Source organism: Phyllostomus hastatus, unplaced genomic scaffold (genome assembly GCF_019186645.2).
Source record: "Phyllostomus hastatus isolate PE091 unplaced genomic scaffold, TTU_PhHast_1.1 phas_contig_468, whole genome shotgun sequence".
Classification (NCBI taxonomy): domain Eukaryota; kingdom Metazoa; phylum Chordata; class Mammalia; order Chiroptera; family Phyllostomidae; genus Phyllostomus; species Phyllostomus hastatus.
Window position 1 is genome coordinate 1,073,814 of NW_025333884.1, and position 60,948 is coordinate 1,134,761.

Below are 60,948 nucleotides of genomic sequence, written 5' to 3' on the forward strand. Positions count from 1 at the left end.
ATGACTTTACTCACTCCTTTCTTGTAGACCCTGGATGCCCACCTCCCGTCCTCCGTCGGCCTCTTCTCCAATTGTTAGGAGCCAAAGGAGTCACAGGAGGGAATCCTGCCTTAAGACCGCCTCCCCGCAGGTTAGTTACACAAACTGAAGGCCATCTAAGTACTCTTGCCCCCGGAAGGGAGGGACAGATGGACCCAGTGGTCTGGGACACCGGAGTCCCTGGTCAGGCTGGAAGTGCTCCGCCAGTCTTCAGCGGCCTCAAAGATCCCTCACAGATTCCCTACCTGAAGCAGCACCCCCTAAGACCCAAGGCAAGGGTGGGGCCTCAGCCTATAACTTCTAAATTTCTTTCTCATGGGCTACTTAAACCCACAAGCTCCCTTGTAACACTCCTTTATTAGTGGTCAGGAAAAAGGACAACTCCTATAGATCAGTCCAAGATTTGAGAATCAACAATGAGGCACTGGTTCCACTGAACCCTGTGGTTCCCACCCATACCCTCGCCTGGGAACCATTCCTGTGGATACTGCACAGTTTACTGTATTAGACCTAAAGCATGTGTTCTTTTGCATCCCCCTGGACATAAAGTCCCAATTTATTTTTGCTTTTGAATGGACAGTCCCTGAGAGGTGGTCCAGTTAGAGCTCAGTTTCAGGCAAAAACCTAGTCAGGATGTGTCGGCCCCACTGTAGCCCCCAAGAGCCCAGGTTTTAATAAAAATTGGGAAAGACAGTTCCCTATTCTTATGTCTTCTCCAACAGCCATCAGGGTTCCTGGCGTCTCCAGCTGGGTGCATCACTCCCAAGTCCAACCCTGCAAAGAGTCAACTAAACCCCCAGGACTTCCGGAACAGCAGGACGATGCTGCATCCTGCCGTGAGCTGGCGGAGGGCCTCAAACTCCTCTTCCACAAGACTACTCTTGAGTCTGATAAGTAGCTTCCTGTTTTACCCCTCACCCCCTTTCGCTCATGCTAAATCTCTACCTAACACTGCCTATGAGTCAGCCAATCACACAGCCCAATCTTTAAAATTAAATTCTTCCAGTTGGCTTTATCTTTCCACCCGGAGCTGGGGCTATGTTCAGCCACTGGCACCGGAACAGTGGGGAAATGTCTCTGCAACCCTGGATGAAAAGACTGTACATTCCAGCCCCTGGGGCATCATAGCCACTCAAAACCTTGCTAAGCAATTGCCCAGGACTTTCTCCACTAGCAGTCAACGCTCCCCTAGAGGGCCTCTGTTTGCTCACTTAATAAACCATCTGCAGGTCAGCTACCCCTTCTGCATTGTCAGTAATGCTCCAGGAGGCACGCCTGTGGGAAGGCTTGCTGACAGCCAATGCCGACAAAATTTTCTAATCCCAAATCCCCCGCTCACAAACACTACTCGTGGAATTCTCCTCACCGCAATACCCTATATCTCTGGGGGAATTCCTAACCCGGGGGACGAAACAAATTTCATACACACCCGCTTTCCAAAGCCGGTGGTCCCTAGCCCGCCTTTAGACAAGAACTCACCCAAAACAGCTTACTGCCAAGGCAGGCCATCCTATTCAGTGAATAATTTCCTCCCACGAGAAAGAAAGGACTGCATCACTCTGTACCGCAGCTCTCAGGTCGCCGTACATTTTGGACTGAAGAGGGGCTCTATCTTCACTGAATTTATAAATAGCACAAGTTTCCACAATCCCATAATAGACCCCCTGGTCGCGGCCTCGCTGGCGGCACAAGGACTGCAATGGTGGGGCACCAAGTACCCAAGGGCCAAGCAACTAGTCAAGGGCAGATACGTCTCTGTGGAAACCCAGCCAGTTAAGCTGGCAGAAATTGCTCTGATGGCAGAAATACCTGCTTTGACAGGCGTCTATTGGGTCTGTGGGTCCCAGGCATACCGGACCCTCCCTCCACAGTGGAGGGGAATCTGCTCCCTGGGGTATGTTCTTCCCAACATTTTCTTCGCGTGGGGAAACGCCTCCCTCCCATTCCCGTTATGAGGACAAGTACAACTTTTCAAAAGGGCCTGTCCCCTTATTCCTCTAATGTCACTTATTGGGATTCTCTCCGCCTCGGGAACTGCGGTAGGGGGATCTTCATTCGGAACCCACCACCACCACCATCACAGGAAAGAGCTGAGTCATTAACTAAAACAGGGGAAATGCTGGCAGCACCCCAAGGGCAACTGGGACTCATTGGCTGGAGTTGCCCTCCGCAATCAACGGGCATTTGACACTCCTCAGCCTCAGTGGGAGGAATGTGTTTGTACCTCAAGGGAGAGTGTTGCTTCCACATTAACGAGTCAGGGCAGGTCCAGCAAAACATCCAAAGCATCCTTGAGTCTGCATCTAGGATCCAAAGTTTGACCTCTTTTGGGGACTCAAATGCATGGCTTCTATCCCTCTTTGCAGCACCATTACTAATTATACTAGTAATATTACTATTTGGACCCACAATAATCAACTTATTAACTGAATTTATCTCTCATAGAATAGAGACTATAAAGCTATAAATGACTATCATGGACAACTGTCAGCCTCTGGGACTGGAGGCTCCAGGCATCATCACGGCCGATGGCAGGCACCTCCCTCCGCCTCCTCTGACTGATGGGTAGCGAGCAGATGGACCCAAAGAAGGCTCAACGCCCTTTCACAGCAGGAAGCAGCCAGAGCGGTCGTCGCCCCCAAGCCCCCAAAGATCTGGGTTCTGAATGCTCGAGGGGGGGCGGTTAGGTAGGAGAGACATCAAACCCAGGCAGGGAGGAGGAGGGACACCTGTCCCACCCACTGACTCAGCAGGCCTTGCAATTCTGTGTCTATGTTTCACTTTCTGGGAAAGAAAGCCTTTGAAACTGCTTTCATACCAAGGCCTGAAAGAGCCCAAAGTGCCTAAAGGAAGAAGGCCATTAACACCTTAGGTATTCATGCCCCTGTCCCGGAAAGTAGCACCACCTTTACTTGCCAATCACTGTAACCTCTTCACCCTCCCCCATCCCACCAACTGTGTAAGTCCTCGGAACAAAGGATCTCTCTCTTACTCTCACTTTTCTTCCCCACCTGGGCAAGGCCTGTTTTCTTCCACGAGAGCATGTCACCAATAAACCCCATTTGCACAATAATAGACTCACTGATCTAATTTTCCACTGCATTGGCAAGAAGAACCAAAGTTTGCCTTGGCTGGTGTGGCTCAGTGGGTTGAGTGCAGAGCTTCAAACCATAGGGTCTCTGGTTGATTCCCAGTCAGGGCACATGCCTGTAACGGAGTGCAGCCAGGTTCCCCCCAGAGGGATTTGTAATGAGTTCCAGAACTCAGGATGTCCAAAAAATATAGGATGTCCTCACCCCTACAAGTCTGGACTGGGGGGACGGGGCACATGGAACAGGGCCACTGAGATGTATTTCATGTCAGCATTTGGCCAGCTTCATACCTTATATGCAAATGGTTAGTTTACATATCTATAACTTGGCTAGCTTCCTAGATATGTTAAGTAGCTGTGGCCACACTTTGAGCCAGGGGGATGGAAGTGACTTCAACCCATGAGTAACTGGGCAGCAGCTCCCCCTGATTACACTGCCTGTGTGAGAGCTTGGAGATGGTTCACTCCACACCGTGGGTCCACACCGGCCCAGATTTACTACGGCAGCCCAGAAAGGCAGGAAAAACATGGGAGTGCCAGCAGATGCAGCCAGTTGTGGGAGGAGTTGGAAGTAGGGTTGCAGAGGAAGATTTACAGCAGGATTTAAACCCAGGTGTGACAGCCATGCGGGGTCTGACCATGCAGTTTGGGGGGTTAACCACGTGGTTTTGGGACTCCCTTTGCCATGTGACTTAGGAAGCAGGAAAGCAAGATATAGCAGCCATGCAGAGCTCTCTCAGCAGTTTGGAAGAATGCAGAGGAGACAGTGCAGGACTAGGGACGGGGACAATGGGAGACCTCACAGGAAAGGAGAAGGATGAAAGGACTCTCGCTGGTGGACCATGAGAAGGTGCCGTGTGACTTTGGATTAAGAACTGGAGATTGAGGTGACACAGCTGCAGGTACTGGGAACCACGGGAAGCCTGCCAGGCAAGCATGAATGGCTGGGAAGAACCGGGAGCTAACAGAGCCACAGACTTCTATTTCCCCTGAGATACGGTACACCTGCCTGGCCTGGCTGGGCAAAGCGGGGAAGGAGGGACTGCGTGCATTTGTGGGTGTTTCAAGGAACTTTGGGATTTTAATGCAGACAATAAGTCATTACTCTAAGTCTGTGTAACTTTTGAATAAATAGTTCCTTTCCTTTTCACCAAACTCTGGTATTAAGAGCCAAAATTCTGATTCCTTGGTGGCAGGCAAAGAATCCACAGTGACAGAGGGACCCCGTATCTGGACCCCCCCCATTGGTCCCTTCTGTAACATGCCTGGGTCCCCAGTGGGGCGCACAAGAGGCAACCACACATTGATGTTTTTCTTCTCCCTCCCTTCTCCTCTCTCTAAAAATAAACAAATAAAACCTTTAAAAAAAGGAAAGAAAAAGAAGAGGAACCGAGTTTCTCCCATAACATACCCTCAATCTGATTCCCCAAAGATAACATTTTGCCACAGTTATTCTTTTCTCTGTCTCTATCTGCACGTTTTTTCCTGAGCAGTTTGGGAGTAAGTAGCAGACGAGTCCCCCTTCTCTATACATCTGTGTGTACTTCCTAAACCAAGGGTATCTCTTACATAACCGTAGCACATTCATCTAAATCGGGAAATCGACATCAAACATAAAAGATCTAATTTGGGGCCTTTCTCCAGATTCTGTCAATGGCTTAAGCTGCATCTCTGGTGGCAAAAGCAGCCCCGGATCACACACTGTGTTGGGTTGTGTTCTCTTGATCCCCCTTCGTCTGGAGCAGGGCCGCTGTCGTTCTCGGCGTTTCCTGGCGTGGACGTGTTTGACAAGCAGGGATCAGTCACTTTGTGGGACGCCCCTCGGGTTGGGCTCAGCGGCTGTTTCCTCCGGCCTCCCTCTGACTTCCCTCAGAGGGCCAGGTGGTTCTCGATCGCCCAGCACCACGGGAGCGCTGCCACCCACTTCTCAGCGCGTCATCCCGGGAGGCCACGGCGTCTCGGCCCCATTACTGGTGTCGCCTCGGTCGATCACTTGGCTCCAGGGGTGGCCGCCAGGTTTTTCCTCTTTGTGTCCCTATTTCCCATGTGTAAATGGTAAGTGTCTCGTGGGGATATCATTTGTGGGCATGTAGATATAGCGCCTGTGGGTTGCGTGCTTTTCCCCACGCCGCCAAGTAATGCACACCCTTCTGACACTACCTGAGGCCGTCTACCCAAGACACGTCTGTCGGGAGCTGACCAACAGCTGACCTTTGACACAGTCGGCTCGAGTGAGACGCATCTGCACAGCAGAGGCAACTATGGTCGGATCTCCTGTCTATCACCTCCTGTGTGCCTGTCCCTGCAAGCAACAGGTGGTGGGATTTTTAAATACCTGTGTGTTATAATAAAAACTCTGCACGATGCCTCTGATTCTGCACAAAATGACTTGTTGACCACAGAATAGAGACTCCTAGCAACCCTAATGTTACCTGTTTCCCTCACCTGGGAAGTTAAGGACAAAATTAAACTATGGGCAGACCAACTGCTAGAACGCTGGAGGAGGCCGTTGATAGGAATGTTTCTTAGGGAGTCACCACCTGAAAGCTTAAGACTTATTAGAGCCACTACCCCTTCCATACCCTGGACAGGAGTGTATAGAAATAAGGAGTTCCAGTTGAGAATAATAATCTCAATACATGGAAACGAGCACAAAACATGGCCCCTCCCCAAGATATATAAATCAAAAAATATAGGCCAAAAATTAGTTATTTGATTGAGATAAATTTAATTTTAATGGATAATAGTTGATTTCTATATACCTATAAATCATCCCTTGCACCCTTTTAATTTAGACCAATTCCTAGAATTCTAATAGATACCTAGTTACTAATTAGCACCTGAAAGTTTGTGCCTGTATAGCTTTGTTGGCTAACTGATTAATGACCCTTTTGGTCAAAATAACCTTTGTTTAATATGGTCGATCTGTGGAACTTCCTGTACTTTTCAGTTATTTCTTTGTTTAACATGATTGATCTGTAAAATCTTCTGTGTTTTTAGAAATTATTTCTGTGGTAACCGTTTCTGTTTTAATAATCACACTATGCATTGAATGTTGTATAACCTCCCCTATAAAAATAAAGATTGAAGCCCTGGCTGGCGTAGCTCAGTGGATTGAGCACGGGCTGGGAACCAAAGTGTCCCAGGTTTGATTCCCAGCCAGGGTACATGCCTGGGTTGCAGGCCATAACCCCCAGCAACCGCACATTGATTTCTCTCTCTCTCTCTCTCTCTCCCTCCCTTCCCTCTCTAAAAATAAATAAATAAAATCTTTAAAAAAAATTAAAAAAAATAAAGATTGATTTTTCTCGGTGAGTCAGTTGGGCCCAATAAGCCTGGCTGTCTTCCAGCACCCCACCCGGTGTCTCAATTCATTCGTTTCACCTTAGCTGTGCATCCCTCGGGGACCCTGAGACCCCACTGAGGCTGGACCCTGGCACACGTCAAATTCCACAGGTAGGCGCTCAGTCTCACAAGACCTCCCCCCACCCCAGCCCTTCAGATGTCAGGTCGAAGCTCAGCCAGTCAAGGCTGTCACCTGGCTTCTGACCCCCTCCGTGGTTCTCACAGCCCCCTCCGTGGGGTCGATCAATTTGCTACAACGGCTCACAGAGCTTTTTATTTTTTATGTTTTTAGTTATATTTTATTTTATTGATTATGTTGTTACAGTTGTCCTGATTTTTCCCCCTTTGGCCCCTACACCCAGAAACCCCTGGTCCCTCAGGCAATCCCCCCACCTTTATTCACATCCATGGGTCATGGTATAAATTCTTTGGCTGCTCTCTTTCCTATACTGTACCTTATTATATCCCCATGGCTAGTCTGTAACTGCCTACTTGTATGTCTTAATCCCCTCACCTCTCACCCATTCTCCCACACCCCTTCCCATCTCTTCGTCTTTAACCTTTAGTGTTTTAACTATGATGTGTCTTGGGGTGGGCCTCTGTGCATCCATCTTGTTTGGGACTCTCTGTGCTTCCTGGACTTGCATCAGAGAAATATTTTACTTACTGGATTACTGGTTTGTTATTATTTTTTTTAAAAAAAAAGACATAACTCAGGAACAGCCAGATGGAAGACATGCAAAGGGCAAGTTCTGGCGAAAGCGTGCGAGCTTCCGTGCCCTGTCCAGGAGCACCAGCTTCCCAGCACCTACGCAAGTTCACTAACCCGGAATTCTCTGTACTCGCCTTTCTGGGTTTCGTTTCTGTGGAGCCTTCATTCCATAGACGTCAATGCTAAAATCATTGGCCATTGGTGGCAGATTCAACCTCCAGCCTCTCTCCCCTCCCCGGAGGCCAGGGAAGTGGGACTGAAAGTTCCGACCCTCAAATTGTAACCGTGGGGAATTGTAACCCACCCCACCATTCTTTTACATTGTTTCTGTAAGTGCTGGCTTGGACTAAAATGCAGCTTATAGATAAACAGCATGTTCGTATAGGAATCCTAGGAACTAACTTCAGAAGATACAGATCTGACCATCAGGCATCCCACCCAGCTCCAGGAGAAATTGCTGACCTTCAATCGTGGGGCCAGGATGAGTCAAACCGGACTATTGCTTGACCAGTCTCAAGGTCCTTATTGCAATGGACTATGCTGACCTGTACATATATTGTAGAACTTTGCAAATGATGTCTCAAAATAAGAAGATAGATAAGTTGCAAATGATTTTTGTCTAAGAAAGATGCAAATGACTTCTGATGGAAATGATTTCTGTCCAGCAGACAACATAGCCCCAGAGATTAAGGGTTCATTGCCCTGTTGGACACAAACTGGTTTTGAATCTCATTTTGCAATCTTACTTCAGCAGTCTGTCTTTCATCGATGAAATATCCTTGCATCAGCTCAAATCAACTTCACCATCTGGCTGGTTCCCTATGTTCTGAGTACTTACTATATGCCAGGTTATGCCCTTGAGTAATATTATGAACTCTAAATCTCACGAGAAGAGTCCTAAAGATAGGAACTATTATCACACCCAGTTCATAGATGTAGACACTGAGGCTTCGAGAATTTACTAGCCCTGGTTTCACTAGCAGTGAAGTTGTAGTAGTAGCACAGGGTACAGCTGACCCCATACACGATGGTGGTGTGCCAACCGTACAGCCCAGGTGTGTAGCCAAGTTTGTGTAAGTGCAGCCTATGATGTTTGCATGACAAAAGGACACGTTTTGTCACACCTAATGACATGTTTCTCAAAACATGTCCCTACCTTTAAGCAGCGGACGACTGTATTTAGGAACAGGGTCTTTGCAGATTTAATAAATTTAAATGTGGTCATTAGCTTTTCACAAAGACAGAGCCCAAAGCATAGGAGGAAGCCCCTGTGCCTCTCAAAGCCAAAGCCAAGAGAAAGGGTTTGAAGGTAAAGAAAACAGTGCTAAAATGCATCCATGGCCACACAATCAAAAACAAAAAAGATCCACACATCACCCACCTTCTGGAGGCTGAGGCACTGTGGCCTCGAAGGCGGCCTAAATATCCTCGGAAGAGCGTCCCAGGAGGAACAAGCTTGACTACGATGCCATCATCACATTCCCCCGACTCCCCAGTCAGCCAGGAAGAAATGAGATGACAATACGCTTGTGCTCCCTGTGATGTCAAGGCCAACAAGCACCAGATCAAACAGGCTATGAAGAAGTTCTGTGACACTGATGTGTCCAAGGTCAATGCCCTGATCAGGCCTGACGGGGAGAAGAAGGCGTCTGTTCGACTGGCTCCGGACGAGGATGCTGTGGGTGCTGCCAACAGAACTGGGATCATCTAAACCGAGTCCAGCTGGCTAATCCTAAATATAAAAACTTTAGCCCTGGCTGGTGTGGCTCAGTGGATTGAGCACTGGTCTGTGAACCAAAGGGTCACTGGTTTTATTCCCAGTCAGGGCATATGCCTAGGTTGCACACCAGGTTCCCAGTAGGGGGCGCACAAGAGGCAACCACACATTGATGTTTCCCTCCCTCTCTTTCTCCCTCCTTTCCCCTCTGTCTAAAAATAAATAAAAATAATAAATAAATAAGTAAATAAATAAATATAAAAACTTTATACTATAAAAAATAAAATAAAATGAGGTCATTAGGGTGGGCCTTTATTTAGTATGACTGGTGTCCATGTGAAGGAGAGAAAGTGGAATGATGTGTCTATAAGCCAAGGAACCTCTGGGGACACCAGAAGCTGGAAGAGACCAGGAAGGATCCTCCCCTAGAAGCTTCGGAGGGAGCATGGCCCCGCCCACACCTTGATTTCGTACTTCCAGCCTCCAGAACAGTGAGACGATACATTTCTGTTGTTTAAAACCACCCAGTTTGGGACTTTGTTATGGCAACCCTGAAGTGCACAACGCTGGGTGGCTGCACAGCCACAGAGGTGAGGGAGGCGCCACCGTCCGGAGGGAACCACACCCAGAGGGCACCTTCCTTCTGTCCTCGCCTGTGCTTGCCGCGTGCCCTACCCCAACTCCGTGGCGCCACGTCAGGACGGCTGTGTCGGGGCCCCCCACTGCACGGTACCTCCAGAGGTGCACGCCTCTGTGACAGGCAGCAAGGATCACCTGGTGTCTCGTCTGGCACTCCCTTCTGGGCCACCGCCACCTCGCCTTGCCTTAAACCATCATAGTGACGCTAAACCTAGAGCAAACTAACAGCGTCGTGAAGGGGTCCTGCCTGGCCGAACACGGTTGATTTTCTCCCTCTGGATGTTGACCGGTTTGAGGTCCACTTACAAATTTATTTCAGCATCTCTGATCACCTATATGCATGTGTTCTCTGAAGTCTCCTTTGAACTGGTGGTGACATTTTTTTAGAAGAGAAACGACACAACTTTGCTGGTGGGGAGAGGCACTGAGCACCACCCCAGAGCCCAGCAGAGACTCCTGCAGCACCGTGTCCGGACCCACGTGCCGCTCTGAGGCCTCCCTGAGGGAGGGTCTCCCGACCCAGAGAAACACCAGAGGCCCAAGAGGAGACGGGTGACCTGAGCGGTGCTGGGAGGCTGGCCAGGCCTCCGTGGGGCCATCGGGGCTCCAGGGGAGGAAGGAAGCACAGTCCAAGAGCACCCACCCGAGACGGAGGCAGCACGTCTCATTTCAAATGAAGCCCCGGTCAGGTTAGGGAAGAAGCCCACACATGCTCCCCTCGGCTGCTCCGCGGGCTCTGGGCCAATGTGGGCGTCGGCTTGACTTTCCAGCTGAGCTGGGGACCAGCAGCACTGCCCCACCCCTGGGTCCACCGTTACCACCGACACTCTTCTTTCGTCTCCCAAATAAGCGTGATGGTAACAAGCGTCAGCGGCTCCCCTTGGACGGGTGTGACTGGTAGCACACACGTTCTGGAGGTCGGCGGGCAATGAGCATCATGGGACTTGGGACAGAAGAAGTCGGGGACCCCTGCCCTGTGAGAGCCTCAGTCAGATGCACCAGGTCCCCCTGCAGCAATAACCTTCCCTGGGACACCTTTCCTCCAGGGGACAGGGACGTGGGTGAGGCAGGGCCTGGCTGGTGGCCCAGCAAGTCAGCTGATGTTCAGGCCTCTGCCACCGACCAAGGCTTATAACATTTTACCCATTTCCTCACTGATGAGTGAGTGCAATAAAACCCTTGACACAGGATCATATTTCATCTGCGAGAAAACTGTGATTTCCCATTTTTAGAAAATAGCATCCTTCAATGCCTGCATCAGCTCTGAGACAGTGCCATCAGTACCCACCACAGGCCACAGCGGGACACGGGGTCAGGACACACTGTGGGGAGGGGGGAGGCGAGATGGGCCCTCAGGAGCCCAGGGCCGAGCTACACAACAGGGTGAATCCTAGAGTCTTTCCTCCAAAGAATGGGAAAAGCCTCCACAGAGTAGAGGTGATAGAGGAGTTCTAGCCTACGCCACGGAGATGTCAAAAAGAGACTCACAGTTAGTTACCAAGCTGCTGGCCTGAAACTGTGTGGTATGCCAGTGTAGGAGAAGGAAAAATAATTTTCCTTCTACCCTTCTCAGTTCTTCCGGCTGGTCTAACAGTCAAATGGGCATGAGAGAAACTAACAGGAGAAATTATTCCAGTTGATTACATAGGTACTAACAGGGATTCCCTAAGAATAGGGGACCTGAGTACAAACTGGGCAGTTGAGGTTTATATGGCATCTTCCGTTTAGGAAAAAGAAGGGTAGTGGTTTGGACTTTAAGGGAAGGTAGGCAGGGAGCAAGCATTTGATTTTTTTTTTTTAAATGGGCCCTGGCTGGTGTGGCTCAGTGGATTGAATGCCAGCCTATGAACCAAAGGGTCGCAGGTTCAATTCCCAGTAAGGGCACCTGCCTGGGTTGCGGGCCAGGTACCCAGTAGGGGATGCACAAGAGGCAACCATACATTGATGTTTCTCTCCCTTTCTCCCTCCCTTCCCCTCTGTCTAAAAAGAAATAAATAAAATCTTTTTTTTTCAATCCTTGCCATCCACCAGAAACAATGGAACCCAGAGAAAAGTCGAACAGATTTTGCTGGGTTCCTCCCAACCGTCTACACGTGGTTCATGTTATGCTGAGATGATAGCTTCCTTAATTTAAGCAGGTTTTTCTATCTGAGTTCCTTGATGCAGATAAGGGGGAGGTAAAAGGTTCTTCCTGAGTCTTTTGTCTCTTAAAAATAACCAGCTTAGAATAGTCAATAACCTGAAAAGGCATATTTGGAGGAGAGAAAATGCTGCCCCCTCTCCCTGGTAAGCAGCTTGTGCTTACCAAAGTGAAAACTGCCCCAGACAACATCGAGCAGGCAAGGAGGACTTTGTAAAAATTTGTTTTCACTTCTCAACTACAGTTGGCACTCAATATTCTATTAATTGCAGGTGAAGGGAGATTTTGCTCAAGCACGTTGCAATAGAGAGAGAGGCCAGAACTCAGTGTGAACTCAACTCAGCTGAAACGAAGGGCGGTGGGGTTTTCAAGAGCTGGGGGGATGGAGAGCTCCGTAGGTCATCTGTGTTTGCTAATCGGCTTCCCCCAAAGGAAAAGGAAACTACCTTGTATCTTCATGATAGCAGGTAGTTTTGTTTTGTGTTTAAGATTTTATTTACTTATTTTTAGGGAGAAAGGAAGGGCAGGAGAAAGAGGGGGAGAGAAACAGCAATGTGTGGTTGCCTCTCACGCGCCTCTTACTGGGGACCTGGCCTGCAACCCAGGCATGTGCCCTGACTGGGATTCGAACCGGCGACCCTTTGTTTCGCAGCCCAGGAGGTAGTTTTTTTTACTGCTGGGAAAAAGGCAACCACTGAAGATAAGCTCTGGCTCTGCTGGGGAAACTGGAAGATAGAGGTGCTCCCTGTTTTGGTGTTTACTTTTCAAAGAAATGGTTCCAGACCTTGAGAAAGCCATTTCCTGGGCAGTAAAACTGCCAAGAGGCTCTTCAAAGAAATTTACACACATCTTGGAGGAGCAGTCAAAGAATTGAGGGTGACAAGTTTTCTAAAGCAAGAAACTGGTGGGACTGGAAGGGACATCTGGAGCTTCCATGGTTAGGTCTTCTGAATTGTGGAAGGGCCGGGTGACAGGGAGGGGTGAGAAGGAGGTCAGGGAGAGGCAGGAAGAAGCCTGTCTCAAGTTCAGACAAGCTGAGGGAAAAGTTACAGTCGTTCTGGTCATGCTCCATAAGCCCAGTTTGCCCGGGTTCAAATCCGGTCTGCATTGCTTACTGGGGCAAGTTTCTCAACCTCTTTGGGCCTGGTTTCCTCCCCTTGTAAAATGCAGATGATTAACGCTTACCTCATAGGACAGTTGTGTAGCTTAAATGTGTTCATGCAAGCACAGCACTTAAAACTGTACCTGGGAGCCCTGGCTGGTGTAGCTCAGTGGATTGAGCATAGGCTGCGAACCAAAGGGTCCCCAGTTCAATTCCCAGTCAGGGCACTTCCCTGGGTTGCAGGTCAGGTCCCCAGTGGGGACCACGTGAGAGGCAACCACACACTGATGTTTCTCTTCCTCTCTTTCTCCCTCACTTCTTCTATCTATAAAAATAAATAAATAAATAAAAAGATTTAAAAAAACAACAGTACCTGGTACTGCTTGCTGTGGGTTAAGTCATATTACACTTCTGCACCTCCTATCATCCCATCTGAGAATTTATATGGAAAATAAAATGAAAAAATGTTTTAACTTCTAAAGAAATAGAAAATTAAATGAGCTGATGCAAACCCCCTGAGCAGAGGCCTGGTATCTGGTAAGACTTTTTAAAAATGACCAACATTCACCCTGACCAGTGTGGTTCAGCTGGTTGGGCATCTGCAAACCAAAAGGTCACTGGTTTGATTCCCAGTCAGGACACAGGCCTGGTTTGAGTGTCTGGTTCCCCAGTTAGGGGGCAGCAGAGATGCAACCAAATGATGTTTCTCTCATACATTCATGTTCCTCTCCTCTTTTTTCCTACCTTCCCCTCTCTCTGAAAAAAAAAAATCCTTTAAAAAAATTAAATAAAAATGACCACCATTCCTGTAACTATAGTTACTATTTTACCACTGCAATTTGCTCATGCTCTTAATTGATTTTCTGTTTTGTCATTCTAATCGTTATTTACTATGGCTTTGTTATCACCTCATACTACTCCCTGTTAATAGTGACATCAGTTCAATCCCCAGTCAGGGCACATACAAGAAGCAACCAATGGATGCATAAGTAAGTGGAACAATACATCAATGTTTCTCTCTCTCTCCCCAAAAAATCAATAAATAAAATTTAATTAAAAAATAGTACCCTGATAGGCGTGGCTTGGTGGGTTGGTCATCATTCCACAAAGCAAAAAGTCACTGGTTTGATTCCCTGTCAGAGCACATGCCTGAGTTGCAGGCCAGCTCCCTGACTGGAGGCATGAGAGAGGCACCTGATCAATATTTCTCTCCCTCTCTTTCTCCCTCCCTTCCCCTCTCTCTAAAAATAAATAAGTAAAATGTAAAAAAAAATTGACCTAACCAGTGCGGCTCAGCTGCTTGGATGTCATCCAAGTGAAAGGTCACCGGTTGGACTCCCAGACAGGGCACGACCTCCCAGAAAGGTCACAGGTTGGACTGCCAAACAGAACCTCCCAGTTGCAGGTTCAGTCCCTCATTGGGGCACATACAAGTAAGAACCAGTAGATGTTTCTAAGAATGAGTAGATGTTTCTCTCCTTCTCTTTGTCCCTCCTTTCCTCGCTCTAAAAATAAAGTTTAGAAATATTGACATCGGCAATATTACTATTATTACCTCACTATTGTCTTACAGCAAGCAGCCGCAAAGCCTGCCAGCCCCTCTCATTCCCAAGATAGGCTTTTCCTCCTTTGGGCCTCTATGCCTTCATCTGTCTTGAGGAGGTGGAATGGAGCTCAGGCTCCCAAGTCTTCAACAGGAAGCAAAGACTGACGCCCTTTGGACAAGTGGGACACAGTGGCTGAACCCACTGAATAATTAAGACACCAGACAGATGGCAAGGAGGGTGGGGCCTGGAGGCAGTGTACAACCCCATTAAACAAAGTTGCCCTCTGTTCCCCAGCATTGCTGAAGACCCCATTCACCCCACAACACTGGCTAATGGATTCACACAGTGTTCCCCTCCCCACTGGGATCACCCACAAGCTGGCTAAACCCCAGGAGATGAAAATAAGTCAAACCCAGACTTCCCCCAGGGCTGTCTCAGCTCTTCTAAAAGGTCTTGGCATTTGCCCTGGCTGGTGTGGCTCAGTGGATCAAGTGCAGACCTATGAACCAAAGGGTTCCTGTTTCAATTTCTGGTCAGGGCACATGCCTGGGTTGCAGTCCCGGTCCCCAGTTAGAGATGCCTGAGAGAAAACTACGCACTGATGTTTCTCTCCCTCTTTCTCCACCCCTTCTTCCCCTCTCTCTAAAAATAAATAAATAAAATCTTTTAAAAAAAGTGAGATAGACATGATGTCTTCAAAACACTGTACAAAGTAATTCAAATTTTATTGAGTCCGTTTCCAGAAACTGACCACACAGAGACATAAGGCACATTCCTTGACTTTGAGGAGCTCACAGTCTAGTAAGGAAGACAGACACTGAAAGGATTCCCGCAAAAATGGACGGGCAGGGCCAGCTGCCAACGGAGGAGGGAACCACTATCCCACTCGGCCCCCCCGGAGTCCAGGTTGGCTAGGAGAAAGGAATAGAAAGCTTATCATGGTCTCTCCCATCCTTCCTGTGACTATTCTGACTAGGCACCATGATGAGGGGGACGCGTTTGCTGCCTCAAAAAAGCTAGAACACTCGGCAGGATATATACAATGGTAACTTTATTTCCCGAAGCCGCAAACCAGTGCAGCAGCAGCCAGCAGTACTGGGGTAAATGGAAAAACTGGGACTGGGCCAGCCCAGTCCAGTGGTGGGAAAGGGAAGAGAAGGTGGGTACCCAGGGCCAGGGAAGGAGGGCAAGAGGGAGTTTTCCAGGTGGAGAAGCTCACAGCAGGGTGCCAGCAGCCACGGCCAACACAAGACCCATCAAGCCTGCCAAGGGAGCTTCAGAGCCTTTGTTATGGGCCCAATTTTTTGTGGGGTACTGCTCCTTATTACTGCGGTCCTGGTGACTAACAGCACCTCCAGCCAAGCTAAATCCCTCTTCCCGGAAGGTCTCAGGTTCTGCTTCTTTTGGAGGAGTCTGGCTGGTGGAGGCTAGAGTGGGCTTGGTGGCAGAGACGGTCGTGGTTGGGGTCGGGGTGGAAGTTGTGACAGCGGTGGTTGGAGCCCGCGTGGTGGGCGGAGCAGCCGGCAGCAGGACAAGCGGCGGGATCCGCGGGGAGAAGTAGGTCTTGTTGCGGAGGTCTGCGTTACAGCGAGGCCCCTTGCAGCAGGAGCCGCTGAGCGTGAATCCCGGGCCTGTCACCGCATCCCGGGTGCAGAACTCGTCCTGGACGCAGCCCCGGACAGGCAGGGATACAGTCACGTTGGCTGAAGGAGGGAGACACAGGCAGGTCGGTGACTGAAATGCGGGAAGGGGAGGCCCAGCCAGAGTGAAACTTAGCAGGGCTTGTTAATCTGAAAGTCTCAACTCGGGCCCCACTTTGAGAAACACTGTCCCAGTCTTTGGCTTATGATGAATCACATTTCCCACAGTACATTGAGGGGGAAAGTGAACAGGTTGAACTACAAGCCCAACAGTGTTCTGGAGGAAAGGTTTGGGCAGGGTACAACACCTCTCACATGACCAAAGAGAAAAAAACAAATGTCCCGTACCTCCCTCCCGTCATTTTTCACATACCTCTACCCCTAACACCGCCAGTATTTAGTCTCAGAGTCAGAACTCTATCTCCCCCAATACCCTGGCAGGGGACGGAGTTCGAACGTCTCCCATGATTCCCTGAGGCAGAGGCCAGGAGGCTGAATGGCACCTCTCCAAAGTAGTTAGGTGGGCACCCTAACCCCTTGAGTTTTAAGGAGTGGGAACTAGATTCCCGCAATGCCCAGGCAGAAACTGGAAGATTTAAATACGTTTCCCATTGCACATCCCTGCATTCTGTACTTAGCAGGCTTCTATGGAAATGTATTTTTCCCAAAAACTAGGACAAAAAGCATCCCTATCCCCATGCTACACTGGGGATAGGACTGCATTTCTCATGATATTTTAGAAAACAAGACAAGTCCTTGGGCCTACAGCTCCCAGGATGCGTTGGGGGTCGGGGGGACTTTCAGTAAAGGACAACCAGCGCCCAGGAGGCCTCAGAAAGGCTACAACTCCCCGGGGCTCGCTCACCTGCAGTCAGGGTGACGTTGCCGTCGAAACAGCCCTTGTAGGCGCGGTCGCTGGCGTTGTAGCAGCTCACGACCGGCGGTTTGGTACCCTGGCACGCCTTGCGGCTCAGCCCCACGCAGCTGTAGCACTCGGCGCCGTTGGGCTCGTTCGCACTCTCATTGCCTGCGAGGGTTGCAGGATGGAAGGAAGGGGTTGAGCTCTGCCGGGGGTCTCCACGGTCCACCCCTCCGCCCCTCGACGGTGCTGGCTCAGCCTGTAGCCCCGCCCCACCCTGTGAGCCCACCTCTAGAGTCCAATCTCACACGTGCCCTGTGGCAATGAAGTCCCGCCCGTGGACTCTCGGCCCCGCCCCCGATCGTGGCTCCGCCCCCAACCCCGTCAGCGTCCTCCTGCACGCATCCAGGGACCACCCTCCGCGGCTCAGGCCCGTTGTGGCTCCGCCCCTGGGCCGGGGGCTCAGCTCCAACCCACCTGCCGGGGTGAGCGCTTGCGAGCTGAGGTTGAGCTTGGCGTTGCAGCGGTCCTCCGAGCATTGCTGCAGCTGGATGAAGGCCAGAAGCCCGGCAAGGTCCAGCCCGCGGTCATTCTTGCCCGGGAGTCCCGAACCGCAGCCGCGGACTGCCAACGAGAATTGTCCGTGGACTGTGGAGAGGAAAAGACGGGTCAGAGGAGGCGAGACCCTCAGAAAGAGCTGATTGGAAAGAATGACAAACGGAGGGGCGGAATTTCCAAGAAGCTGAGTCCGAGTCTAGACAGGTGTGGCTCAGTGGGTTGGGCGTCCTTCCGCAAACGGAAAGGTCGTTGGTGGATTCCTGGTCAGCGCACCTGCCTGGGTTGCGGGCCAGGTCACCTGTTGGGGCCGCGGGAGAGGCAACTAATCGATGTTTCTCTCTCACACGGATGTTTCTCTGCCTCTCTTTTTCCCTCCCCCCACCCCTATAAAAATAAATAAAATCTTTAAAAAAAAGCAGAGTCCACGGATCTGCCAGGCTGACAGACACTGAATAGAGGGCTGGCTGTAATAAAAGGCGGAACTTCCCGCAGAAAGCAACCTCAGAAGGAACTGAAGACACTGAAAAGGGCACAGGATGGGAGAGGGGTGGGGCCTCCTGGGAGCAGTGGCCTCAGATAGGGGTGGGATGTGGGTTAGAGCGTCGGAGCCTCATTCTCCATCACCACTGGATAGAGGAGGAGAACATTCTGGTAGGGACAGAAATGGCTAGAGGGGGCCTCAGTGGTGGAGCAGAAATGAACAGGGTGTGGCCCTCCATCGAAGGGGGGAGGTCCGAGATCCCGGATCTCCTAGTTCACCCTACCCACTTCTCAACTCTCAGCCCCTTACCCCTCTGAGCCCTCTGAAGGGCGTGGTGGTGTTGAAGGGCCTGGGCCAGGCTGAAGGGCCAGGCTGACATGGAGGGATGGGGCTGCTGGGGAGGGTGTGGCCAAGTTCAGAGAGGGGCGGGACTACAAGGAGGTGGCGCCCGGCTGGAGGAACTTGAAGGAGTGGGTACATGGACTAGGGGGCCCCACTCACTGGTCTCCACCGCCCCCACGGCCTCTGTGCAGACTTCCAGTCCTGGCGCGCACTTCACGGTCTTGATCTTCTGTGGCGAGCACCCGTCATCTGCTTTCTGCACGCAGCTGTAGCACTCCAGAGCCTGCGCTCCTGGGGACGAGGGGCGGAGCAGAATGAGCGACCCCTAGTTAAGCTTCTTCCACCCCCGGCTGGGCAAGGAGAAATAGTCCTCCCCACGCCCTGTGTCCGCAGGATGAGACAATCCAATGGCACAACCTTTTCTAGGGCAGGAGTAAGGAAAATCTTCCCACAGATCTGGGGTCGTGGGATACATTGTGTCCCTCTCCTTCAAGCCCCCTAATGCCTACAGTTGGGACTACCTTTCCCACAGCACCTTATGCCCAACGTGGGGGGTCCTTAACCTGGGGCCCTGGGAGAACCCTGCTACGGACCAGGAGTGCCTTCCCACACTTCTCCACTCAGGATGGGATCCCTTTCCACAAGCCTCCTCTGACCAGGGCAGTGGACCTTCCCACAGCCCCTTCTCAGGATGAAAGAGCTTTCCCCACAGCCCCCACCCCCATCCCCCAGGGCAGGAATCCTCCGCACAAGCCCCCTCTGACCAGGGCGGATGGTCTTTCCCACAGCCCTTCTGCTCAGGATGCGGAGATCCTTCCTTCAGCCTCTATGTAGGGGCGGCGAGGGGACCCTCCTCCCCAGAGCCTCCACTCAACCCCCTCCGACCCTCCCTGCAGCAGACCCACCTTCTCGAAGCAGTATGGGCAGCAGCAGCCAACCTGTAGTCCAGATCACTGCCCGGGCACCTGCGTTCCTGGCAGGGGCCATGCTTCGATCCTGCTCCCTTGGCGTCCCCCCTCGGTGTGCCACTTCCCAACCCAGCTCCTCTTACCTGGGCCCAGGATGAGTAACCTCCCCCCAGGCAACCCTGGCCTTGCTCAACCGGGCCAAATCAGCGTCCGCTGTGGGCGCGGAACACCCGCCCCTGGGTGGGTCCCCCGCAGCTGCCAAGGAGTGAAATGGCAGGGCTCCAGGTCCCTGGCAGTTCTCAGGAGAAAGTCTGTGTGTTTGAGGGGTAGAGAGGGGAGTGCTGAGGTTCACAGAGGGGTCTACTCAACACTGGGCACTCACCAAATATTTCATGACTACCTGCAGCGTGCGGCTTTGGTCTGGGGGGCCTGCAGATTAAGACAGGACCAGGACCTGTCCTCACAGAGATCACAGTCTGATGGGGGAGACAGATGTTCGTCAACTAATCACACAAATTGTTATTTACAACGAGCACAATGAAGGAAAAAGTGGAGGGAGCTACAAGGAGTGTGGAGCCTAGAAGTGGGGACCAGTCTGTGAAGCTTCCCTGAGGAAGTAATGCCAGTGTTGGCCTCAAAGACAGGGAGGGTTTAGCCTATGAAGTAGATCAGGGTGGGAGCCAAGAGCATTACAGAGCAGAGGGAGCAGCAGATGCAAAGACCTACAGATGGGAAGTAGCATGAACCATTCAAACTCGAAGAAGAGCTGTGTGCCTGGAGCTCAGAGAGTGAGGAGAAAGGGTGGAAAGTGAGGCAAACGACCAGGCAGGGGCTAGGGCACCAGAGGCCCTGAGAAGGGATTTGAATTAATTCTGAGAAAGGTGGACAACTTTTGAGAGTGTCTCAGTCAGCTGGGGACACAATCAGATCTTTCATTATTATGTGCTCAAAAGCAGGAGGCCCTGCAAGCCCCAGCCGCATGGGAGAGTTTCATGATCAATCTGGGAAATAATGCAAATATCCATCAAGAAGGGAATGGAGCCCTGGCTGGTGTGGCTCAGTGGATTGAATGCCGCCCTGAGAATCAAAGGGTCACTGGTTCAATTCCCAGTCAGGGCACATGCCTAGGTTGTGGGCCAGGTCCCCAGTAGGGGGAGCTCGACAGGCAACCGCACATTGATGTTTTTCTTCCTCTCTGTCTCCCTCCCTTCCCCTCTCTTTTTTTTTTTTAAGAAGTGAATGGAAAAACAGTGGGTCACCTGTGGAATACTACACAGCAATGAAAAGGCCAACTAACAGCTTCAGCCACATGGATGAAGCTCGAAAACTTCATGATGAGCTCAAGAAGCCTTAAACAAAGAAAGCATACTTTATAGCTCCATTTATATGAAGTTCTAGATCAGGCAAAACTAGTCAGTGGTGCAGGAAATCACAGTAGGGGTTATGTTTGGCTGGGCATTGCCCCAAAGGAGCAATGGTGAGAAGCCCTTACAATCTCTCTCTGGGTGGTAGTTACACATGTATGCAAATATGTAAAGAATCACCAAGCTGTATACTTATGCAAGTCACTGAACGTACATTATCATTAAAGGAAGAAAGGAGAGCCCTGGCCAGTGTGGCTCAGTTGGTTGGAACGTCATCCAGTAAACTGAAAGGCTGTAGGTTTGATTCCTGGCAAGGGCACATGCGTAGGTTGTGGGTTCAGCCCCCAGTCGGGGCACATATGAGAGGCAACCAATCCATGTTTCTCTCCTTCTCTCTCTCCTTCCTTTCTCCCCTCTCTAACATCAATAAGCATGTCCTCAGGTGAGGATTAAAAAAAAAAGAATGAATGAAAAAGGACAACTGTTTCTGTGACCTTTGTATAAATAAGTACAAGACTCCAGAAGGGGAGAGAAAGAAGACCAGGAGTCCAGTGAGGGAACTGGCCAGTTTTCCAGGTAAGAGAGAGTAAGACAGCCCCTGATGGTTGGCCAGGGGCTGTCCTGGCACTCTCCGTGAGGTCATAGTGTTCAGTGAGCCACCAACACAGACCACGACCGTCACTCAGGGCCACACTGTGACCAGGATGGAACGAGATGCACAGGACCACTGCGTCACCACGTCTGAATACAGAAACAAAGAAGAGCAAACCACAAAATGACTAATCAACCCCATATCCTCACTTTAATGTAAGGGACTGCTTATATTTATTATATTGTGTCACATTAAAGTTACGGCTTTGCTCTTGCTTTGCTTCTCCTGGCTCATAGATAAGATTTACCCATGGCAGTGAAAATAGTGGCTGTGTTCATAAAGATGTTATCTGTTCCCCAGGCCTCGTTGGGCACCCCCACTCCCGACAGTGAGTAGCACCTCAGTCATAGGTGAGGTCACTTGGCCTCACGTTGAGAAAGTGAATGGCTGCTTGTGAGGTCACTTGGCACCAGCCCCCTGCTCTGCCTCCCAGCCTTGGAATCCGAGCCCCACTTATGGTTTGCTGTGTGACCCTGTGGTAAGTGTCTTCACCTCTATGAGCTTTCAAGATGTCTCTTATAATAAAGGAAGGAATGTCTTTCGTGGAGGAGTGAGGCAGCAGGCAAAGTATCAAGTCTGGAATTTTAATCCTGCCTCTGCCATCCTCCTGCTGTGTGACCTGCAACAACCGTGTCTCCTTCTCTGAACTTCAGCTGCCTCCTTTGCCGAATGGGTCTGAAAACCCCTATCTCTTGTGGGGTGCAGGGAGGCCAGCTGATAATACTATTATTATTATGTGCTCAAAAGCAGGAGGCCCTGCAGGCCCCAGCCGCGTGGGAGAGTTTCAGGGAGGAACCCCAACTGGCTGGACCAGAACAACTAGCGTCTTGGGAGGGAATGGGACCCAGGGTGGGGAGACTCCTCTTGCTCAGGCCTGCCCGGGTTCCGGGCATTGACCCCCGCCTGGCCCTGGACCAGGGAGCAAAGGGAGGTTTGAATGCAGGGCCTCTGCTTAGCCTGCTCAGTGACTCTTCCCAGCTCCTCTCCTCAGAAGTCACTGCAAAGAGATTTAGAATCCGGTTCTCAAGGTGGATGCACAGAGTCGGTGCAGAGGCAGTCCCCAGTCCTGGAGGTCATGCCAGGGCCTCAGACAAGCCTGGGGCCAAATCCTCTAGGGGGGTTTCCTGTCCCCCAGGACAGCACAGGCACTGAGCCCAGTGACATTCCCAGCCTGTCTCAGACTCACTCCCTTTGGGCTGTACCGTCTGGGATATGTCAGAGAAGGGGTGGGGTCAGGGGCAGTGCTGGCTCCATAAATTGTGGGGCTCAGTGCACAATGAAAATATGGCAATCTGGTTCAAAAGACAGGAAAAAATGCCTTTAAAAATAATAAAAATAGAAACCCTTTCTCCCACCATCTCTCTCCACCCCTCCTGGTGTTTAATGCCATGTTCCCTTGGGCACAGGGATGGGGTGAGCACAGACCCTTACAGGTGTCTAGAGACCCTGCCGCATAACTAGAGCAGACCTTGTTGTGGGCCCCCTTTCCACCAGCTGCCCGCAGCCACACCCCACCCTGAGATGCCGTAAGGCACTCATGCCTGACCCCAAGCTTCCATGTACACCCCGGCCCTGCTGAAGCCGCAGGGTGGTGGTGGTCACAGGGAGGGGGAGGCAGAGTGAATCGGTCCCAGGGAGGTGAGAGGTGGAGTCCCGGCTCCAATCCCCACAACTCATGCTTCACATCCCTTCAGACTTCACTTATAAAAACACAAGTTCAAATACAAAATTAAGACTTTCCAGACAGCAACCACAGAGCATTAATCCTGAGACGGTTCTTCTGAGCACACGACCTGTCAGCTGGCCACGTGCCATGGAGCTGGCCCCAGCAAGCGTCCAGTTTGCAGAGCGGATGAATTGATCCAAGAATACAGATGTCTCCCACCTGGGGGGGGGGCAGGTCAAGGAAGGGACACCTGGGATCACTGAGAGCCTGGGGATTAGGGTGTCAGCCTCCCTAGGACTCAGAAGTACCAATTCTGGGACAGGACTGGCAGGACACCCAGGACCAGTGAGGTCCTGAGGACATGGGAACCAGAGGGACTTAATGTCTCATTTCAGAGGGGGCGAGGGAGACCTGTCTCCAGACAGTGACAACCTAGAGGGGTCACTGTGGGGGAGCCTGGGGAACTGCGGAAGCCCAGAACAGGCACCTGACACAGTCTAGGGAACAGGAAAAGCTTCTTGAAGGAGGGGACACCTTGGGTCGGACCTAAAGGATAGTTATTTGTGCCTTGTTCACCATTATCCCCAGTCCTCAGCATCTTTCTTGTCAATTTATTAAAACGAGACATTTTCTCAACACCTAGTTTGCACAAGGCCCTTTGCTGTGCATGAAGGACTCAGTAGTGACGAAGACAGCCCCAGTCCCTGTCTTCTGGAGCTCCCACCCAACACGGAGACACACTCATCAGCAGTGATGACGCAGTGCAGTCAAGGCTGTGATGAGTGATCAGAGCCGGGTTGTGAAGCCCAGGGGAAGCATCTGACTCAGCCTTGAGAATCAGGGAAGGCTTCCTGGAGAAGGAAACATCTAAGCTAAAACCTAAGTGATGAGTAAGAATTGGGTAGAGTGGGAAAAGCGGTCTAAGAGGTGAAAGGGAAGCATTTTTCTTTGTTCACTTTCATGGAATGAAATGTGCCCTATGATGCTGGGGACACAGCAATGACAGGACAGCCCTGGCTCTGCCCTCATGGAGCTCCCAGTCTAGAACATAAATCACCAGCGATAACCTAGCTGTTCAGGGATGGAACAGTAGAACTTAAAGCAGTGCCTGACCCAGTCAGGAAGGGCTTCCCGATTCAGACCTGAAGAATGAGGAGCTCGCTGGTTAAGGGCAGGGCAGAGGGAATAACATGTGCCAAGGCCTGGAGGGCAGGAGCCTAGGAGCTCTTAGTAATTGTCACGAGCCCAGTCAAATCAGAAAGGGGGAAGCAGACCTGGCTGCTGTGGCTCAGTGGCTTGAGTGCCGGCTTGCAAATCAACAGGTCTCTGGTTCCATTCCCAGTGAGAGCACACACGCCTGCGTTGCAGGCTAGGTCCCTGGTTGGCGGTGTGAGAGGCAACAGACTGATGTTTCTCTCCCTTCCCCTTTAAAATCATTTGAAAGGGGGGTGGGAGTGGAAGCAGATAGACCCACAAACTAAAAGACGAAAATTGCCAAAGGCTAAGGACACATGCCTTTCCACACCCCTCTCCCAGCCGTGATCTTAGATCGAAGGCCTCCGTTTTCAAAGAGGAGAGAACCGGCTGGGGGACGCCTGGTGCTCTGACGTACCCCTAACTCGGACGCCCTGCCCACGATACCGGGCCAAGGGGCCCAGACGCCTGGGCTGGAAAACACAACAAGCAGTTTTTCCTCCACGTTTAATTCGGTATCACAGGAGCACCAATAAATAGTTTCTCCCCGCCCCCGCACTTTTCCTCCAACCCGGCACAGGGCTCCAAGGGCTGGCTTCCCGTCGGGGGAAAGACACCTGCAGCCCCGAAAACACACCGCGGCTCAGGCCAGCAGAGCCGCAGCACCTGCAGAATTCCCAGAGTTCCAAAGGGGCGGGCCCATGCTTTCCGGCAGTGGGCGGGGCCTCACGGGCACCACGCGCGTGGGCGGAGCCCCACTGGGTGGTCCTCCAGGAGGGTGGGGCCGCTCAGGGGGCGTGGTTCTCGTCCGCCGCCGTCACGATGACGTCCATCCAGATGCGCATGGCCTCGGGGCTGGGCGCCACCATGTAGAAGAGGCGCTCGTAGGTTTTGACGCAGAATGTCAGGCGAGGGTTGGGGCTCTGCGATAAAGGGGGGAGTGGAGGTGGTTAAGAGCACCTATGGGGTGGAATGTGGCGTCGGACGAGTTCCTTAGACTCGCCGAGTCTGTTTCTCCATCTGCCGTCCTAAATAGTGGCGCCTACCGCATTGGGTGGCGAGGGTGAAATGAATTAACACAAGAAGGAGCTTAGAATTTTTAGGAGAGAGGTACTTAAAAGGACCCGTGTCCCTTTCCCCCAGCCTACCTTTCCCTATATTAGAAATCTGCCCTGGCTGGCGTAGCTCAGTGGATTGAATGCGGGCTGCGAACCAAAGTGTCGCAGGTTTGATTCCCAGTCAGGGTACATGCCTGGGTTGCAGGCCATGACCCCCAGCAACTGCACATTGATGTTTCTCTCCCTCTCCCTCTCTCTCTCTCTCTCTAAAAATAAATAAACAAAATCTAAAAAAAAGAAATCTAAGCATTCAGATTTCCTTTCTCCAAAATGTAGCTCTCCCTGGCTTGTAACTGGGGGAAGCTAGCGTGTTCTACAACCCATTTGTTTATTATTTACTTGCCAAGCCCAAATTCAGGAAATCCCTTACATCCATTATTGTCTTTGACCTTCTCACCTCCAAGGAAATGGGTTGAAGTGTGCCCATTTTGCAGGTGAGAAAACTAAGGCTGGCAAACAGAAGTCACTTCCCTGATGTCCCACCGGCTGCTTCCCACAGCTCTTTCTAACCACTGTACCAGTTGCCAACATTTAAATTTCTGGCACTGCACTGTTATAAAAGTTTGAGTTTCTGAGTCCTCTAGAGAAAAAAAAATATGGTGTGACATGGGGCCCATTCTGTTTGGCAACTACCGGCAGAAGCTGAAACCACAATCTCCTCTGAATGCTCCCAGGCTGCCCCGCCCTCACCCTGCCATCTTCATTCATTCATCAGTTTACCAAACCTTTGCTCTAAATCTTTCACTTCAAGAAAAGTAACAGTGGCTGAGAGCCAGAGGCTGCACTCCTAACTTTTGGTCCCCGCAGTGAAATGCCCTGTTGCCCCCCTGTGCTGGATGGAGTACCCTGACAGTGGGGGCCGTGGATGGCCTTTCCCAGGAACTAGCTAAGGCTAGATTGCAGGGCCTCACACCAGGGGGACAGGGCAGCGCCCAGCAGGGACTTCACCTTGAAGGCACAGCGCAGGTGGTCATAATACACTTCCTCGATGGCCTGGAAGTAGATGACGCCTTTGAGTTTGGACTCTTCCTTGTCTGACAGGGAGGTGAGGGAGAAACAGCCAGTAAGTTGTGTGTGTGGCGTGAGTGTGTGTCGGGCAGGGCGGGGTCACCAGGCCCATGTCCCGAGACTGGGGTTGGGGAGAAGAGAGGGTTGACAGTCTGAAGGCCCCTAGAGTACTGTGGTTGTGAGGTGAGTGAAAGTGGATGCTAAATGGGAACCTGGTGTGGAGTCTGGACAGGACTAGGGGATGGGGTTGGAATCCTGGGTCCCTCAGTGCCTTGGTCCCCGACAAGCAAAGGGACTCAAGAAGAGGCCAAATGCACTGACTCCCCTGGAGAAAAATCGAGAGGGCCTGGCCTCCTGGGTGACAGAGGCAGGGGAGGGCACTGATGAGGTGGATCGACTCCTCCTGGGTGTCTTAGGAAAATGGGGGCTGGGGAGCCAAAATTGTGCAAAACTGTTACCCAGGTTACCGAGGCAGACCTTCTATTGGAGGAAGGGGATGGAGATCTGGACTCCTGGGTCCTGGGGGAAGAGGGAGCTGGGAGCCCAGAGTCCTGGGTTGTGGTCAGTTAGGAAAGAGTAAGGGACCAAACTTCTGGACCCTGGGGGAAGCAGGGTGTGGTGGCTTAGACTCCTGAGTTTGCGGGGTGGGAGGGGCTGGGGATCCAGACCCATGCGCCTAAGAGAAGGTGGCGGGGCCAGGACTCCTAGGTGTCTGGTGGGAAAGCCCTGGGAGTGGACTCTCCTAGGGTGTGGGGGCCCACAGCGGCTAAGATAGGTTTACCCGCGTAGTAGGCCAGGCGCCGGGCCTGGCGGTCAAAGCAGAACCACCGCTTCCTCCAGGTCTTGATGCGCCCGCCCATCTTCACCAGGGGCCCGCGGCAGCAGCCCCCAGACACCTGGACGTTTGGGCAGTTTTCGGGGTTGTGGCCCCAGCGTTCCAGGTGCTGCTGGAGATCCAAGACCCGGGGTACAGGAGGGCGGGGTGGGAGCATGGGTGGGGCCTGGGAGAGAAGAAAAGGGGGCAGCTGAGGGCACAGGGTCAGGAGATCTTGAAGCCTGGAGCCCACAGGAGGGGTCATCAGAGCAGCTCACTGCAAGGCCTCCTACAGTCTCTAAACAGTAACACTAGCAGTGACGACCCTCATGGGGAACCTGCCGGCTACACTTACTATGAAACTGACTGCCCTAGCCTCACCAGTATCAACCCCCTGACTCCCCCCGCACCCTGCCCACCCCTGGGACAGGGCTACTATGAGCCCCATATTACAGATGAGCAAAGTGAGGTACAAAGAGATGAAGTAATCCACCCAAGGTCACCCAGAGCTCAGGTGGCAGAGCTGGGGCCGGAACCCAGGGCTTCCTGACTTAAGAGCTCACCGTGAAACACCAGAGGCATGTCACAGAGGGGAGGGATGCCTAGGTCAGGGTCCTCAAAGTGGGACCCTCACATACTGTCTCTGTAAAGCAGAGGTCGAATAGTAAGTGGTCAATAAATGAGCACACTATTTCCATTATTATTGCTGTTGTGATGAAATTAGTGACTATTACCTGTGCTAAGCACTTTATAGTGTGTGGTTGCCTCTTACACGCCCCCTACTGGGGACCTGGCCTGCAACCCAGGCATGTGCCCTGACTGGGAATCAAATTAGTGACCCTTCAGTTTGCAGGCCAGTGCTCAATCCACTGAGCCACACCAGCCGGGACTATTATCTCCGTTTCAAAGATATGGAAACTAAGACTCAGAGAGGTTATCACTAGGCCCAAGCCACAGAGCCAGAGATAACCAAGACAGGACTCGCCAGGTGGCGGTCCCCTCAGGTGGTCAGAAAGGGGGGACAGTAGAGTCACCAGGTTGGAGAGCCTGGTGACTAATTACATTAAGGCCCTGAAAGTGCCTACTGTCACCCAGCCCAGCCTAATCATCTCCAGTCTTCCTGAATTAGCCCTGCAAAGACTGGCATGACCCCGGAGTCAGGGGGCTCCGGCCAGGCCTCAGGCCTGCCTGCAAGCAGAGCCCCTAGCGGGCTCTGGGGTGGGGTGAGGACCAACGCCAATGCTGTTGGTCCACGGGCCACACTGTGAGTGTGGAGGGCTGAGAAGACTGAAGTGAGGCCAGAGCAAGAAGGGGTGAGACACAGAAGAGACTCACTGGATGGAGACAAGGAGAGGAGAAGGGGGGATGAGGGGGAGCAGGAGAGCGCACTGGAGGGGCAGAGGCTGTTGCAAGGACACCCGCCAGGGTACCTGGAAGCACAGGTGTCATCCCCTCAAATCCGTACAGTAACACTACAGATCACCGCTGTGTATGGGCGGCCCCCTAGTGCATCCAGCAATCACTGTGACCGCCTCGCTTCCTCTCCCATTCCCGTCCCCATTTGACAGCTGAGGAAACTGAGGCTTCAGAGAGGAGGTGACTCAGCCAGGTCACCCATGTAGGACGTGGTGGATGGAGTCCGCCCCGATCCAAGAGAGCAGGGCTGGGCTCTGGGCTGTGCACTCCGCCCCTGGCCATGCGGGTCACCCGCACAGGACCCCCGCCCCTCTCGGAGCCTCAGGTTCCCCTGCGCTGGACCTCAGGGGCTGTTTCCACAGCACAGGCTGCTCCAGGGATGCGCTCGTTGCCGGCAGGCTCTCCAACCTGGTGACTCCACTGTCAGGCGCAGACCCAAAGACACGCTATTTAATAAATGATGCCGCTACCAGCAGGGCGATTCATTTTTAATGATCTAGAGCTCGAGCTCTATTTCACTCCTGACTCTTCTCAGCACCTGACGCACACCTTATTTTACTCACTGATTGGGCTTTTCCTTTTTGGAAAGCTTTATTATTATCTTTCTAATCCTCACTGAGCATGTTTCATTCATTTTAGAGTGAGAGGAACATCAATGTGAGAGAGAGACATCAATTGGTTCCCTCCTGTTACAGGCCCCACCAGGGGATCGAACCTGCAACCTATGTACATGCCCTCACGGAAAGTCGAACCACAACCTTTTGGTGTTTGGGGCCATGCTCCAACCAGCTGAGCCAGTGGCCAGGGCTAGTGCGGCTTTTTGTCTGCCGCCCCCACCCCTGCCGTCAAATAAATGCCTGCTTCCCCAAGGGCAAGAGTTATCATTTTGGTCTTTGCTGCCACCCAGGTACCCACCACACAGTGAGCACCCCCAAATAGAGGCTGAAACAAATGAAGGGAAGGACCAGTGGTTGGGAAAACAAAAAGCAGGTTGGGAACAACATGCTCATTTTGGGGAAAAATAAATTCACAAAATATGGTTTGATCAGTGTATGTGGAAAAGTGTAGGAAGATTTGAAGGTTTTTTGACCACAGAAAACACCTGGGCCTCCGGGGTGGGCAAGGAGAGGGGCTCAAGGGTGACCTTCACTTTCCCATGCTGTCACATTCTTTATAACAAAAATGTATCCATGGTATTAGCACAGGTAAAATAACATTTGAATAAGGAGCCTCTCAGCTAAATCCATAATGTGAGAAAGTACAGGATAAAGGAGGAGTTTCTTTGCATGAAAAAAGTGGCATTAAAAAAGTGGGGAAGGCCCTGGCTGGTGTGGCTCAGTGGATTGAGTGCCAGCCTGCAAACCAAAGGGTCGCTGGTTCAATACCCAGACAGAGCACATGCCTGGGTTGTGGGTCAGGTTCCCAGTAGGGTACATGTGAGAGGCAACCACACATTGATGTTTCTCTCCTTTTCTTTCTCCTTTCCTCACCTTCTCTCTAAAAATAAATAAAAATCTTTTTTAAAAAAGTAAGGTAAACTCAATCTCAGAGATTGAGACCTTTTTAAAAATGCATTGTGTGTACTTTGTTTGGGTCCAGATTTAAATAACCAACTACAAATAGACATTTTGGAGACAATTAGGAGAATGTGAATATGGGGCATGTATTAGGATGTCACAGAGATAATAGTCTTGATGATGTATGACAGTGGAATTTTTATGTTAGAAAATACTTATAGAAGCCCTGGCTGGTGTAGCTCAGTGGATTGAGCGCGGGCTGTAAACCAAAGTGTCGCAGGTTCGATTCCCAGTTGGGGTACATGCCTGGGTTGCAGGCCATGACCCCCAGCAACCACACATTGATGTTTCTCTCTCTCTCTCTTTCTCTCTCCATTCCTCTCTAAGAATAAATAAATAAAATCTTTAAAAATTTTTAAAAAATACTTATAGAGACACATTTTTTATAGAGACACATTTTGATGTATGGATGAAATCATATGATATGATATCTGGAATTTGCTTTAAAATATTTCACTGCAGCCCTGGCTGGTGCGGCTCAATGGACTGAGTGCCAGCCTGAGAACCAAAGGGTCACCAGTTCAATTCCCAGTCAGGACACATGCCTGGGTTGTGGGCTAGGTCCCCAGTCGGAGGTATGCAAGAAGCAACCACACATTGATATTTTTCTCTCTCTTTCTCCTTCCCTTCCCCTCTCTCTAAAAATAAATAAATAAAATCTTTTAAAAAATAAAGTAAAATATTCCACTGTGGAGTGGGAAGTAGATGTGGGATCGGTAAAACAAAGTTGGCACCAAATCAAGATTCAATACTGATGATCACTGAAGCTGCATGGGAGGTACACAGGGGTTTACTCTCTCTAGGTTTGCATATGCTTGAATATTTCTATCATAAAAAGTATTTTAAAAGAATCAAAAATTGTTCTGGCTGGTGTGGCTCAGTGGATTCAGTGCAGGCCTTCAAACCTTAGGATCGCCAGTTTGATTCCCAGTCAGGGTACATGCCTGGGATGTGAGCCAGGTCCCCAGTAGGGGGCATGTGAGAGGCAACTGCACATTGATGTTTCTCTCCCTCTTTCTCCCTTCCTTACCCTCTCTCTAAAAATAAATCTTTTTAAAAATTCATATTTTAAAAAATTGGCAAATCTTTACAAAAAAACACAAAAATAAACAAAGAACACAGAATTTTAAATGATTTTTAAAAGCTCCCAGATGTAGTTGCCTTCATTCTGCAGGAACTGTGACACTGTCACCCACTTCCAGAAGAGGAGACTGAGGCACAGAGAAGCAGAGGACATTACCCAAGGACGTACCGTGGGTACAGACAACCACAATGGGAAGGGAAGCTAGGTCCTTTGGGTTCCCCTTCCCTTGCCAAGCCCAGGACACTTTTCTGTGCCACCGGAGAGGAAAGGAAGAGATAAGAAAAGGCAGAGGCCAGGGGGCAACACAAGCGGGGGAGAAGTGGGGTGAGGGTAGGAGACTGACCATGATGGCAGGAACAGCGGGGCCTGAGGAACCTTCTGTGCTCCTTCTTGTTCCTTCCTGTGGATTCAGGATGGGGTCAATGAGGAGACTAACCAGTCAGATCTGCGAAACAAAGGACTGGACTCCCAGGTCCAAGGGAGGAGGGCTGGGGGCGTGGACTCCCGGTCTGAGGCAGGTGGGGCTGGAGGCCTGGAGGCCTGGGTTGAGGGAAGAGGGTCTAGGGTCTCACCCTGGCCTTGAGCAGCCGTTCGCGCTCCGCCACAGCCTGCTGCAGGAGCCGCTCCATGCGGGCGATGTCTGGGTAGAGTGCCCCATAGCTAGGAGGAGGGAACAGAGACCAGGGCAGGTTACAGTGGCACTGCCTCTTCCCCCATCTCCATACCTTCTCCCTGACGTCTCACCTATTCCCTGAGCCACAGTTCAGCAGCTGATAGAGCGGGTGTCTCCCAGAGTCTCCTGCTGCTGGGAGGGCTGAGGCCTCCAGGGGTCCTGGGGGAGAAGAGGTGGTGTCAGGGTAGGGGGCTGGGACTCTCCCTTGTCCAAGCCCCTCCACTTCTCCCCCAACAAGCAGCCATGCCAAGTTCCTCCATCCTGTGCTGCAGGTAAGGCTGGTGGTCGGAAAGGAACGGATGTCGGCGTAGGGCGGGCGTTCTCACCAGCACAATGGAGAGACAGAGGTCGGGGGGATCCCCTCTGGCTCAATCTCTCTCCCCTCTTCCGGGACATGCTCCCAGTCCTCTGGAGGCCGATGGAGCCCTGAAAACACACGAGATGTTCACTCTCGACCACAAGTCCAAGGGCTGACTGCCGAGTGAAACCACCATCTAACCCGCCCAAATCAAAAAGCCATTATAAACGTGATGCCGAGTGAGAGCTCCAGTCGCAGAGGGCCACACCGTGTCGTGTCCAGAAAGGGGAAAGCCAAGGAGACAGGAAGTAGATTCGTCTTTTGGGGAAGAGGGGCACTTGACAGGTGATGGCCAAAGGGTCTCAGGTTTCTTCTGGGGTAATGACCATGCCCTACGTGGTGGTGATGGTTGCACAACTCTGTGAATCCACTAAAAGCCACCAGTTGTACACTTTAACTGGGTGAATTGTATTTTAATAAAAGTATGAAGAAAAGCCCACTGTGTGGAGGGCATGTGGAAAAGCCAGACACTCTCCCACATGTTGGGGAGGGGCAGTTCTACTGAACAAGCTTTGTATAGACCAATTTGGCTCTTTTTATTTTTTTTAAATACCAAATGCATAAATCTTTCAGCCCCAGTTCCACTTGCAGGACTATATCCAATGCATATATTAATACATATGGAAAATGACTTGAGTTCAAGGTTATTCCCCTCAGAAGCCTGCAGACCACCTATGTGCCCACAGAAGGGGGCAGGGTAAATAAACCAGGGATGATCCACACCGTGGAAAGCTCTGCAGCACATACAATAGAAGGAGGGGATGCTCTTTAAATCCGGAGAGAAGATAACCTCCAAGATAAAAAATGAGTACACAGCAGTGTGAGGATGATATATTTGTTTGAGCATAAAAGAGGGAGAGCGAATGTGCATGACAGAATGTACGAACACAAAATATCTCCAAGTAGATGCCAGAAACCAGTCACCCCAGCCACATCAGCAGAGGATCTGAATGGTTGGAAATAATAGTGGAAGAGCCTTTTCCACACCTTTTGAACTTTAAACAAGGGGAATATTTAGCTTGTTTAAATAAACAAACAAACAAATAAATAAAGGACAACTAAATGCAACCTGTGTTCCCGGACAGAAAAAATTTTTTCCTTTGCGTTTTCCCAGAAAAAACATTAGTGAGACAACTGACTAGATATGAACAAGATCTGTGAGTTTTAATAGTATTATCTCAATTAGTTTCCTGAGTTTGATCCTTATACTGTGGTTATGGGTAAGAATGGTCTTGAGTCCTGGCTGGTGTGGCTCAGTGGATTGAGTGCTGGCCTGCGAACCAAAGGGTCACCAGTTCAATTGCCAGTCAGGGCACATGCCTGGGTTGTGGGCCATGTCCCCAGTAGGAGGCGTGTGAAAAGCAACCACACATTGATGTTTATCTCCCTCTCTTTCCCCACTGCCTAAAAACAAACTAAACAAAATCTTTTTTTAAAAAAATGCCGGTCTTTAAAAAAAAATGGCCTTGAGCCCTGACAAATGTGACTCAGTTGGCTGGGCATCATGCCACGAAACAAAAAATCGCTGGTTCAATTCCTGGACAGGGCACACGCCTGGGTCAAGGGTTTAATCCCCAGTCAGGGCACGAGCAAGAGGCAACCAACCATCTCTCACATCAATGTTTCTCTCCCTCTCCTTTCTCTCCCTTCCCCTCTCTCTAAAAATAAATAAATAAAATCTTTTAAAGATTAATAAAAATTTGAAAATGAATGGCCTTGACCTTACAGAATAATACAGAAGTATTTAGGGATAAAAGAGAATCATGCTTCAGAAGAGAATAATAATGTGTGTGTGTGTGCGCGCATGTACAAAGACAGAGAAAGAATAATGAAGCAAATGTCAAACACGGTAAAATGTTAATTACCACGTTTCTGAATGACGACTACACAGGAATTCTTTCTACTATTTCTGTAATTTTTCTGTAAGTCTTAAGTTATTTCAAAAGGAAAAGTTATGAAAGATGAAAATACACATGAGAACAATCAATAAGGAAATAAAGTTAAGGTCATTTTTAAAGAAAAAAAAAGCAACACCTCTGCATGGATAATAAAGAATGATTTAAAAGTTGCATGATTTGAGCACCAGCGAGTACACTCACTGCTACAGGCCGTAACTCCTCAAACACATTCCATCCATGAGTTAATGAAAACGGTAAAGGGACCTGGTTACCTGGGGAGGGTGCAAGAGAACCAACCCGATTCTGAAGACAGCTAAGTAAAGTCAAACCAACGAGCATTTCCCTACATTTCCTGCAAAAATCATACCCCTGGGTAACAAAACAGCAAATGAAGGTGAGTCCCTTTCGATAGAAATATTTCAATCATGCGAATAAATGGATCATCAGGAACTGCTGGGGGTGAAGAGAATAGGGTGCTATAAAAGTGGGTCACCTTCTGCCCTGACCAGGTGGCTCAATTAGTTGGAGTGTTGTCCTGTACAGCAAAAGGTTGTGGGTTCAATCCCTGGTGGAGCTTGTGTGGTAGGCAACTGATCAATGTTTCTCTGTTCTCTCTCTCTCTCTCTCTCTCCCCACACACACACCCCTTCTTCTGTCTCTCTAGGGTCAATGAACATACCCTCAGGTGAGGATTAAAAAAAAAAAAAGAGGAAAAGAGGGCCACCTTCCAACTGGAAGACCAGGGAGATCCTTCTGGACAGTGACCCAAGGCCCAAGGGTAAGAGTCGGCCAGGGAAAAATCTGGAGAGTTCTGGCCAAGATGGAAGTGTAGGTAGAAACACTTCACTTCCTCACACAACCAAAAGAAGGATAACAACCAATTTAAAAACAATAAACAACAAAGACTGCCAGAAAATCAGACTTCGTGGAACTCCCGGCAGAGAGGATGTGCAGCAAGGTGGACCATGGGAGCGAGGCAGGGGCTGGCTGACTGAGAAACTAAAGACTCAAAAGTTCTAACCGTAAACTCCTATGGGGGTTGCGAAGGCATGAGAAACTCCCAGCCTCACAGGAGAGTGTGTTGGAAAGTGGAGCTCGGTCAAAGCCAGGGCATTGTTTCCTCTCTGACCCCTCCCCCACAGACAGCGCCAAAACACAGCAAAAAGGGGTGCCCCGGCCTGCTGAATACCTAAGGTTCCTCCCCCTACAACATAATGGGTGCACCAAGACAAAGAAATATGGCCCAAATGAAAGAACAGATCAAAACTCCAGAGAAAGAGCTAAGCAATGAGGAGATAGCCAACCTATCTGATGCAGAGTTCAAAACACTGGTAATCAGGATGCTCACAGAACTGATTGAGATTGGTCACAAAATGAAGGAAGAAATGAAGGCTATACAAAGTGAAATAAAGGAAAATATAAAGGGAACCAACAGTGAAGGGAAGGAAACCAGGACTAAAGTCAACAATTTGGAACAAAAGGAAGAAATAAACATCCAGTTGGAACAGAATGAAAAATAAGAATGCAAAAAAAAAAAATGAGGAGAGGCTTAGAAACCTCCAGGACAACTTTAAATGTTGCAACACCTGAATCACAGGGGTGCCAGAAGGAGAAGAGGAAGAGCAAGAAATTGAAAACTTATTTGAACAAACAATAAAGGAAAACTTCCCCAATCTGGTGAAGGAAATAGACTTCCAGGAAGTCCAGGATGCCCAGAGAGTCCCAAAACATTGGACCCAAGGAGGAACACACCCAGGCAAATCATAATTACATTACCCAAGATTAAAGATAAGAAGAGAATCTTAAAAGCAGCAGGAGAAAAGGACTCAGTTACCTACAAAGGAGTTCCCATAAGACTATTAGCTGATTTCTCAAAAGAAACCTTACAGGCAAGAAGGTGCTGAAAATAAGTATTTGAAGTCATGAAAGGGAAGGACTTGCATCCAAGATGACTCTGTCCAGTAAAGCTTTCATTTAGAATGGAAGGGCAGATAAAGTGCTTCCCTGATAAGGTCAGGTTGAAGGAGTTCATCATCACCAAGCCCTTATTATATGAAATGTTAAAGGGACTTATCTAAGAAATAGAAGATCAAAAACTATGAACAGTAAAATGACAACAAACTCACAACTATCAGCAACTGAACCTAAAAAGCAAAAGCAAAAACTAAGCAAACAACTAGAACAGCAACAGAATCACAGAAATAAAGGTCACATGGAGGGTTATCAATGGGGAGGGGGAGAATGGGGGAACAGGAAAGGTACAGGAAATAAGAAGCATAAATGGTAGGTACAGCCCTGGCTGGCGTAGCTCAGTGGATGGAGCGCCGGCTGCGAACCAAAGCATCGCATGTTCGATTCCCAGTCAGGGCACATGCCTGGGTTGCAGGCCATGGCCCCCAGCAACCGCACATTGATGTTTCTCCCTCTCTCTCTCTCTCTCTCTCTCTCTCTCTCCCTCTCTCCCTCCCTTCCCTCTCTAAAAATAAATAAAATCTTTTTAAAAAAATGGTAGGTACAAAATAGACAGGGAGAAGTTAAGAACAGTATGGGAAATGGAGAAGCCAAAGAACTTACATGTACGAACCCATGGACATGAACTAAGGCGGGGGCAAGGGGAATGCTAGAGGGTAAGGAGGGTACAGGGTTAAGGAAAGGTAAAGAGGAGAAAAACATTGGGACAACTGTAATAGCATAATCAATAAAATATACTTTAAAAAAAAAGAGCTGGCCAGGGAAGACTGAGGGGAAGTGTCCCAGGTGGACAAATCGGCAAGTGCAAAAGTCCTGAGACAGGAGCAAGTACGGCTGCTCAGCGCTCCTGCAGCTGAGCAGAGGACTGAGGACAGTGGTGAGAGGGGGCAGAGGGCTGATCTGCAGGGGCTGGTTGGCCGTGGTGAGGAGGCCTGGGAGTGGCTGAAGGCATTTGATGGGGAGGGCTGCAGTAGGAGGGCTATTGTGTGCAGAACAGATTGTTGGGAGATAAAAAAGAAGATGGAGACCCCGGTGAGGAAGCCAGTGTGTTGGATGACAAAAACCAGAGATGGGGTGGAAGTGGATAGAAGAAGGATGCTAATAATGATAACACTAATAATAATTGTGACTGTAATCAGTGCACCAGCAGCCCACATCCACTGAGCACCTACTATGTGCCAGGCAACACGCTAAGCCTTTAACTGTCAACCAGTGGGTGCTGTTATTATTCCCATTTTGCAGCAAAGTAAACGGAGGCACAGAGATGTGTCTAAGTTCAGCCAGCTGGGAAGTACTGCCAGCTGAACCCAAGCAGGGGCAGTACTCTCAGACATCACGGGATCCTGGAAAGAAGGGGTGGAATTTCAGGATTTACTAGGACTTGGCATGAGAGAGAAGGGGCAAGAAGGCGAGGAGTTATCTACTTGTTTATCTGACTGAGTAAAGAAATACTCTGCTGTGCCCTGCGGCCCCGTTGCTCCCTCTGGAACAGTGCTGACCACCATGCCCACCTGGACTCTGAGGGAGCCCTAGGAACCCCAGTCTTCTAGAAGGCACAGGCCATGGAAACAGACAGACTTGGTTCAGACCTGCTCTGCCACCCGCTGGGTGCATGACTTCGGCAGGACCCGTCTCCTCCCAGGCTGGACTTGCCTGCTATAAAGCGGGTGAAGGCCCGTTGCCCTGCCGTGGTCAAGGCCAGGATTACATGAGTGACCTCGTGCAAAGCACACGGAGGACTGCCTGGCCCGGCCCCCCAGGTGACAGACACCTGGGCACAGGGCATGTCCGAGAGCCACACCAGCGGATACAGGGTTCCCCTGGCCCTAGAAGCTCCACAGGGGCCAGTTACTCAGGACATGACTCCATAGGAATGGACACGGCTTCCCATCAGGCATCTATAGACATGCAGCTTACTTAACAAGGGTCATATTTACTGTAAGTTGGTTGCCTGGCAACCCAGCTGATACTCCTTTATCAGGCTCCCAGGGAAATCGGTTAGAAAGCGAATTTCCTAGACATTATCTCCTCACCCTTTGCCCTTAATAGGACCTACTCTGGGGGATTCTTCTGAGCAAAAAATGAAATGATATATTTTCATTTTATACATATATAGATTTCCATATATTCATATGTCATGAATATAACATATTCATGGATTATATATTCATAAATTATACAAAACAATTTCATGAATATACATGAATACATAGAATTTTATATCAAGTTGCCAATATTTGACTGTTTTTCACAACTAAGTAATAGCAATTCCATATGGTGCAAAATGATAAAAATATTTCAAGCAGACCCCAGCCTACATTAATCTCTCAGAAGTGATTGTTATTATTAATATTAATTAATAAGTAGTCCTGGCCAGATAGCTCAGTTGGTTAGAGCATCATCCCAATAAGCCAAGGTTTCGGGTTTGATCCCCAGTCAGGGCACATACGGGAATTGGCTGCTGAGTGCATAAATAAGTGGAACAAGGCAATATTTCTCTCCCCCTGAAGAACGGTAAGTAAAAAAAATGTTTAAGGCAAGATTTAAAAAGTACTAATGAGTAAGAAAGAATATAATACATTGCATATTATATTACATGACATGTATATTAGACAATCTAATAATACTCATTCATGTTATTACTCTGTGTACAAAGACACACGACACAGATCTCCTTCACAGCATTGCTTAAACTGCAAAAAACTCAAATCAGCACCCACAGAGGGAGGGTGGCTCAATGCCCCAGAGTAGAACCGTGTCCACAGGAAGCCCAGAGGGGTGGTGCGCAAGCTCTGAAGACAGAGCACCTGGGTTCACCTCCCGGCTCTGCCACACACCAGCTAGCTAAGTACCTTCACCTCTCTGCCTCAGTTCCTTCACCTGTAAAATGGAGATAAGAACCTGCTTCACTTTGTTTTTGCAAGACCAAATGTGTGAATCACGTGTGAAGCATTTCCAACAGTCCCTGGCCCACGATACAGACTCGGTAAATATGAGTTGTCCTTAGTATCGCTGTTATTGTTTATATGGTTATTATCACAGAGTCGTTAACCAAGATGAGTCAGCTCTAAATGTATCAATGGCAAACAATCTCTACGACAGAGCGTTCAGTTATAAAAGCCAACTCATAGCTAATATACAGTTTTGCAAAAAAAAAAAACAAAACCACACACTTTACATGCTATAACAAGAGCTACCAGTTTCTAAGTGCTTACCCACATCTACACAACTAAAACAAGACTTTTGTCATCTAACTTTCACCCCACCTCAGGCACCACACCCTGCCATCGTCTCCTTCATTGAAAAAAATCAGTAACAACCCATTCAAAACATCCGTGTCCTGTTAACACGGTTTCCAAAGATCTGGAAGGAAGGCTATGCAAGCAACAAGCAGTTGTACTGCATCTGGGGAGTGGGCTGTGGGCCAGCGTGGGGGGGCAGGGAGGCCTGCTTATCAATACGCCCTGTTCATCTGCTCCTGGGCACACACGTTTCATTTTTCCAGGGGAGCAGTCGAGTGTTAGGCAACAGGGAAAGAAAAAAATGAAGCCAGAGCCTGATAAAACTAAAAATACCCCTCGATCAACTCTCCCCCCATGGCAGAGAAAGCCGCAGTGGGAATTCTGGAGACGGGGGACCGGGGGACAGCGGGGAAGCACCTGCAGGGAGCTGTGCACGGAGAAGAGGCAGGAAGAGGCGGAGGCGGAGGCGGTGTGCGCCTTGGGGTCCTGGAGCACCAGCAGCTGGCGGTCTGTCTTCTGAGTGAACAGGAGCTGTGGGAAATGGTGAAGGTCAACAGGAGCTGGAGGGATCGTAGACCCCACTAGTTACAGGATGCTCTGGCCACTGTCTCCAGTGCCAGGTCATTTCTCAGATGGAAAAACAAAGGCCCAAAGTCACAAGAGGGCTGGAATGGGGTCTCACTGTCCAATCTCCCAGACCATGGGCAGAGACAGCTAGTTCCCTGAGGAGGAGGAGGTGGGGGCCCGAACTCCTGGATCCCAAGGGGTAAAAGGATAAGAGGCTGAATAGCCTGGATCCCAAGGAAAGAGAGGTGTAAGGGCCTGGACTCCTGGGTCTGAGGGAGGGGGACCTGACAGATGCATTAAAATCCCCATACCTTAGTGAGGGCCTGGTTGGACTCAGCAAGGTCTCCGCCAGAGCTGCCCTGAAGGCAATTAAGCTCCAGCAGTCGGCTCCGCTCCTAAGGGAAGGCAAAGGCAAGGCATCAGGGACTGCCACCCTTCAGAGTCAGAAAGGGACATCCCAGTGATAGAATTGATGACTACCTACTTGTGTCAGGGCCTGAAGGGCCTCCTCCTTCTTCCGGCTCAGCCCCCGGCTCTCAGCGGCCATCTGCTCCCCCAGCGACTTCAGCTGCTCCTCCAAGACCTGGATCCGGCGCTGCAGGGCACCCCCAGTACCCGCATTACTTAGCTGTCCCGGTCCCGAGCTGGCTCCTCCAGAACCAGCTTGGGGTTTGCACTACCTCATAACAGAGACCCCGGGACCTGAGTGCCTGGGAGAAGCTGGGGGGGACTCAGAGTTAAGTTCCCTGGTGCCCTCTTCCCTTTGGGGAGTCCAGAAGAGGGGATGGAGGGTTCTACCTACAAACAGAGACCAAAGGACACAGAGACCCAGAGAGAGTCGCCAGAGATAGAGAGAGAAAGGGGCAGACAGAGAAAACTTTCTGATCCAAAATTCCAGAAAACTTGGTGCTCACTACAACCAAACGTGTCACTTTTTTCCAGTGGGCTTTGTCAGACCCTGGACTCTGACGCCCCCAGAAAGGACAGGTGGCAGCATCTCTTTGGATAGGGTTTGACAGGCATAGAGTGTAGTGGTGAAGAGCGAACAGGTTCAAATCCCAGCTCTGTCCTTTACAAACTGAGTGACTTGGACAAGACTATGTGAGTACGCTGACCCTCAGTTTCTTCCTTTATAAAATGGGAAAAAATAAGATTTGTCTCCTAGGATTGTTGTAAGGATTCAATGATTAACTAGACGTCAGCTATTATTGTTCCTGTTGTGAAGAGCACCGCTCAGGTAGACAACAGAGAAAGGGCCAGACATGGAGGGGAGAAGGCAGAGGTTGCCGTGAGGAAGGCAGGCCAGGGCGGCCCAGCTCACCCTGTGCTGAACCAGGCTGGCCTGCAGCTCCTGGACCTTGGGGTCCCGCACACAAGCTCCAGGGCTGCCCCGAGGATCCTCCTCCTCCCGCCGGCTCTCCCGCTCCAGTTGCTGGAACTCCAGGTCCTCGTAGGCACGCTGGGCCACATCCAGCTGTTCCCTCATCTGTGGGCAGAAATGCAAAAGGTCTGGAAGCCTGGAACCCAAGGGCTCAGGGGAGTAAAGGGTGGGCCAGGACTCCAGGTCAATGAGGGAGGAGGCATTGAGGGCCTAGACTCAAGTCCTGGGGGTTAGGGGACTCTGGGAGGAGGAGGCTGAAGGCTTGGACTTCTGGGTCCTGAGTGGGGAGGGGCCTGGACACCTGGTCCTTGAGAGGATCCAAAGAGCCCTCACCTCCTGCATGGTCTGCAGGAGCCGCTCACGCTGGTCCTCTGGCTGGTCCTCGAGCTGTCCCTGGGCCTCCCGGAGTCTTTGGCGAAGACCCTCCACTCGATCCCGCTCCTGGCACAGCCGCCTCTGCTCCTGAAAGAACAGCCAGGCTTTTAGCCTCCCCCTGAGCACAAGGGACGGACACGGAGATGAGCAAGGGCCAGGCCCACCAGACTGCTGACACCCCCCTGCCTGGGGTTGGCTTCATGAGGGCAGGGGCCCTGTGAGTCTGGTTCACTCTGGTGCTGGCTTGTCTGGAGTACGCATCATATAAACAGTTGTTCAAGAAATGAGTGATGCCCTGGCTGGTGTAGCTCAGTGGATTGAGTGTGGGCTGTGAATCAAAGAGTCACCGGTTTGATTCCCAGTCAGGGCACATGCCTGGGTTTCAGGCCAGGTCCCCAGTAGGGGTCACATGAGAAGCAACCACACATTGATGTTTCTCTCCCTCCCTTCCCCCTCTCTAAAAATAAATAAATAAAATGTTAAAAAAAAAAAGAAAAAGAAAATGAAATGGCCCTGGCTGGTGTGGCTCAGTGGATTGAGTGCCGGCCTGAGAACCAAAAGGTTACAGGTTCTATTCCCAGTGAGGGCACCTGCCTGGGTTGCAGCCAGGTCCCCAGTAGGGGGTGCATGAGAGGCAACCACACACTGATGTTTCTCTCCCTTTCTTTCTCCATCCCTCCCCCTCTGTCTAAAAATAAATAAATTAATTAAAGAAAAAGAAAGGAATGAATGCAAAGCAAAGCATATCCATGTTGGGTGATTGATACTGGGACCCAGAGCAGGGTGTCAGACCCAGTCCCTGGGTCCCAGGTGGGGACACAGCCACATTACAGCCTGGGACAATCAGGGCAATGAAATGCAGAGACTGTCGGAACCCAGAGCGGGGAGCAATTTCTACTGGGGTTATCCCAGGTTTTCCTGGATGTGAGGATTTTAACATAAGCCTCAAACATCAGAGAGCATTTAGACCTAAGGAGATAGAGGGGGTTTGAAGGGCATTTTGGGGAGAGGGAACAGCATGTTGCAAATGCACCATGGAGTTGAAAAGTATGGGAAGTTTAGGGGCAAGCTCTGGTCAGGGAGGAAGAAGACATGGTGGAGGAAAGAGAGAGTGAGCACAGGGGAGACAACAGCAGAAAGGTGGGCTCAGCTCACGTTGGGTTTGGTCAACCAGGCTAAGGAGCCCTAACCCTGGGGCAAGGGGGAGCCATGGAAGGATTGACAGGATGGAGTAGGACTTAGGTGTGAAATCATCCCTTTCGGGGATGGACTCCAGAGGTTGAGACCAGCTCCTCCATGAGTCCTCCAAGCAAGGTGGATGAGACCTGCACTAGGCCTGGCAGTGAGGATACAAAGGGGACAAGCCAGACAGAGGGTCAGGGAACAGAAAGACAGGACGTGTTGATTGACAGGGTTGGGTGTGAAAGATAGGGAGGTGTGCCGAGCAAGGTCCAGGACGCTGGCCTGGTGACCGAAGGGAGGGTGAGCCAGGAACAACATAGAAAAGGAAGTTGCTGAGGTCAGCTTTGGCTGTGGTGCCCGAGAAGGGCCGACTCCTGGGTCTGCGGGAGGAGGGGCCTGGGCGCCTGGACTCCTGGGTACTGGGGGAGGAAGGACTATCTAGGAGCCAGTATCTCAAGCAGGACACAGAGGCCTGATTATGGGAGAGAAATCAGAGCTGAGGGAAATATAGGCTCTTTGAGGACCCAGCCCGAGGACATTACAACATACAAGATAAGGGCAAAGAGATCATTTGATAGAATGACAAAGGTACCATCTCCTAAGTTGTAATGTTAACCAATCCATGCAGTGACGGGCGTTGGAGGGGTGTTAAAGCCTTAGGTAAACGATTATTAAGAAGGGATCAGAGTGACCTGCTGAGGTTGGACAACCAGAGATGACGTCCCCCTGGCATGGCACACAGGAAGCACCAAGTGCACCTGAATCTGGTGCAGCTTGTACTTCTAACCCACCACCTGCTGCAAGGCAGAGGAACACGCAAAGGCAAAGGACATGGGCCACGCCCTGACTATGGGACAGGAGACTTGGTTTCTCCAACAAGTAGAATGGAAAGCAATAGTAGGTAGGGACTACTAGAAGTGAAACAGGTAATGAAAAAAATACAAATAAAATAAAATCAGGGGAATAAAAAACCCAACACATATGGCATTGCAACCCTTTTGGGGACCCGATTCAAACAGCCAGCTGTTAAAGGGCATTGTTGAGACAATCTGGAAATGTGAAAACTGGAAATAGGACAATATTAAGAACATATTAATTTAAAAAGGAGTTCTTATTTAAAAGTAATGTGATATCTGGGATAGGCTTCCAAAACCAGGAATAGGGAAGCAGACTACGGGCTACGAAACAGGCATGGGAGTTGATCTCTACTGAAGCTAGCAAGCGGGAGCGAGTGCACCGCATGGAGGCCATCTGACTCTCCTGTTGCTACTGGCTTGACGTTTTTCACAGTGACAGTAAAAGAGCAGAGAGAGGGGGCAAAAGAAGGCCCCAGTGGGTCAGGCCCCAAAATCATGGTCAGGGAGGCAGGAGGAAGATAAGGAAAAGCATCTGTCCATCACTGCCTCCCATCCCAAGTGTCCCCACTTGGGGAACAGGGGTAGACCCAGTCCTGGGGGCCGCCTCCCGAGAACCCCACCAGGAATACCCCTCCGACAAGGAACAAAACTGATGATGAAGACTCAGCCGGACCAACAGACCTGTTCCCTCTGTTCCCGTTGCTCCCGGCTGCCCTGCTCTGTGTCCACCTGCTGCTCAAGCAGCTCCCGGAGTTGCTCCTCCTCCCGCCGAGCAGCCACTCGCTCCCCAGCCAGCTCACCCCGCAGCAGGGCCACCTCGACCTCCATCTGCGGAGAGAACGCAAAGGCTGGGGCTCAGAGATCTAGGGAAGGAGGGTGCTGGAGGCCTAGAATGGCATGCCATGGAGGAAAGGACAGGGAGACTTCGCACAACGTCTGCCGCAGCCTCACCTCGATCCTCAGCTCCTTCCTCTGGCGCTGGAGCTCCTTCACTCGCTGCTCCATCAGGGCCACTCGAGTCAGAACCTCCAGCTGCTGCTCTCGAAGCCGCAGCGCCACCCCTCGCGCCTCTTCCTTAGACTGGGTGGGCGTGGGGGGCATGGCCCGGGCCTGGACGGAAGGCAGGGCCTCCCCCTAGGATAAAAGAGGGTGCGGTCAGAGGGTGTGGAGAGTCCTCGCCCCCCCCCCCGGCAGTCACTAAATCCATCTGTTCCCTGCCTCAAGCTTCTTCAGGGGGTCTTAACTGGCCAGAACTCAACCACCACGCTTTTATACAAGAGAGGGTGCAAGCCCAGTGACCACCCGGCCCCGGGGGCTCGCATTTCGGGAGCCAACTCAAGGGAGGTGTTTCTTTTTCTCCAACTGGGTCCTATTTTCCGGGCGTCAAGTCGTCGTAGGCCCCAGGTCTCTCTCTCCCCACAGGTCTCTCAAGTCTCTCACCCTGTTTCTCTGGGCTTCGTCTCCCCACTCAGTATTTGTCTTCTGTCTCTAAGTTGTCACTACGTCCCTTCCTCTCCCTCGGAGTATCTCCCTCTCTTAAGGTTTCTCTGTCTCTGTTTCTGTCTCTCTGAGCATCTCTGCCCTGTTTGGGGTTTCTGTCTCTATACCATCTCTTTGAGTCTCTCTTCCTGCGCCTCTGTCTCTTTGGGGTCTTTTCTTTTAGTTTTATTTATTTATTTAATCCTCATCCGAGGACACACTTAGAGAGAGGGAAGGGAGAGAGACAGAGAAACATCAGTGTGAGAAAGAACCATCAATAGGCTGCCTTTCGCTCGTGCCCCACAGGGAACCAAACCTGCAACCCGGGCATGTGCCCTAACAGGGAATTGAACCTGCGACCTCTGGGTTTACCAGACAAAGGCCCAACCAGCTGAGCCTCACAGGCCGGGGCTCTTTGAGGTCCCTGTCTCTCAGTCTCCCTGTGTCTGGGTCTCTGTCCATCTGGTCTCTCTACGCCGGTCTCTAGGTGCCTCTGTCTTTCACTCGGTCTGGGTCTCTCTGGCCCCGGGTCGGTGTCTTTGTCTCTCCGGAGTTTCCGTATCTCTGGGGCTCTCTCCTTGTCTCCGAACTTCTGTCTATCTGGTCTCTCTCCATACCTGCCTATCGCTGTCCCTGTCACCTGCCCTGGGCCACCCCGACCCCCGGGGCTCCTGCCCTCCTTGTCCCTCACCGCGTCGCGGCTGCTCTCGGTGCTGCTGCCTTCGGCCACTTCTTCCTCTTCTTCCGCCTGCTGCTCAGCTCCTCCGCTGCTAGGAAGCTCCTCCGGGACCTCGGGAGCCTCCTGCTCGCGGGAGCCCTCGGGGTGCTCCCGGGGCTGGGCGGCTCCTTTGGGCTGAACCGCCTCATCGCACTCTGGGACCTGTGGTGGCGGAGTCCCCTCGTCCGGGCTGCTGGGAGTCCCCATGGCGGTGGCTCACTACGGCGGGGTGGGCGGGGCCCGGAGTCTGGGGGCGTGGACTGACAGCGTGGGGGCGTGGCCCAGGAGGCCTGAGCGCTTGGCAATGCTCTTCCAAGGGGGCGAGGCCTAGGAGTTCAAAGGAAGGGACTGAGCACTCCAGGACCGTGGCCCGGAGTTTTCAGGGGCGGGATTCGATAGCTCTAGCCCCGCCCCCGGAGGTGGGACCGGATTTAGAGTCTTGGGTCCTAGCGCTCCCCCTATTGGCTTCTCCCTTCTATCCAGATGTGGCACCTTGTTACCCTCCCGGCAGCCCCCCGCAATCCCTGGACCACCTTACAGCGACCCCGGGTCTCCTCCCTCGGGGGCTCAACAGTCTGGGCTCCTGTCCCCTGCACTCCGGAGCCTGGTAGACTTGGCTCTGACCTCAAAGGAGCGACACCCATTCCACCTCGCCCAGGAACCCAGGAGTCGGGGCTTCTAGTCTCCCTCTCTCCAGACAAACCAGGAGTCTTGAGTCCTCAGCTCCTCCAGGGAGCTAAATTCCCAAACTCTAGCCTCCTCCACCCCCGGGACCTTGGAGGCCAAGTCTCAGCCCCCTGCTGCCCCGCAGCCCCGGCCCTCTCACCCGCTCAGGATTCGGCGCTCTCGCTCTGCACTCTGGGCGCTGTCGTTTCAGTCTCTGAAACAGGTGCCTGGGGAAGAGGGAGGAGAGAGGCTGCTCGGCACCCTCTCCACAGCAGCCCGGAAGTGGAGGGGGGGCACAACAGGTCCAACAGCTCCCGAGGGAGGAGGCAGCGACCTGCCTGCCCCGCCCGCGACCTGGCATCCGGGCATCCCGGCCCCACCGGTCCCACCCTCAGAAAACCCAGCATCGCAACCCCCCACTCTGCCTCTAGTACCCCCACTACTATCCCTTGGAGGGCCAGGTGTCTTGGTCTCGTATGTGCAAATGCCTCCCTAATGCCAGACCCTGGGAATGCTGAAAGAAAGAAGGAATGCTGAAAGAAAGAAGGAATGCTGAAAGAAAGAAGGGAATGCAGACAGGGGCCTCTCCCTTCTAATGAGTCCTTTACAAGAGCCCAGACCGGTTTGGGGAGCTGGACAAGGGGACAAGGTGCCCTGAGCTGAGTCAGAAACCCGCCCAGAGACAGAGAGAAGTGTGCCCCCCCCCACTTTGCTATGGGGTGGACCAGAGAGGTTAAAGATGTCAGCCAGACCCTTTCCTCTCTAGGTAAAAACAGGAAAATAACTGGTGTGAGAAAGTATTATTGGATGTCAGGAGCTGTGCTGTAAGTTGATACACGTTAATGTAATTCTATGCTCCTAGCAGCCTAACAAGAGATGTTTATCTCCACTTCATAGCTGGGGACACTGAGGCAGAGAGGGAGGGGACAAGTGTGCCCAAAATCTATACATGTTGTTAACGTCAGCACCAGATATGTTCTCTGGAAAGTGTGCTCTTAACCATTACACTGACTGTCACTCCAAGCCAGGAAATGCCTGGAAGATTGTTCCAATTGATAGTGACAATAATAGCTAACGCTCATCCTCACCTCCCAAGGCTATACTGCAGCTATTATGGAAACTGCTGTGGAGGCCACGGTGGTAGATGCTGTGGCTATGGAGGCTTAGGGTGTGGCTACCCTTGGGACCCTGGAGGTCTGGGACATATCAGTGAGAACAGCTGGGGTAGGCCCTAATATGGCTGCTATCATCCATTGTGCTCGAAAAAGTTCTATCACTTCTGTTGAAAACCTGACAGCAGCTCAATTTCAAATGGTAAGAAATCCTCTTCTTTTCATCCATAGTTTATCAGGGACTATCACCTCTCCATTGCCGAGGAACCCTCTACTGCTTGTCACTCTGAACACAAGGGTCGGTCTGTGTCCATCTCCTAGATCAGATTTCCTGGGCATCTTAAATGAGTGCTCGAATTACAGATGTTAGCTTCTCATTATGGCTCCTGTATCCGTACCTGACAATGCTAACATTTCACTTTTTCTTTTCTTTTTTTAAAGATTATTTATTTATTTTTAGAGAGGGAAGGGAGGGAGATAGAGAGAGAAACATCAATGTGCGGTTGCTGGGGGTTATGGCCTGCAACCCAGGCATGTACCCTGGCTGGGAATCGAACCTGGGACACTTTGGTTCTCAGCCCACGCTCAATCCACTGAGCCACGCCAGCCAGGGCTTACATTTCACTTTTTCAATTAAAAAAAAATTTAATCTGCCCTTATTTTTTTCAATGTTTTGGTTATTTTTAGAGAGGGGAAGGGAGGGAGAAAGAGAGGGGGAGAAAGATCAATGTGTGGTTGCCTCTCAAGTGCCCCCACTGGGGTCCTGGACAGCAACCCAGGCATGTGTCCTGACTGGGAATCAAATCCGCAACCCTTCGGTTCACAGGCTGGCACTCAATCCACTGAGCCACACCAGCAAGCCTTAATCTTCCTTTTAAACAAAGAAATAGTGGTTAACACGATAGGAATCCTGCCGGGCAGGTAGTGTGCCAAGCACCTCACACATATGAACTCACTGGATCATCAGAATACATTACTATTTTCACTTTACAGAAGAGGCCTGGAGAACAGAAGTACCTTATCCTGGGTCTCTCAGGAGGAAATGACTCAAACTCAACATGAGGTTCTCATCCACAGGGCCAAGAAGCCCTGCCCCAGACACCTGTTTGCTTCTGCTCATGTGAGTTAGAACATCTCCTCCTTTAGGCTCTCTGGACCTTCTCTCTGTCCTGCTGTCTGGCCTCTCCAGACACCAGGACAAACCCCAGGCACCTCAGCCCAAAAGCCCAATGGGTTCCCCCAGAAAACAGACATAAGTCAGATTCAGAACAAAAAAATTTTATTTGAGAGGCTTGAAGACTGCTAGGGGAGGGGAAGAGGAGAGAGGCTCCAGTGATGGCACCTCTTCCCTCCCCACCCCTACTGCATTTTTAATGGACACGAGCATCTGACGGAGATGACGTCAGGAAGGGGGGGTCTGGATCCCACAGCACAGGTTAGCTGGAACAGCAAAGTCTGAAAGAAGAAACCACGGCTGAAGCTGAGGGGCCCCAGCAGGCTTAAATGGCACCCAGCAATCCTAAGGGCCCTCTTCTTTAGGAAAGGAGTTCTGTCCCTGAGCCCTCTCTTCCCTCACACCCAGGAGTCCAGGGTCACACCCCCACCCCACACACCAGGAGTCTGGGCCCCCAACCCCTACACCCTCAGACCAGGAGTCCAGGCCCCCAAATACTCACCTATCTGCTTAGGCTTGGGCAAGTTCAGGTTGTCCATGACCTTGATGAACTCCTCACAGCTGAGGGTGAGCCGAGGGTTCAAAGTCCGCTCCTCCTCCACAGTGGACACCGTCAGCCCTAAGGGCCAAGGGAGGGGGAGGATTGTCCACCTGTTCAGTGTCTTGGGCCTCTCAGGACTACACTTCCCAGACGGCTTTGGGGTGCCTCTCTGGCCTGGGACTAATAGGCTTTTCTCAGAAAGTTCCTGAAATTGCTTTCCCTCCTCAACAGGCAGTATGGGAAATGTAGTTTCTCAGTTCCCTAAGCTCTATTAAGAGGTCCTAGGAAAACCCAGGCCCTCTGGAATTCCAGAGTCATGGTTTCCACATTCACACTCAGTACACATAAGCACTCGATCATTTGGGCCAGAGGAATTTCTAGGAATTGTAGTCCCATGCCCCATAAGGATTACAGTACGTTGGTGCAACCTGTCAAATAGTAGTAAATTACGTAGGTCCCACACCTCCTCCAGGAAGCCCTCACCATGGTAATCATGAGCAGGGTAGATCAGACAGTCTCCTGGAAGTGTGAAGATCTTTTCGTGGACCGAGTGGTATAAGGTCTTAGCACAGCCTGGGGAGGGAAAGCTCAGAGGTCAGTGGATCAAGAGGACAAGAGAGGCCCCTTAACCCCTTCCCTCAAGAAAAGGGTGGAGGTAGCAGAACCCTCTCCCTCATTTCCTGCCAATACCTCTTTATCTAGGTAGAGAAGGAGAGGAAAGGGTATTCTAGGCAGGTGGACAGCACGTACAGAGAAGCGGGGAGTGGTGAAACACTTGGCACAGCTGTACATGAGGTTGAGACGAGACACGGGGCACTGAGGAACTGGCCCTCACTCTGCAGATGCCCAGAAAGGGTCTGGGCAGGGGCGGTGGACTAGAAGGTAAGAAACTGAAGGCATGAGGCCAAGGAGGAGAACGGTGGCACGGTTCCAACAAGAGCCCTGCGTCCTGAACCCTCCCATTTCATGACTGCTTTGGGAGTGCATAGGAGCCTCGGAGAGAAAAGGACAGAGACTGAGATGGAGAGATAAGGAGAGAGGGAAGAGGAAGCAAGAGGCGCCCGGGGGATCTGGTTACCCGCTGCCAGGTCAGCGTGGCTGTCTGCCCCTCTCATCCAGCCTCACCCTCCTCTCTCAAGGCAGCTAAATCCCCGCAACCCGCTGCCAATCCCGAATTCTCTCTCCCTCTCTCTCTCTCACACACTCAAAGGACAGCCAAACCCTGAGATTCTGAAACTCCCCTCTCACAGAGAAATCCCTGAATCTGAGCGCCTCCAGTGGCTAAACCTGGAACATAACACCGACCCCTAGCAATCACTCCGACTCGGACAACCTGCTAGCAGTGAACTCCAGAGCTGAACTCCACCAGCCCCACCCCCGCCACAACTCCAGCAGCTAAACCTCTCATGGAGTTTTAAAACATGGCCACAAACTCTTTAACATTCTTCAAAATTTAACATTAATTCCCTTCACCTTTGACTTAGTGGTCTGGATTGAGGGACATGTATTTAATAAATAAGATATTGCAGAAAAAAACAGAGTTTAATTTAGGAAATTAGGTCATTAAGAAAAATTAGGGCCCTGGCTGGTGTGGCTCAGTGGATTGAGAATCCGGCCTGTAAACCAGAGGGCTGCTGGTTGGATTCCCAGTCAGGGCACATGCCTGGGATGTGGGCCAGATTCCCAGGAGGGGGTGCTCAAGAGCCAGCCACACACTGATGTTTCCCTCTCTTTCTCCCTCCCTTCCCCTCTCTCTAAAAATAAATAAATAAAATCTTTAAAAAAGAGAGAGAGAGAAAGAAAAATTAGGGCCCCTGCCCTGGCTGGTGGGGCTCAGTGGATTGAGCACCAGCCTGTGAACCAAAGGGTTGCTGGTTTGATTCCCAGTCAGGGCACATGCTTGGGTTGTGGACCAGGTCCCCAGTCGGGGGCATGTGAGAGGCAACCAGATGGATGTATCTCTCACATACAGATGTTTCTCTCTCTCTTTCTCCCTCCCCTCCCTCTCTCTAAAAGTAAATAAATAGAATCTTTTTTAAAAAACTTAGGGCTCCTGTCTCCTGCTCTCTCTCTCTCTCTGCTCATTCCCTTTGGGAGAATACAGATGGTGGGTTGTGACAACCCTTAAATAGCTCCACAGAGGGGAGCTGAGACCTCCTGCCTACAGCCGGGGCCAGCTTGCCAGCCATGCGGGGGAGCCTCCGTGGGAGGGGAGCCTCCGTGGGAGCGGAGCCTCCAGCCCCAGGCAAGCCTTCAGGTGAGTGCAGCCCACCCACACAGCTGGACTGCAACCTCATGAGAGACCTTGAGCCAAAACCACCACCCAGCTAAGCTGCTCCCGGAGTCCGAGCTCTCAGAAACCATGTAAGATAATAAATGCTAATCACTGTTTTAAGCCACTCAGTTCTGGGGTAATTGTTTTTCACAGCAATAGATAATGAAAATAGATAATGAACTACCCCCTGAACCTAACTGTCCCCTAACAACTAAACCCCTCAATCTAACTGTTCTCTGATCAGCCACCCTCTGAATCGAACTCCACCCCCACTCCACAGCTAAACACCTTGAGTTTAATCCTGACCCCCTAAAAGCTTAACACTTATTCATTCATTCATTCTTGCAGCTGAGACTTAAAACCCTGGCACACTCATAACTATACTAAGGTCTCGGGCTGCAGGACAGGGCCTGTGACCTTGCTGGAAGTCCGTTCTTCCACACCCTCGGATAAGCAGGGCGTCTCCAGTGAAGGCCATGCTGTGATCGCTCAGGACGAAGGTGACACAGCCCGGGGTGTGGCCAGGGCTGGCCCGGGTCTCCAAGGCCTGGCAGGGAGGGAAAGTACAGACGGTCAGCAGGAAGCCAATGGCTCTGCCCTCCTAGTGAAACTATCCCCGGGTCACATCTATCAACAGATAACCTATTTTGTAAAACCTAAGTTAGATTTCCAGGCTCAGACCTCAGCATAAACTCCAAGTGAAATAAAGGCAAGAATATAAAAGCATAAAACTGTGACAGCAACAAATGTGCAAATGAATATACAACCTCTGGTTAGGGAACAACATTCCAATGTGATCCCTAATGTCGTAAAATTGTTAAGGAAAAGATCGAAGGTTTGACTTTAAGTCAACTTAAAGTTTTGCAATGACAAAAACATCACAAACAAAACTCAAAGGAAGCAAGCAAGCTGGGGATCCCGTATATTTATAACACACTGTACTTTTTGAACCGCAAGATGCACCTAGGTTTTGGAGGAAGAAAATAGGAAAAAAAATTTTGAAGCAAAAAATTTGGTAAAATATTTAATAACATAAATAACATAATATTCCACCAATGTAAATGTAAACAGAACTCAACAGCAGCATTAACAACCATTATTCCTCCCAAATTTGGGGAATGGGGGGTTGTGTCTTATAGTCCAAAAAATGTGGTATGTACCACATGGTGGTTTGCATACTTCCTAAGCAAACAGATCCTGTAAATCAATAAGAAAAACATGAGCATACTAATATAACTATAAAATACTAAGTAGTCCTTAAAAATTATCATTAAATACTAAGTAGTCCTTAAAAATTATCATTAAAATAAAATTTAATGATGATATACAAATACTTAATAACACGAAAATATGTTTAATATCCAGTAAGTGCAAAAAAGCAAGTTACAAAGCCACCTGCACAATGTCACCCTTTATAAAATGTATTCATTAACTCTAAATACATATTCTGTTCTTTTTTATTTATTTTTATTTTTTAAAAGATTTTATTTATTTTTAGAGAGAGAGGAAGGGAGGGAGAGAAACACAGGAATGTGTGGTTTCCTCTCACGCACCTGCTACTGGGGACCTGGACCACAACCCAGGCATGTGCCCTGCCTGGGAGTTGAACTGGTGACCCTCCGGTTCACAGGCTGTTGCTCAATCCACTAAGCCAGACCAGCCAGGGCAAAATATATATTTTGTTTAAATTTTTCCTGTATCATCCCTTTTTAAAAGATACAATGAACATGTAACTTTATAATTAGAAATAAAACACAAAATTCAGGATACACTACCGATCTAAACATAAAAAGTATTAAAATTCTAGATATAAATATCGAGGGAACTATATCTTGAGGTAGAAAAGGGCCCTGGCCAGGTGGCTCAGTTGGTCAGAGCAGCATCCTGACACACCAAGGTTGTGGGTTTGATCCCTATCAAGGCATATACAAGAATCATAAATAAGTGGAACAACAAATCAGTGTTTCTGTCTGTCTCTCTCTCTCTGTCAAATCAATAATAAATAAATAAATAAATAAAATTATTAAAAACCTTGAGGTAGAAAAGCTTTTCCTAAGAATAATAGAAAATTCAAAGGCTATAAGGGAAAACAGTGACAACTGTGGGCACATAGTTTAACTTCATTATAGAAAAGTACAAAATCAGAGTTAAAAGACAGAAAAAACCTCAGAGACAGTATTAATTAGCAGCATGTATAAGTAACTATTATAAAGTGTGAACAGCCATAATATATAAACAACTCCTCCTGGCTGGTGTGGCTCAGTGGATTGAGCATCAGCCTGTGAACCAAAGGATCACTGGTTCAACTCCCAGTCAGGGCACATGCCTGGGTTGTGGGCCAGGTCCCCAGTAGGGGGTGTACAAGAGGCAACCACACACTGATGTTTCTCTCCCTCTCTTGCTCCCTCCCTTCCCCTCTGTCTAAAAATAAATAAATAAAATCTTTTTTAAAAAAAAGCTCCGAAGAACCCACAAAAGAAAACGGGCAAAAGAAAAACAAAACAAAACAGGTATTTCATGGGAGAGAAAACAAATGGCCAAAAAAAATCTGAAAAGATGTTCAACCTCCCTTAAAGGGAAGGAGGAAACGGTGAGAGTTAAATTTAAAAATCTTTATTATCTACCCACCAGATTGGCAACTGTCAGTCACTCAGGGTGTCTGAGGAAAGGCCTTACATTTCCTGGGATGTGGATACGACTCATACAGCCATGTTAGAGGGCAATCCAGCAGGGTCTGTCATCTCAAACGACCACTTTCTGATCTCCAAAGCCACTTCTAAGACTGCCATTAAGAATCCTGGACATGCCCTGACCGGTATGGCTCAGGTGGTTGGGCAACGTCCAGCAAAGGGTAGGGATACCTTCCGGGGTGTATGCCTGGGTTGCAATTGAGTCCCGGGTCGAGGGTGTGTGAGAGAGGCTGACTAATGTTTCTCTCTCTCTCCCCTCCCTCCTCCCCCTCCCCTAACAAAAAAACCAAAATACCACACAAAACCTGGACACAAAAATTCCAGCCCAGGGAGCTCATCATTATTTAAATCCCCACACTCAATTAAGAGAAGCAAATATCGGAAAAGAAATTATTACCCTAATGATCTTACTTCTGCCAGACTAAAGGGATCAGTGCAAGCCCGCAGCTCTCTCACCTTGCAGTTCCCACGGCCCACACTGCCCCCTGGTGGCAAGTAAGCTCCTAGTTTCTTTACCTTTCTGTCCCCAAGTGGTTGGTTGTTTGTTTTTTTGCTCCCTTATTCCAAAGTATTTAATCTTGGTATTACCATGCATTTTTTCTATTCCCTCTCAACTCAAAAACCCAAAATATAATTTTCCACTGTAGCAAAATACTTTGAACTTCCATCAGCCAAACCTTCTTTCTTTTGTGGAAACAAAATAAGATGAAGTGATGGATGGATATACAAGGTGTATGCTGTAAAATTTTTTTCAACTTGTTTGCATGCTTGAAAATTTTAAAAAAATATTGGGGTGCCCTGGCTGGTGTAGCTCAGTGGATTGAACATGAGCCTTCAAACCGAAGGGTCACTGGTTAGATTACCAGTTAGGGCACATGCCTGGGTTGCAGACCAGATCCCCAGTAGGGGGCGACTGAGAGGCAAACACACTTTAATGTTTCTCTCCCTCTTTCCCTTCCCCGCTCTCTAAAAGTAATAAAATCTTTAAAAAATAAAATAAAATAAATAAAAATATTGAGGGATAAAAGATTTGTCCCACAATTGAAATACTGAATTTGAAATAGGAGGAAGTACAGAAATCCTTTTGTAGGGCATATGATGATCAATTAAACCAGAATCTCGAAAATGGGGCCTGGGAAATTGGAGTCTTGAGAAGCACCCTTCTCAAAATAAAGAGCAAACTGACAGTAACCAGAGGGGAGGGGTGAAAAAGGAGAAGGATGACGGGGGAAAAAGAGGAAGGGTCTTCAAGGAACATGTATAACAACCAACACATTTAACAGGAAAAACTAACTTCCTAAATCTCCTCATGGGTGATAAAATGTTCAAGTCTCTATGGCTGCTTATTAAAACAGAAAATTCATGCCACAATGAAACCATCCAAATTTGGCCCACTCTGAGTATAAAATATATAAGTATAAAATTCAAAAAACTGTCGGGCAGTTTCTACTATAGTTAAACATACGTCAGTTCTGTGACCCAGCAAGTCCACTCCCTGGAATTGAGGGTAATCTCGACCAAGAGATTTTCACAGGAATTTTCATAGTAGTGCTATTCGTAATAGCCCAAAACTGGAATCAGCCAGCAAAAGACAAATGGATGGATTGTGATAAATTCACAGAACAAGATGCTCTACATCGGGGTTGGTAAGCTATGACTGGTATACTAAATTGGGCCTGCCACCTGCCCTTGTAAGGCCTGAGAGCTAAGAATGCTTCTTACACTTTTTCATGGGTGAAAAAGAAATCAAAGTAAGAATGATTATTTCATGACACGTGAAAATTACTGAAATTAACATTCCGGTGGCCATAAATAAAGTTGTATTGGAACACAGCCATGCTTATTCATTTATGTATCCTCTCTGGCTGCTTTCACACTCAATTGAGTAGTTACAACAGAGACCCTATGACCTGCAAACCAAAAAACATTTACTAACACCCCGACCCGTGTGTTGGATTGGGTGTCGTCCTGCAAAGCGAAAGGTCCCAAGTTCAATTCATGGTCAGGGCACATGCCTGGGTTGCTGACTGATCCCTGTCAGAGGTTTGGGGCATGTGTGAAGGGCAGCCAGTTGATGTTTCTCTCCCTCTCTTTCTCCCTCCCGTCCCTTCTCTAAAAATAAATAAATAAAATCTTTAAACAAAAAGATTTTACTTATTTTTATAGACAGAGGAGAAGAGAAGGGCTGCCTCTCACACAACCTCTACTGGGTACCTGACTCACAATCCAGGCATGTGCTCTTACAGGTAATCAAACCAGCGACCCTTTGGTTCATTGGCCCATGCTCAGTCCACTGAGCTACACCAGCCAGGGCTAAAGGTTTTATTTATTTTTAGAGAGAGGAGAAGGGACAAAGAGAGGGAGAGTAACATCAATGTGTAGTTGCCTCTCACATGCCCCCTACTGGGGACCTGGTGGCAATCCAGGCATGTGTCCTGGAAGAGAATCAAACCCGTGACCCTTTGGTTTGCAGGCCAGAGCTCAATCCACTGAGCCACACCAGCCATGGCAATAAATGAAATATTTTTTAAAGTTATTTCCTATCTGGTCCTTCACAGAAAAAGTTTGTCAATCCCTGCTATATAGCAACAAAAGGAAAGAATTACAACCATATCTAACATCATGTACAGTGAAAAAGGCCAGGCATGAAAGAGTACACACTGTATGATTTCTGGATATAAGGTACAGAACAGGCAGAACTAATCTAAGATTAAGACAGAAGAGCTCTGGCTGGTGTGGCTCAGTGGATTGCACATTGGCCTGTGAACCAAAGGGTTGCTGGTTTGATTCCCAGTCAGGGCGCATGCCTGGGTTGCAGGCCAGGTTGCCAGTTGGGTGCCTGCAAGAGGCAACCAATCAATATATCTCTCACACATTGATGTTTCTCCCCTCTCTTTCTCCTTCCCTTCCCCTCTCTAAAAAATAAAAATTTAAAAAATATTTTAGAAAAGACATAGCCCTGGCTGGTGTAGCTCAGTGGATTGAGCACGGGCTGTGAACCAAAGTGTCACAGGTTTGATTCCCAGTCAGGGTACATGCCTGGGTTGCAGGCCATGGCCCCCAGCAACCACACATTGATGTTTCTCTCTCTGTCTCTCTCTCTCTCTCCCTCCCTTCCCTCTCTTAAAATAAATAAATAAAATCTTTTTAAAAAAAAGACCATGTCTCTTACTATTAACATCTTCTCATGCCCTCTTGTAATCTCCTTTAAAAAAAAAGAAAAAAAAGAAAAGACAGAAGAATGATTCTTTGGCAGGGTGTCAATGGTCAGAAAGAGGGACAAAGAAGCCTTCTGGGTGCTGGGCATGTTCTTTATCTGAATCTGGGTGTAGCTACTCAAGTGTAAATGTGTAAAAGTTTATCAAGCTGCATATGTACAATATGTGCACTTTGTACCATATTACATGTACATTACAATTCAATTGTAAAAAGTGTGGGGAGAAAAACAATGTTTCCAATGGTTTATAAAGAACTTGGGTAAAAAACAAACAAAACTCTGAATATTCATAAGGACAGATAGTAACCAGTGTTGGCAAGGATGTGGATGAACTGAAGCCCTCATCCCCTGCTGGCAGGAACAAAAGATGGTGCAGCCACTTTGGATAGCAGCCTGGCCTTTCCTCAAACTGTTAAATACAGAGTCACCACACGATCCAGCCATTCCATTTGAGGTATGCACCCCAGGAAAATGAAAACATGTGTCCACACAAAAACTTGAACATGAACATTCACGGCAGCATTATCCCAAATAGCCACAAAATGGAGACAACTCAAATGTCTATCGAATAATGAACAGATAAATCCAATGTAGTATACTCAAATAATGGAGTATTATTTAGCAATAAAAAGCAATCACACATTGATAACATGCTACAAGGGTGATCCTCAAAAACATTATGATCAGGGACAGGAGCCAGACACAAAAGGCCACATACTGTATGAGTCCATTTTTATGAAATGTCCAGAAGAGGCAAATCTCTGGCCAGAAGGTAGATTAGTGGCTGCCTGAGGCTGTAGGGATAGAAGGAGGAGGGGCTGGGGAGACAGCTAAGGGGTGTGGGGTTTCCCCTTGGAGTGACGAAAATATTCAAAAATTAATTGATTGCGCCCTGGCTGGTGTAGCTCAGTGGATTGAGCGCAGGCTGGGAACTAAAGTGTCCCAGGTTCGATTCCCAGCCAGGGTACATTCCTGGGTTGCAGGCCATAACTCCCAGCAACAGCACACTGATGTCTCTCTCTCTCTCTCTCTCTCGCCCCCCTTAAAAATGGATGAATAAAATCTTTAAAAAAAAAATTAATTGATTGCATAACTCTGCAAATATACTAAAGTCACTGAATTATACCCTTTAAATGGGTGCATTGGATGGTTTATGAATTCAGTCAATAAAATTGTTTCACAAAGCAAATTGTTTCACTGAAACTAAATATACCACAGCTAAACCCTTCAACACTCATTCGCCGGAACCATCACTCATTCAGTTTCACAATGACCTCAGCTGGACCCAGGATCTGACCATTTCTAACTCTCCTAAGGCTTCTGACCCCCAAGAAATGCATGTTAGCACCTGAATACTGTGTACTGTTTCCATAAATGCACAATGCATGTTGTTTTTCTGCTTTTGGAAGAAAAGGCTTGAAATAAAGAGGCCGTAACCATTGGAGCGAAACCCTCTGATCCCTCCCACACAGCCCTCATTTCAGCTAAATGCTCTGGCTCAGACTATCTCCATTTAGCAAAACCCTGTCACCTGACATCATGGCCCTGATGTCAGCCGAACTCTCTACCTCTTTAGCAACTCTGATCAGAAAAAGCCCTGCCACCTCTCTCTCTGAGGGCACCTCCTCCCAGCGTCCTGTCCTGCCCACCCCTCTGCATTGCCCTGGGTTGAAATTCTGGCCAGAAACCAGCTGATTATGCTTGTGGCAAAAGAACAGAAAGGCAGGTAGGAACCTTCAGACCGTTCCAGTGTGAGGCAATAGCGGGGCTGGGGCCAGGGTGAGGCAAGACAGTGCCTAGGTAGCAACATTTAAGGAGGCAAGGTCACGGGAAGGTGCTGGCCTGGAGAGTGAGCACCTCCTTAAATGCTGCACCCTAGGTGCCTCAGGGCCTAGCCCAGTCTTGACCCTGGGCAACAGGATGTTACTTCCTCCAACAGTGGCTCTCAGAAGACAGGGCTGGGTCTCTCCCTCAGCCCTGGTCTTGGCATTCCAGCCCCCAATCAACTTTTATGGAGATGCCAGGCCAAAGGAGCCACCCCAAAACTGTAGGAAACTGCGTAAGTGCTGTTTACTTAGAGGGATTGGCCAGCAACACACCTCCCCAGAGCCTCTTGCCCTAGTGAGCAGCCTGGGTTAACAGCATCCTTCTCCTAGGCACCAAAAGTTCAGGGGTCAGGAACCCAGGCCTGAGGCCTCTCCTACCCCAGGACTGAGGAACCCAGGCCCCCAGCCTCCTCGTCCCTTGAGCCCAGGTCCAGTCCAGGCCACCACCCTCTGGAAGACCCAACACCCAACTCACGAAGCGCCCGAAGTGGATGGACTGCCCATCCTCTATGTGTATGTCCGCCTGGGCCCCACTGAGGCGGGAGATGACAGACTGGCAGCCAGGGAGTAGGGACCGGAGCAGCCCCGAGCCTGTAATGTGGTCGGCGTGGCAGTGGGTGTTCACTGCGAGAGAGAGGAGGCCTGGTCCAGGAGGGCACGGGGTGCGGGGAAGGCATGGGGGTGGGGGGAGGGCACGCGGGATTCCCAGCCCCACGTCCGCCTCCCTCCACCAGGAGTCCTGCCCAGACTGACCAGCGTACAGCAGCCGCAGCCCCAGCTCCTTGACCAACTGGGCGTCCCGAGGCGCGGTCTCCAGAACCGGGTCGATCAGAATGGCCTCTCGGGACTCTCTGTCCCCCAGGAGGTACGTGTAGGTGCAGCTCTTGGGCTCAAACATCTGGGGGGGGGGGGCGCGGGGAGGGGGGAGGCAGGTGAGAGCGCAGAACCAGACCCACTCACCAGGGACCCGGGAGTCCCGGCCTCCGCTGGACTCTCGCGCTAAGAGCCAGAGGCAGAAACGCCAGGCACTTCCTTCCCCGGAGTCAGGAGTCTGGGGCCCCAGCACCTTCATCGGGACCGAAGAGTCCCCGCTGTCTAGTAAGTCCCCAGCGCCCTCTTCTGTGAAGAACCCAAGAATCCGGCCTCCAGCCCGGGGGCTCCCAGATCTCTCCGGACTTAAAGGACGCAGGTCTTCCGGCCCTGCAGCCGCGCAGGGCCCGGGAGCCCGCTCTCGGCCCCGCCAGCTCTCACCTGCCGCAGGAGGACGCGGGCTCCAGCCCCGCTGTGCTGGCTAAGCTGCCGCCCCGCGACCCTCAGCGCGGTGCCCGCCATCGCGCACGCGGCCTGACGGGGACGCAGCCCGGGCCCGCGATCCTGGAAGGAAGCTGCTCCCCGCAGAGGAGAGTCTGGGCGCGGGCCGGGCCGGCCTTAAGGGGACCTTGGGCGCAGAGGCGGGGCCCGCCTTAAAGGGGCCGCGGGCACGCTGGCCGTGCATCCAGAGCGCGACCCGTACAGCTGGGCTGGGGGCCGTGAGGAGATATCAGAGACCCAGAAGACCGTGAGAATGGAACAGGGAGACATTGAAAGGCAATGGAGAGACGCCGGGGGCACAGGTAGGGAGAGAGGTAAAAACCCAACAAGAGGCCCCAATACACTCACAGCCCCAGGGCCATTCTGTAGGAAAAGAGTGAGGTCAGAGTGAGGTTGGCTTCTCACTGTCAGACAAAAAAAGA

At 50.2% G+C, this 60,948-nt stretch overlaps 4 protein-coding genes across 6 annotated transcripts in view; 1 reads left to right on the forward strand and 3 right to left on the reverse strand.

The window, feature by feature from the left end:
• The window catches only part of LOC123823028 (syncytin-2-like), an 8,415-nt gene extending 5,322 nt beyond the window's left edge, over positions 1-3,093 (forward strand). For both annotated transcript variants that reach the window (XM_045845321.1, XM_045845323.1), the window contains 2 exons: positions 28-130; positions 762-3,093. In XM_045845321.1, the coding sequence (XP_045701277.1) occupies positions 35-130; positions 762-1,994 (1,329 nt within the window). In that variant the 5' untranslated portion in view covers positions 28-34 and the 3' untranslated portion in view covers positions 1,995-3,093. The remainder of the gene's footprint in view (positions 1-27; positions 131-761) is intronic.
• Positions 3,094-15,366: 12,273 nt separating this feature from the next.
• LYPD3 (LY6/PLAUR domain containing 3) lies at positions 15,367-19,273 on the reverse strand. Its single transcript, XM_045845300.1, has 5 exons — positions 19,118-19,273; positions 18,372-18,503; positions 17,309-17,479; positions 16,838-16,999; positions 15,367-16,035 (listed from the first exon to the last, which is right to left on the reverse strand). The coding sequence occupies exons 1-5, from the start codon at positions 19,197-19,199 to the stop codon at positions 15,548-15,550; spliced, it is 1,035 nt and encodes a 344-aa protein (XP_045701256.1). The 5' UTR covers positions 19,200-19,273; the 3' UTR covers positions 15,367-15,547.
• Positions 19,274-24,488: 5,215 nt separating this feature from the next.
• PHLDB3 (pleckstrin homology like domain family B member 3) lies at positions 24,489-46,650 on the reverse strand. The gene is made up of 16 exons (XM_045845368.1): positions 46,541-46,650; positions 45,688-46,041; positions 44,469-44,651; positions 44,199-44,345; positions 41,437-41,565; positions 41,044-41,208; positions 40,207-40,317; positions 40,034-40,117; positions 39,573-39,686; positions 32,013-32,112; positions 31,758-31,845; positions 31,586-31,673; positions 31,357-31,413; positions 26,904-27,123; positions 26,063-26,148; positions 24,489-24,919 (listed from the first exon to the last, which is right to left on the reverse strand). Exons 2-16 carry the CDS (start codon positions 45,919-45,921, stop codon positions 24,785-24,787), a joined length of 1,941 nt encoding a protein of 646 aa, XP_045701324.1. The 5' UTR covers positions 45,922-46,041; positions 46,541-46,650; the 3' UTR covers positions 24,489-24,784.
• A 2,104-nt stretch (positions 46,651-48,754) lies between these two features.
• On the reverse strand, positions 48,755-60,635 carry ETHE1 (ETHE1 persulfide dioxygenase). Of its 2 annotated transcripts, XM_045845348.1 has the most exons (7): positions 60,467-60,628; positions 59,969-60,113; positions 59,691-59,839; positions 51,900-52,029; positions 49,691-49,780; positions 49,169-49,285; positions 48,755-48,947 (listed from the first exon to the last, which is right to left on the reverse strand). In XM_045845348.1, exons 1-7 carry the CDS (start codon positions 60,545-60,547, stop codon positions 48,895-48,897), a joined length of 765 nt encoding a protein of 254 aa, XP_045701304.1. In that variant the 5' UTR covers positions 60,548-60,628; the 3' UTR covers positions 48,755-48,894. The 2 variants fall into 2 exon arrangements, with proteins under 2 accessions (XP_045701304.1, XP_045701306.1); XM_045845350.1 differs by lacking the exons at positions 59,691-59,839; positions 59,969-60,113 and having other exon boundaries at positions 60,467-60,635.
• Positions 60,636-60,948: the final 313 nt, after the last annotated feature.

Coding starts and splice junctions, on each gene's coding strand:
- ETHE1 (XM_045845348.1), bottom strand. CDS start 60,547: ATGGCGGGCACCGCGCTGAGGGTCGCGGGGCGGCAGCTTAGCCAGCAC. Junction 59,840..59,968: donor GCTGCGGCTGCTGTACGCTG/GTCAGTCTGGGC, acceptor TCTCTCTCGCAG/TGAACACCCACTGCCACGCC. Junction 49,781..51,899: donor AAGAACGGACTTCCAGCAAG/GTCACAGGCCCT, acceptor TTCCCTCCCCAG/GCTGTGCTAAGACCTTATAC.
- LYPD3 (XM_045845300.1), bottom strand. CDS start 19,199: ATGGCCCCTGCCAGGAACGCAGGTGCCCGGGCAGTGATCTGGACTACA. Junction 17,480..18,371: donor CGTGGGGGCGGTGGAGACCA/GTGAGTGGGGCC, acceptor TCCTCTCCACAG/TCCACGGACAATTCTCGTTG. Junction 16,036..16,837: donor CAACGTCACCCTGACTGCAG/GTGAGCGAGCCC, acceptor TCCCTCCTTCAG/CCAACGTGACTGTATCCCTG.
- PHLDB3 (XM_045845368.1), bottom strand. CDS start 45,921: ATGGGGACTCCCAGCAGCCCGGACGAGGGGACTCCGCCACCACAGGTC. Junction 41,566..44,198: donor AACGGGAACAGAGGGAACAG/GTCTGTTGGTCC, acceptor CTGTTCTTTCAG/GAGCAGAGGCGGCTGTGCCA. Junction 39,687..40,033: donor CCAACCAGGCCCTCACTAAG/GTATGGGGATTT, acceptor CATTTCCCACAG/CTCCTGTTCACTCAGAAGAC.